Genomic DNA, 71236 nt, shown 5'->3' with positions numbered 1-71236 from the left:
AAGAGGAAGTCGTGTCCCCAGTTTCACCATTAAGTTTCAACAAGGGGGCAGGACAGGAGGAGACAGTGAGAGAAGAGGTTTGAGTAAGAGGTCATCAAAGTGACAAGGCAGAGGGAAGGTTATCCTAAGTGAGGTGGACGGAGCTAGATAATTAGCAGGACTGAAAACGAGGCCCTGTGTCAAAAGAGAAATCAGCCGACTTCCTGCCGCATCCCTGGGTTTGTTACCCTGCCTATCATCGATGAATAAGGAGAAGCCTGTGGCTGTGCCGGGGCCCAGCCACTCCTGGTCCTGAGAAGACTGAGAATGGGGCGTTGGGAAAGGCGGCTTGATCCCAGTGTGGGCAGTCTTCCTGTGCCCCAGCTGGCTGCACTTAGGGCATAGGTCTGGGTTTTGTTTTTCCGAGCACACTGTGAGCCCAGTAGCTCCCGTGGGCTGTGGCAGCTGACCACACGGTTCCTGGATATGGCAGCAGCTAAAACGGGAGCCTCTCCGCTTCCTGTCCTGGCCCTGTGTTGGCTCTCCTGTGATGGCTCTCCTGTGCCTCAGTTCGGACCCTATTATGGAAAACTCCAAAAGCTGTTTCCAACAGCTGTGTTTGGGGAGTTTGAGCACTCGCCAATCTCTGCAGCTTCCTTCCAACGTCTGTATGATGGACTAACGGTTGTCGGCGCTGGAGACGTAACAGGTTAGTGGATGTCTTTGAGCCTCTACAAGGCACCCCTGAAAGAGAGAAGGATTTTCCTCAGCTTCTCGGGGAACTTCCTGAAGTTTTTCATAATTAACCTGTTTCTTAATTCCCTTCATCATGCCTTCAATCCGGTATATTATCAAATGACTTCTCTCTCTCTGTCCGCTTCCTTCCTGATAATCCCACCCAGGTCTGAGCCCTGGAAGATTTAGGATTACTGATTTCTTGTTAGAACAGAAGCCCCCCCCCTGAAATCAGAGGAGCACAAAATCATATTACATCGGGAGTATTCCTTGGGCTATAGGATTGGGGTAAAAAGGGCTTACTCTAACAAAGAGGGCATAACATTTTGGGGCATAAAGTTTTGACAAAAGACTGCACACTTGCTTTGTCTTCAAGTTAGGGAGCAAAGATTTATTATGCTGCTTGACAGTGGGCTAAAGTCCAAAGGGAGTTTAAGTAAAGAGGCAGGAAGAAGAAAAAATCAGTGGGGGGGGTGTGTTATATTATATTATGTTGTTGTGTTATATTCTATTATATTTCATTGTAACTGAACCTATATACTGCCATCCTGGGGCTCTCTGCCCTGTAGTACCCCCTAATTGTCTATTATATATTATATTGTTATATTATGTTATGGTGTTATATTCTGTTATATTTCATGGTAAATTAACCTATATACTCCCAGCCTGGGGCTCTCTGCCCTGTTGTACCCCCTAAGTGTCTATTACATATATTATATTATGGCATGATATTCTATTTTGTTATATTTCTAATTAAACTTATATACTCCCAGCCTGGGGCTCTCTGCATTGTAGTATCCACTAACCATTATATATATAATACTATAGTATGGTGTTATATTCATACTATTGAAATTAGTTAGTTTTAATGCCAGCCTTGTATTCTATATATACTGTAATACTACCCAATCTATTATATATATTATGTTAAATTGTGTTATAATATATTATGCTATGTGATGGTGTTTTATTGTGTTATATTTCTTTCTAATTGAAATTATATCCTCCTGGCCTAGTCCTCTGTGCCCTATAGTATCACCTAATTCTCTGTTATATCTATATGATGTTATGTTATGATGTTCTATTAGGTATATTTCTTTCTAATTGAACTTATAGCCCCCCAGCTAAGTCCTCTCTGCATTGCAGTACCTCCTCACTGCCTATTTCATATATTACATTATGTTATGGTGTTTTATTGTGTTCATTTTCCAATTGAACTTATATCCTCCCAGGCTGATGCTCTCTGCACTAGAGTAGTCCGAACATTCTAATATATATATATAATTTTATGGTATATTATAAGATTTTATATTATAATGTTATATTAAGGTTATGTGATTGTGTGTTTCATTGTGTTATATTTTTCTAATTGAACTTATATATCCTCCTAGTTTGAAGTCTTCTGTGCTCTACAGTATGACCTCTATTATATCTATATGATATTATCTTTTATGATGTCTTCTATTACATATTTCTTTCTAATTAAACTTATATCTTCTGAGTTAGTCCCTTGCACTGTAGTAGCCCCTGACTCTTTAGGAGTATTTTATATTATAATATGTAATGGTAAGTGTTTTTATTGTGTTTTTATTTTTTCCTAATTGATCTTATATCCTCCTGTAGCCTGGTGGTTTCTGTGCTCAGTACCCGCTAACAGTCCTTTAATATTCTGTTCTATTCTTGATGTTCTTTTATTGTGTTACATTTCCTCTAATTGACTTATATACTGCCAGCGTAGTGTTCTGAATTGGAATACCCCAAAAGGCTATTGTAAATATTATATTTTCTAGGGTGTTCTATCTCTTTCTACTTATTTCTTTCTGACTGAAATTATATACACCCAAGCCCACCCTCTCTCACTTGAAGTACCACCTCACTGTGAATTTCCTACATAATATTAAATTATATTCTGTTATGTTATGGTGTTTGATTATATTTCTTTGTAACTGAACTTCAAAACTACCAGCCTGAGGCTCTCTGCACTGTAGTACTTCCAGTCTCTTATATACATATTATGTTATGCTATGGTGTTACATACATATTATGTTATGGTGTTATATTCTGTTATATTTCTTTCAATTTGAACTTAGATATTCCCAGCCAGATACTCTCTGCACTGTATTACCACAGAACTCTTATATTATTATTAATTATTATTTTATTATTATATTATATATTATTTTATATTATATTATTATTATATTATTATATTATGGTGTTATATTCTGTTATATTTCTTGCAAGTTGAACTTATATACTCACAGCCTGATACTCTCTGCACTGTACTACCACAGAACTATTATATTATTATTAATTATTATTTTATTATTATATTATATATTATTTTACATTATATTATTATTATATTATATTGTTATATTATGTTATGGTGTTATATTCTGTTATATTTCTTTCAAGTTGAACTTATATACTCACAGCCTGATGCTAGCTGCATTGTATTACCACAGAACTATTATATTATTATATCATGATTAATTATTATTTTATTATTATATTATATATTTTTATATTATATTATATTGTTATATATATTATATTAAGTTATATTATGTCATGGTGTTGCAATCCGTTATATTTCTTTCTAATTGAACCTAGATACACTCAGCCTGGCGTTGTCTGCCCTGTAGTGCCTCCTAACAGTATATTATGTTATGGTGTTATATTCTATTATATTTCTTTCTAATTGAATGGTATATACTGACAGCCTTATGCCTCCAGCCCTGTAAAACCTCCTGCCTATTATATGTATATATTGTGTTATGTTATGGTGTTATATTCTGCTGTATTTCATTGGAATGAAACTTATTTAATGCCAGCCTGGTATTCTATATACCGTAATACCACCTCTCTATTATATATATTACATTAAATTGTGTTATAGTATATCATGATTTATGTGTTTTATTGTGTTATATTTTTTTCTAATTGAACTTATATCCTCCCAGCCTGGTCCTCTGTGCCCTATAGTATGACCTAATTCTCTGTTATATCTATATTATGTTATGATGTTCTATTAGGCATATTTGTTTCTAAATGAAGTTATCCTCCCAGCTAAGTCCTCTCTGCATGGCAGCACCTCCTCACTGTCTCTTTTTTATTTTGTTATATTATATTGTGTCCTGTTCGGTTCTGGTGTTTTGTTTTGTTATATTTCTTTCTAATTGAACTTATATCCTCCCAGCCTGATGCTCTCTGCACTATAGTAGTCCGAACGTTCATATATATATATATATATATATATATTTTATGGAATATTATAAGATTTTATATTATCTAATGTTATATTATGTTATGTTGTTTTTATTCTGTTTTATTTCTTTCTAATTGAATTTATATACTCCCAGCTTGGTACTCTCTGTAATTGTAGTACCTCTTGTCTATTATATATATATTGTATTATGTTATGGTGTTATATTCTATTATATTTCTTTTGAATTGAACTATATACTCTGCAGCCTGGAGCTCGCTCTAGAGTAAATTTCTAATTGCCTTTTTTGTATTTTGTGTTATTATATTATATTATATATTATAGTGCCTCATTGTGTTTTATTTTTTCCAATTGAACTCATATGCTCCCAGCCTGGTGCTTTCTGCGCTCTCTACCTGCTAACAGTCTCTTTAATATTCTGTTCTATTCTGGTGTTTTATTGTGTCATATTTCCCTCTAATTGGACTTATATACTGCCAGCGTCGTGCTCTCTGAATTGAATTACCCCCAAAAAGGTTATTATAAATATGATATTTTCTTAGGGTGTTCTATCTCTTCTATTTCTTTCTGACTGAAATTATATACACCCAAGCCCACGCTCTCTCACTTGAAGTACCACCTCACTGTGAATTTCCTACATAATATTAAATTATATTCTGTTATCTTATGGTGTTTGACTATATTTCTTTGTAACTGAACTTCAAAACTACCTGTAGCCTGAGGTGTTCTGTAATTGTGCAGTATGCCCCAATGATCTATTATACAGGATATTATACTGTATATGTTATAGTGTCCTGTTCTGTTATATTTCTTTCTAACTGAACCTATATGCTGGACAGCCTAGTGCTTCTGCACTGAGTACTTCCTGTTTCTGTATATATATTATATTGTTCGCCCCACTTGTTCTGGGTGTTTTATTGTGTTAGTTTTTCTAATTGAATATATATAATTCCCAACCTGGTGGTCTCTGCCTGTAGCATCCCCTCACTGTCCTGCGTTATATATTACATTAGTGCCACCATGTTATGGTGTTGCATCTTGTTATATTTCACAAATGAACCAATATAATCTCAGCCTGGTGCTCTACATTGTAGTGCCCACTCAACTGTCTATTGTATATGTAATAATATAATATTTATATTCTATAATCTTCTTGGCAATTAAAGCTCCATACTGACAGCTTTCCGGGCCTCAAATACCTTATAGTAGCCTCTCGAATCGTCTCATATATATTATAATAACTTATATTAAGTAAAATTATAGCGATATTATGCTATGGTGTTATATCTGGTTATATTTCTAAGCAATGCACCTATATACCCCAAGTCATAGGAGGTTCGCCCTCTAGTTGTCCCCTCCTAACTCTAATTATGTCTGTTATATTATGTTACTTTTGTTATATTCCTGTTCTATTTCTTTTGCACTGAACCTATATACTCCCACCTGGGGCTCTAGGCCATGTAGTACCCTTTAACTGTCTATTATATATATTATATTATGTTATGGTGTTATATTCTATTATATTATTTTTGAATTGAACTTATATACTGGCAGCCTGGTGCTCTGTGCCCTGTAATGCCTCCTAACTGCCTATTATATATATTGTGTTATGTTATGGTGTTATATTCTGCTATATTTCATTGGAATGAAACTTATTTAATGCCAGCCTGGTATTCTATATACCGTAATACCATCTCTCTATTATATATATATTACATTAAATTGTTTTATGTATATTATGTTATGTATGGTGTTTTATTGTGTTATATTTCTTTCTAATTGAACTTACATTCCTCCTGGCCCATCCCCCTGTGCCCTATAGTATGACCCCACCTCTATTATAATTATATTATGTTATGATGTTCTTTTAGGTATATTTCTTTCTAATTGAACTTATATCCTGCCAGCTAAGTCCTCTGTGCATGGCAGTACCTCCTCACTGTCTCTTTTTTATTTTGTTATATTATATTGTAGTCCTGTCTGGTCTCTGGTGTTTTATTTGTTATATTTCTCTTAATTGACCTTATCCTTCCCACCCTGATGCTCTCTGCACTATAGTAGTCCGAACGTTCTATTATATATATTATTTTATGACATATTATAAGATTTTATGCTAGCTGATGTTATATTATGTTATGTTATGCTGTTTTATTGTATTATATTTCTTTCTAATTGAATTTACATACTCCCAGCTTGGTACTCTCTGCACTGTAGTACCCCCTAACTGTCTATTACATATATTGTATTATGTTATGGTGTTATATTCTTATATTTCTTTCTAATTGAACTTATATACTGCAGCCTGGAGCTCTCTCTGGGTCAGAGTAACTTCTAATTGCCTTTTTACATTTTGTGTTAGTATTATATTATATTATATTATAGTCTTTATTGAGCTCTTTTTCCAATTGAACTTATATGCTCCCAGCCTGGTGGTTTCTGCGCTCTAGTACCTGCTAACAGTCTCTTTAATATTCTGTTCTATTCTGGTGTTTTATTGTGTTATATTTCCCTCTAATTGGACTTATATATTAAAGTATGTTCTCTTTTAAATTGAATTACCTCAAAAGGTTATTATAAATATGATATTTTAGGTGTTCTATCTCTCTTCTATTTCTTTCGACTGAAATTATATACACCTGCCCACGCTCTCTCACTTGAAGTACCACCTCATCAGAATTTCTAAGCATAATAATAAATTATATTCTGTTATCTTATGGTGTTTGACTATATTTCTTTGTAACTGAACTTCAAAACTACCAGCCTGAGGCTCTGTGCACTGTAGTATGCCCTAATGATCTATTATGTATAGGATATTATACTATATTATGTTATAGTGTCCTGTTCTGTTATATTTCTTTCTAACTGGAATTTGATGACAGCCTAGTGCTTTCTGCATTTGAGTACCTCCTGTTTCTTATATATATTATATTAAATTGGGTTCTGTTCTGTTCTGGTGTTTTATTGTGTTAGTTTTTTTTCTAATTGAATATATATACTCCCAACCTGGTGGTCTCTGCCCTGTAGTATCCCCTCACTGTCTCATATATATTACATTAGGGTACACTATGTTATGGTGTTACATCTTGTTATATTTCTTGCTAAATGAACCAATATACTCCCAGCCTAAGTTTCATATCAGAAAGTCTACTAACTGTCTATTATGTATATGTAATAATATACGTTATATTCTATAATCTTTCTTGGCAATTAAAGCTCTATACTGACAGCCTGGGCCTCTGGGCCTTATAGTAGCCCCTAACTGTCTCATATATATTATAATAACTTATATTAAGTAAAATTATATGATATTATGTTATGGTGTTATATTCTGTTATATTTCTTGCTAAATGAACCTATATACTCCCAAGCTAGGAGTGTCTGCCCTCTAGTTCTCCCTAACTCTCTATTATGTCTGTTATATTATGTTATTGGGTTATATTCTGTTCTATTTCTTTGTAATTGAACCTATATACTCCCACCTGGGGCTCTCTGCCCTGTAGTACCCTTTAACTGTCTATTATATATATTATATTATGTTATGGTGTTATATTCTATTACTTTCTAATTTGAACCAGGTACTGCAGCCTGGTGCCCAGCCCTGTAGTGCCTCCTAACTGCCTATTATATTATATTATGTTATGTTATGGTGTTATATTCTATTATATTTCATTGGAATGAAAACCGGCTCATCCCCAACTCTGGTATCATATATATACTTGTAATACCACCTCTATTATATATATTATATTAAATTGCCTTTTATAGTATATTATGCTATGTGATGGTGTTTTATTATATTATATTTCTTTCTAATTGAACTTATATCCCCAACCAGCCCTCTAGCCCCAGAAGGACCTAATTCCTCTACATATATCTATATTATATTGTGTTATGGAAAATGGCCCCTGTTATATTTCCTTTTTAATTGAACTCTTAGATGCTTACAGGCTAGTGCTTTCTGTATTCTAGTACTTCCTGTTTCTTATGGTTATATTATAAATTGCCCCAATTTTGTTCTGGTGTTTGATTGTGCATTTTTCTAATTGAATCTATACTCCCAACTCATGCCCCTGCACTATACTAGTCCTTCTAACTATCTCCTATATATGTTAAAATAAAATATAACTAAAATTATACTTGTTATAGCCTTTATATCTGGGTTATATCTCTTTGCAATAGGAAAACCTATATAATTCCCAGGCCAGCTCTGCCCTGTAGTACATCCTAACTATCTATTACATATATGGCTCAGCATGGTGTTGCATCCCAAAGTATTTCATGGTAAATTAACCTATATACTCCCAGCCTGGGGCTCTCTGCATTGTAGTATCCACTAATCATTATATATATAATACTATAATATGGAGTTATATTCTGCTATATTTCATTGGAATGGCATTTAATGCCAGCCTGGTATTCTATATACCGTAATACCACCTCTCTATTATATATATTACATTAAATTGTGTTATAGTATATTATGCTATGTTATGATGCTTTTATTGTGTTATATTTTTTCTAATTGAACTTATATCCTCCCGGCCTGGTCCTCTGTGCCCTATAGTATGACCTAATTCTCTATTATATCTATATTATGTTATGATGTTCTATTAGGCATATTTGTTTCTAAGTGAAGTTATATCCTCCCAGCTAAGTTCTCTCTGCATGGCAGCACCTTCTCACTGTCTCTTTTTTATTTTGTTATATTATAATAGTCCTGTTCGAATTTGGTGTTTTGTTTTGTTATATTTCTTTCTAATTGAATTTTATATCCTCCCCAGCCTGATGCCTCTGCACTATAGTAGTCAGAATGTTCATATATATATATATATATATATTTTATGGAATATTATAAAGATTCTATTATCTAATGTTATATTATGTTATGTTGTTTTATTCTGTTTTATTTCTTTTCTAATTGAATTTATATAATTTGTGCTTGGTACTTCTGGTACTGTAGTACCCCCTAACTGCTTATTACATATTGTATTATGTTATGGTGTTATATTCTATTATATTTCTTTTGAATTGAACTTATATACTCGCAGCCTGGAGCTCTCTGCTCTAGAGTAACTTCTAATTGCCTTTTTTACATTTTGTGTTGTATTATATTATATTATATTATAGTCTTTTATTGTGTTTTATTTTTTCCAATTGAACTCATATGCTCCCCGCCTGGTGCTTTCTGCGCTCTCTACCTGCTAACAGTCTCTTTAATATTCTGTTCTATTCTGGTGTTTTATTGTGTCATATTTCCCTCTAATTGGACTTATATACTGCCAGCGTATGTTCTCTGAATTGAATTACCCCCAAAAAGGTTATTATAAATATTATATTTTCTTAGGGTGTTCTATCTCTTCTATTTCTTTCTGACTGAAATTATATACACCCAAGCCCACGCTCTCACTCTAAAGTACCACCCTACTGTGAATTCCTACATAATAATAAATTATAATTTGGTTATGTTATGGTGTTTGACCATATTTTGTAACTGAACTTCAAAACTACCAGCCTGAGGCTTTCTGCCCTGTAGTATGCCCTAATGATCTATTATGTATAGGATATTATATTATATTATGTTATGGTGTCCTGTTCTCTTATATTTCTTTCTAACTGAACCTAGATGCTGACAGCCTAGTGCTTTCTGCACTCGAGTAGCTCCTGTTTCTTGTATATATTATATTAAATTGTGTTCTGTTCTTAATTTGGTGTTTCATTGTGTTAGTTTTTCTAATTGAATCTATATAATTCCTAACCTGGTGTTCTCTAATTATACTTGAATCCTAACTATCTCCTATATATGTTAAAATAAAATATAATAACTAAAATTATATTATGTTATAGCCTTATATTCTGTTATATTTCTTTGCAATAGAAACTATATACTCCCAGGCTGGGGCTCTCTGCCCTGTAGTACATCCTAACTATGTATTACATATATTATTTTATATTATCGTGTTATATCCTGTTATATTTCATGGTAAATTAACTCATATACCTGGGCCTGGGGCTCTTGCCCTGTTGTAATTTCTATGTCTATTACATATATTATATTATGGCATTGATATTCTATTTTGTTATATTTAATTAAATTTATATACTCTCAGCCCAATTTCAGGTATTGTAGTATCCATAATCATTATATATATAATAATTATATGTGTGTTATATTCTTACAAGTATTTCATTGAATGAAGTATTTAATGCCAGCCTGGTATTCTATATACCGTAATACCACCTGTCTATTATATATATATATATATATATTATTAAATTGTGTTATAGTATATTATGCTATGTGATGGTGTTTTATTGTGTTATATTTCTTTCTAATTGAACTTATATCCTCCCAGCCTGGTCCTCTGTGCCCTATAGTATGACCTAACTCTCTGTTTTATCTATATGATGTTATGTTATGATGTTCTATTAGGTATATTTCTTTCTAATTGAACTTATATCCTCCCAGCTAAGTCCTCTCTGCATTGCAGTACCTCACTGTGCTCTATTTCCATATATTACATTATGTTATGGTGTTTTTATTGTGTTTTATTTTTTCCAATTGAACTTCTATCCTCCCAGCCTGGTGCTTTCTGCGCTCTAGTACCTACGAGCAGTCTCTTTATTATTCTGTTCTATTCGGTGTGTTTTTTATTGTGTTATATTTCTTTCTAATGAACTTATATCCTCCCCAGCTCAAGGATGCTCTCTCTGTAATTAGAGTAGTCCGAACATTCTAATATATATATATATATATATATATATATATATATATATATATATATAATTTATGGTATATTATAAGATTTTATATTATCTAATGTTATATTATGTTATGTGATAGTGTTTTATTGTGTTATATTTTTTCTAATTGAACTTATATTCTTCTCAGCCTGGTCTTCAGCCCTAAGTAGTATGACCTAACTCTCTATTATATCTATATGATATTATCTTATGATGTTCTAGTTATATTTCTTTCTAATTAAACTTATATCTTCTGGGTTAAGTCCTCTTTTTGTGTAGTACCCCTGACTCTTTTATTTTTATTTATATTTGTGGTGTTTTATTGTGTTTTTTTTTTAATTGATCTTATATCCTCCCAGCCGGTGGTTTCTGCTCTGTACCTGCAACAGTCCTTTAATATTCTTTCTATTCATTTTTTATTGTTTTTTTTCCCTCTAATTGGACTTATAACCCAGCGTAGTTTCTCTGTTGTTACCCCAAAAGGCTATTATAAATAATTTATATTTTCTTAGGGTTTCTATCTCTTCTATTTCTTTCGCTGAAATTATATACACCCAAACCCACCCTCTCCCACTTGAATACCACCTCCGGAATTTCCTTTATTAAATTATATTCTTTATGTTTTGGTGTTTGATTATATTTCTTTGTAACTGAACTTCAAAACTCCAAAAGGAGCTCTCTGCACTGTAGTACTTCCAGTCTCTTAATATATATATTATGTTATGCTATGGTGTTACATACATATTATGTTATAGTGTTATATTCTGTTATATTTCTTTCAATTTGAACTTAGATATTCCCAGCCAGATACTCTCTGCACTGTATTACCACAGAACTCTTATATTATTATTAATTATTATTTTATTATTATATTTATATTATTTTTAAATTATATTATTATTATATTAAGTTATATTATTTTATTTTTTTTTATTTCTTCAAGTTGAACTTATATACTCCACGCCCATACTCTCTACTGTATTACCACAGAACTATTATATTATTATTATATTATAATTTATATATTTTTTTTATATTATTTTATATTATATTTTATATTATTTTTTATTTCTTTAATTTCTTTCAATTAAAATATATACTCACAGCCTGATGCTCTCTGCATTGTATTACCACAGAACTATTATATTATTATTAATTATTATTTTATTATTATATTATATATTTTTATATTATATTATTATTATATATTATATTAAGTTATATTATTATTGTTGAATCCGTTATATTTCTTTCTAATTGAACCTAGATACACTCAGCCTGGCGTTGTCTGCCCTGTAGTGCCTCCTAACAGTATATTATGTTATGGTGTTATATTCTATTATATTTCTTTCTAATTGAACTTATATACTGGCAGCCTGGTGCTCTGTGCCCTGTAATACCTCCTGCCTATTATATATATTGTGTTATGTTATGGTGTTATATTCTGCTGTATTTCATTGGAATGAAACTTATTTAATGCCAGCCTGGTATTCTATATACTGTAATACCACCTCTCTATTATATATATTGCATTAAATTATGTTATAGTATATCTGTTTTTATGGTGTTTTTATTGTTTATATTTTTTTCTAATAGAATCATTCCTCCCGCCTAGTCCTTGTGCCCCTATAGTTTCCTAATTTCTTTAAATCTAATATTTGTTATGATGTTCTATTAGGCATATTGTTTCTAATTGTTATATCCTCCCAGCTAAGTCCTCTTTGGGAGCACCTCTCCTGTCTTTTTTTTTTTTTTATATTATATTGTGTCCTGTTCGTTTTGTTTTGTTTTTTATATTTCTTTCTAATTGCTTTTCCCCAGCCTGATGCTTCTGCACTATAGTAGTCCGAACATATAAATATATATATATATATATTTTTGGAATATTATAAGATTTTATATTATTAATTTATATTATGTTATGTTGTTTTATTCTTTTTTTCTTTTAATTGTTTATATACTCCCATTGGGTTTTTGCCTGTAGTACCCCTGTCTATTAATATATTGTATTATGTTTGTTTATATTCTATTTATTTTTTTTGAATTGAACTTTATACTGCAGCCTGGAGCTTCTGCTCTAGAGTAACTTCTAATTCCTTTTTACATTTGTTTTTATTATATTATATTATATTAGCTTTCATTGTGTTTATTTTTTTCCAAACTATTGCTCCCAGCCTGGTGCTTTCGCCTTCTACCTGCTAACAGTCTTTTTTTTGTTCTATTCTGGTGTTTTATTGTTCTTTTCCCTCTAATTGACATATACTGGCCCGTCGTGTTCTAAATTGATTACCCCAAAAAGGTTTTAAATTGATATTTTCTTATTTCTATCTCTTCTATTTCTTTCACTGAAATTATATACCCCAAGCCCGCTCTCTCACTTGAAGTACCACCTCACTGTGAATTTCCTACATAATATTAAATTATATTCTGTTATCTTATGGTGTTTGACTATATTTCTTTGTAACTGAACTTCAAAACTACCAGCCTGAGGCTCTCTGCCCTGTAGTATGCCCTAATGATCTATTATGTATAGGATATTATATTATATTATGTTATGGTGTCCTGTTCTCTTATATTTCTTTCTAACTGAACCTAGATGCTGACAGCCTAGTGCTTTCTGCACTGGGGTACCTCCTGTTTCTTTATATATTATAATAATTGTTTGTTCTGTTTTGGTGTTTATTGTGTTGGTTTTTTTCTAATTGAATATATACTCCCAACCTGGTGGTCTCTGCCCTGTAGTACCCCTCACTGTCTCATATATATTACATTAGGGTACACTATGTTATGGTGTTACATCTTGTTATATTTCTTGCTAAATGAACCAATATACTCCCAGCCTGGTGCTCTCTACATTGTAGTGCCCACTAACTGTCTATTGTATATGTAATAATATAATAGGTTTTATATTCTATAATCTTTCTTGGCAATTAAAGCTCTATACTGACAGCCTGGGCCTCTGGGCCTTATAGTAGCCCCTAACTGTCTCTATATATATTATAATAACTTATATTAAGTAAAATTATATGATATTATGTTATGGTGTTATATTCTGTTATATTTCTTGCTAAATGCACCTATATACTCCCAAGCTAGGAGTGTCTGCCCTCTAGTTGTCCCAACTCTCTATTATTCGTTATATTTGTATTTTTTGTTTATTCTTTCTATTTCTTTTATTAATATATACCCACCGGGCTCTCCTGAGTACCCCTTTAATTCTATATAATATTATATTTTTTGGTTTTATATTCTTTAGCCCTCATGTCTCATATTATGTTATATATATATATATTTATGTTATTTTGTTTTTATATTTTTTTAATAATGTATATTTTTTTAATAATTTATTAATATATTATATTATGGTTTCCTGGTTTGGTGTTTATTGTTGTATTTTTTTCAAATGAAATATATTCCCGGTGGGGTTCTTGCCCCATAGTAAACCCTACTGTTTTTATATATATTATGTTTTTATGGTTAATTGTTATATTTCTTTATAAATAAACAATAATCCCACCTGGGCTTCTCCCTGTATCCCCTAACTTTCCTATTAATATATTAATTATTTATTTTATATTCTTTATTTTCTTTGAATTAAACCTTATACTGCACCCGGGCTCTTTGCCTTAGATACTGTTTCTATATATTATAATAATTATATTAATAAAATTATATTATTTATTTTATTTTATATCCTGTTATATTTCTTGGTAAATACCCATATATCCCAGCAGGGTTCTGCCCTGGGCCCCAATTTTATTATTTGTTATTTATTATGTTTTTTGTTATATTTTTTATTTTTGAATTGATTTATATCCCACCTGGTTTCTACCCTGTAGTACATTTCTTTTATTATATATATTATTTATGTTTGGTGTTATATCCTTTATATTTCTTTGTAATTTAATTATATTTTATGGGGTTTTTATGTATATTTATTATTTTATATTATATATATATAATATATATATATATATATATATATATTAATTTTGTGTTATATTCTTTTTTTCTTTCTAAAGAACATATATCACCTGGGCCTTGGCCCCTGTAACCCCAACTGTTTTATATATATTTGTTAGTTATGGTGTTATATTCTTTATTTCTTTTAATAAACTTATTTAATCCCAGCCTGGGTTCTATATACCTAATACCTGCATTATATTATTGTTTTTTTAATATATTATTTTTTTAGGTGTTTTTTGGATTTTATTTTTTTTGTTTATATCCTGCCAGCTAAGTCCTCTGTGCATGGCAGAACCTCCTCACTGTCTCTTTTCTATTTTATAATATATTATGTTGTAGTGTTTTATTGCCTTTTATTTTTTTCTATTGATTTTATATCTTCCCAGCCTGGTGCTTTCCGTGCTCTAGTACATGTGAACAGTCTCTTTAATATTCTGTTCCATTCTGGTGTTTTATCGTGTTATATTTCTTTCCAATTGAACTTATATACTCACAGCCTGATGCACTCTGCACTGTGTTACCACAGAACTATTATATTATTATTTCATTATTATATTATATATTATATTATTATAATTTATTATTATATATATTATATTGTTATATTATGTCACGGTATTGCATTGGATTATATTTCTTTCTAATTGAACCTAGATACTCCCAGCCTGGCGCTCTCTGCCCTGTATTATGCCCTAATGGTCTATTAGATATAGGATATTATATTTTATTCTGTTATGGTGTCCTGTTCTGTTATATTTCTTTCTAATTGAACCTAGATGCTGACAGCCTAGTGCTTTCTGCATTCTAGTACCTCCTGTTTCTTATATATATTATATTAAATTGGGTTCTGTTCTGTTCTGGTGTTTTATTGTGTTAGTTTTTTTCTAATTGAATCTATATACTCCCAACCTGGTGTTCTCTGCACTATACTAGTCCTAACTATCTCGTATATATGTTAAAATAAAATATATTAACTAAAATTATATTATGTTATAGCCTTATATTCTGTTATATTTCTTTGCCATAGAAACTATATACTCCCAACCTGGTGGTCTCTGCCCTGTAGTACCCCCTCACTGTCTCATATATATTACATTAGGGTACACTATGTTATGGTGTTATATCTTGTTATATTTCTTGCTAAATGAACCAATATACTCCCAGGCTGGGGCTCTCTACCGTGTAGTAACACATGGCTGTGTATTGTATATATTATATTATCTTGTAGTGTTATATTCCATTATATTTCTTTCTAATTAAACTTATATACTCCCAGCCTGGTGCTCTCTGCATTGTAGTATCCACTAACTATTATATATGTAATAATATAATATGGTGTTATATTCTGTAATCTTTCTTGGTAATTGAAGCTCTATACTGCCAGCCTGGGGCTCTGGGCCCTGTAGTACCCCCTAAGTGTCTATTATATATATTATAATAACTTATATTAAGTAAAATTATATTATGTCATGATGTTATACTCTCTTAATTTCTTGCTAAATAACCATATATACTCCCAAGCTAGGGGTGTCTGCCCTCTAGTACCCCCTGTCTATTATATATATTATGTTATGGTGTTATATTCTGTTATATTTCTTGGTAAATTAACCTATATACTCCCAGCCTGGGGCTCTCTGCCCTGTAGTACCCCCTAACTGTCTCCTGAAGTCAGGGAGACCTGAGTTCAAATCTGGCCTCAGACACTTAATGCTTCCTAGCTGTGTGACCCTGGGCAAATCGCTTAACCGCAATTCCCTCAGAAAAAAAAATCAGCTGTGGGCTCATTCCAGCGGAATGTAGGACATAATCGGGCCACCAGTCGAAGCGGGCTGAAGTTTCAAGGGAATCTAGCAGAGAGTCAGAATCAGGGAGCTAACTTTTGGGGAAAGAGAAACAAAGATTAGGCAGATGTGCTAACATGGTGGTTGAGCGGTACAGTTGAGGAATGGTATTTGTGGGTGGTTCCCACCATGGAGTTTTGCAGCTTCCAGACTGACAGGATCAGTATTGGATTTCTTCTATGGGCCAGCACTGTCTGTGGCACTCAAAGCCAGGTAGTCTCAGGACCCCTCCGCTCCCCTCCCCCAATCTACTCATGTTAGGGTTTCGTTGCCACTTTCTCACACCTCTTCAGCCTTCCCCGAATTAATTTCCAGGTTTGATGATGTCCCTCAGTAACCAGGAGACACCTGACCCAGCTGAGACAAAATTAGAATAGAATTCATTTGGTTCAATTTCAAGGGAAAGAATGGGGCCAAAGTAGGGATGCAGTGCGACCGGCACTTCCAAAGCTCAAATCATGACCTAAAACCGAAATCCTCAGAAGGATTCTGGGTTGGTCCCAAAGGTCGGGGAGTTGACAAGGAGCAGAACCAAAGAAAGGTCGACGAGAAATGGGGGAGCCCAGCAGCCTAGGCTTTCATAGACCTGAGAATAGAACTACTCAGGGAAGACTTCCTTATCCACAAACTTAGGAAAACTAGAAAGAAATCTGGCTTCATCTTACGCGTCTACCACCGTGGAATCGGGATAAAAACGGACGTGTGGTCGGAGTAGTAAAACAAATCCCGTTAGAACAAAATCACAAGAGACGCGGCACTATTTTTCACAGTTATGACAAGTGGAGAAATTTTTATTCAGTCACAGAGCTGATCACAAAAGGTCAATTCCAGAAGTTCGAGAATTTGATTCCGGAATCACAGAGATGTTTCGGCACTAACCAAATCCATGCAACCGGAATAAGAAGGAAGGTGGTCGGTTAGGGAAAAAAAACGACATCAAAAATCTCCACTGAGGATGTGATACCTAATTTACATAGGGAATTAAGACACGTACATAAGATAAAAGCCATTCCCCGATGGACAGGTGGTCAACGACAAGAACAGCAGCTCTTGAAACAATCATAGAAACTATTAAATGCCACATGTTTATATCAATATATAAATACCCCTAAAATATTACTAAAGAGAAATAAAAACTGAAGTTCTCTTCCCCCCCCCTCCCTCGTCCCCAGTAAAGCAGCAAAGAAGAGAAAAGATGGGAATGGTCAGTGTTGGAAGAGGGACGCTACTTCATAGTTGGTGGAGTTGGTTTTGTCCAAGCGTTGTGGAGAACACTTGGGACTTAATAGCTGAAAGTTACTAGTACTGTCTAGACGGAAAGCCCCAGAAGGTCAGCGATAGAAAAGAAAGGTCCCACATACAGTGAAATATTTAGCACAACACATGACTGTAGCAGCAAAAGCTTGGAAACAAAGGCGGCGCCCATCGGCTGGGGAATGGCCACACACATGTCACCGAGTCTGACTACGAAGAACGTGGGGCGGGGGAACTTGTGTAATATATGAGGCAAAGCAAACGGCACAAAACTGAGACGACGCAACGACGATGTGAACGCAGAGAACAAAAGCACCAGGCCACTGTGACGATGGAGCGCGGCACCAAAGCAGAGACACGAGAAAGCACCTTCTCCCTGGTCGGCAGAGGTGGGGCACTGGGGGTTTGAAGCGCTGCCCGTAGCGTTGGACTCGGTGACGTGTTCTGTGACGCTGGAGTGTGGTTTTCCCTCTTTCTGTATTAGTCTTTGTTCTAAGAGATTGGGGGTTTCAGATGGGTTGGGAAATGAAAGGAGAGGGCTCAAAAACAAATGAAATCAGGAAAAAGAGGCCAGGATTCAGCCAGCCTGCTCTCCTTGCTCACTGACCCACCTTCGGGCCTTTGGCTCTGTGCCAGGAGCACCCTGCCCCCTCACTTGCACCTGTCAGAGCCAGTCACTGGCTGCTTCTCCTCCTGGCCCTTTCCCTGCTGAGCTGCTCCTCCACATACTCTGTGTGTGTGGGGGGGTTGTACAGAGCTGGGGATCCGCAGGTTGGCCTCCCAATGGAATGGGGTTTCTTGGGAACAGGGGCTGGGCTTTCACCTTTCTTTGTGCCCTTAGCACCAGGCCTGGCATGTAGGGAGCGCTTTCACTGGGCTTGGTGACTGAGTCCTACATCCAGCACTGATGTCCCTTTCTGGATTTAGGCTTCTGCCCTACCCCCACTGGCGAGTGGCTTTTGCGTGGGCCCCTGCCATTTGTGGGAGCCAGCCACACGTCTGCCAGCACTCCTGTACCCGCTACCGCACCAGGCAGAGTCCCGGCCCGTCAAGCCCCAGGTGGAAGGAGGGGCGGCCTTCCAAGCTGCTTCTGGCCCAACAGTGGCTGAGTCCACTGAGCCTGTCGGTGCCCTCGGGGAAGGCCTTGCTCTGGGAAGTCTGGGATCCTTGGGTGCCGCGCCATTCTCCTAGGAGAGTTCTCCACCTATTCAGCCCCTCCAAGCCCCCCCCACCCCGGGCATTTCACCCCATCATTGCTGGCTTCCAAGATCCTGACTTGGATTTCCATTTGGAGGAGGGTGTCTTCTCCCAGCTTAAGCCGGGCCTCTTCTGCCACGGTTGGAGGCCCACATTGACTTTTGCCCTTGGGCCGGCTTGAGCCCAGCTTGGGGTGGGAGAACGGCTGTTCTCAGGAAGGAGAAGGAAGTCCTCCAGCATGGATCCACTTTCAGTGCCAGAGGACCATCCCCGAGCAGCAGGGGGAGCCCTGGGCTTCTCTCCCCGGACGCCACAGTTATGGCCCCGGTTACTTGTGCAGGCTTCTGAGTGCCTGCTGGAGCTCCCTAAGGCTCAGGGTGGCCAGGGCACGCTTCCTGGAAAAGAGGGAGCTTGCTGAGGTCTGAAGCACACACGGCCGGTAGAATTGTGGGAGAAGAGACCGGCCGGATCCGAAAGCCTCAGACCAGTCTGAAACCCCAGTGTGCCACGTGGTAGATCCAGGATGAGGGTCAATTTTGGAGCCAGGGAGATGGTAATAAAGGGTGTAACTATGAGGAAAAGGTCCCAGATGCACCCCCCCGTTGGGGGCTGGGACCCACACCTACTCCCGGTTTGTTGGGAGCTCCCACACTGGATGAGGCCTTCTGAGCTTTGGGTGCCAGGCAGGCCTGGGAGGTCGTCTCCCATAGTGGAGGCTGGCTGTGCCAAGGTGCCGGCTGCCCCTGGGACCTCTCCCCATTTCCACGTGCCCCTCCCCAGCCCGGACCAGACAGCCCATTCTCGGCTTTGCTGGGTGGGAACTGGGAGATGGCTACTTCCCTTCTGGGCTGGGCCCACTTCCAGGGGCCCATCAAGGGAGCCCCATCTGGAGCCTGGGTGGCCAGGAAAACCAGAACCTCAACACTCAAGCTCATATACCAAGGTGGACTCTGAGAGTCCAACACTCCCAATTTAGCAAGGGGGAAACTGAGGTCCAGGAAGATGGCAGAGCCCACTTAAAGTTACACAGCAATGAGTGTGAGAGAGGAGGGTGAGCCAGTTCTTCCCCCCTGCAGCCCACTGCTCAGAAGGACCCCTCTGAGTCTACTGTGTGTCTCGGGCTCCATGTTCCCTCCAAATGGGTTTGAATTATCACCTCCGGGGAAGCCCTTAAGAGCAGGCCTTAGTCTTGGCCTTGCTCTGTCTTCCTGGCCCTTGGTACAGCATCTGGCCTAGTGTAGGTGGTAAATAAATGCTTGTGTCCTCTGTACCTCCGTACATCAAGGGACACTGGATGGGGCCAAGAGCCCCGGCCCCATCTGGGGGCAGGAAAAGCTTGGGATTGGTGGGTCCCTCGGTACGCCCCCTGCCGGGAGGAGGGGGGTACCTTGCGGACGGCCCTGTCCTCTGCCTCTGCCTTTCCTGTCCTCGCTGCTGGGCCTGGGAGAGGGTTTCCCTCATTCTGACCTCTTCCCTCTTCTTCCCCCCTTCTGCTCCTGCTGCTGTGAGGGGCCCCAGCTGGGGGAGATCTGTTCGCCCTCCCCTCAGAAGAGATCTCGGGGTATCCCCTGGCAGCCGGAGCCAAGGGAAGAGCCCGTCCGGGCAAGATCAGGGACTTGGCGTCCCCTCTTTCCGCCTCCCCCGACCGTGTCGAGAGAGCTGGTCCTGCAGGACCTCGGCAGGGCTGGGACTTGCTTAAAGTCACCCAGGTGGGAATGGGGCGCTGAGCCGGCCCCCCCTCTGAGGCCACTGGACAATTCGGGACCAGATTTGCTCAGAACATGCTCTAAAGGAGTCCCCCGGGCCCTGAAGACTGTTAGAGGTCACCGTCTGTCTCAGACTCTCTGTCCCACCATCCTGTGGATGTACTTGGGGACAGGAGGTGCCGACAGTGCCAGGCGGGTCCTGGGCGAGGGACAGCTGTCCCTGCTCAGAAGTCGAGACTTGGATACCCTGTGGAACCCCAGGCAGGCCAGCTTGGCCTGAGGATTTCCTTGGGGACTGGGGCCGGGCCAAGATACGCAGTTTGGTTACCCCCCCACCCCGGGTCTTCTATTTCTCTGGAAGGGCCTTGAGGGCGCCCTCCGCCGGCCACCATTGGGGGTCCGATCCCGCAATTTGTGGCTGCTCCAGAGTTCCTTCTTTTTCAACCCAACTGCTCTAAATATCAGAAGCGGACACCTTCCCCGGCCAGCCCGCTCCCCTTCGGCTGGGGCTTGGGAAACCCAGGCCCAGAGAGGGCAACGCTGAGGTTGTGTGTCCCGTTAGGGACAGAGCTGGGTCAAGGGAGTGCTTCTTCCCACTGCTCCTCTGTACGGCGCCTGGAGGCTGGCACCCAGGATCTGAGGATAAGGGCATGGGAAACTGGGCAGGAAGAGAGGGTGCAAAGGGCATGGGACCCCTCCACTGACAAATCCCATCTAAATGTCTATAGGTAGACACCCATCAGCCCATGTGGCTGTCCTGTTTTGGGGAGGAGAGGGAGGGAGGATTGAGACCAGGATGGCACAGGTTGGGGCAAATTGGCACGGTGGGCACAGTGAAGGGGCATGTGGCTGGAGTGGCCCGGATAGCGCCTGTAGGCGGGGAGAAGATGAACGGAGGGCTGGGCTGCCTGTGGCAGGGGTGGCCTGCAGGGGCACCCGAGGGTGGCCGGCGGGGAGAATCTGGGGGGGAAGGCGAGGGCTGCAACAGGTCTGGGCTGTGGAACGCCGGAGCGTTTTTGAGGTCAGAGGGTAAGTCCTGGAGCGCCTACATATTCTCTCTAGTGGGGTCTGACAGTGCGGCCACAGGCTGGGGAGATTTCTGGGGTCTCTCCAACCTCTCATCTGGTCCCCAAATACTTCGGACAAATGTGAACTAGTGGTTCCAGGCAACTGTGTTTGTGTGTATTTGTGTGCGTGTGTGCGTGTGTGTGTGTGCATGGTCTGTGTATGTTTGGGGCCGGGGTGGGCCTAAGTTCTCAGGCCCATCTTCCCAGTGCCTGATATGAGGTAAGTGACGTTTGCTCCCAGAGTACGAATGAGCTAGAACGAATAGAGCTGGAGGCTGCCATGGCAACCCCCACCACTCCCACCCGGCACCCAGGGTCTCCCCGGGGGCACCAGGCCATTGTCCTGAGGCTGGACCTGCTGTGGGAGGGAGCGGCCTTGGCCAGGCTGGGGGCTGCGACCCCCCTCCTCCCCGCAAAGGCAGCTTGGGACATTCTCCACAACTTGGGTCCTAGATGCTGGACTGTGCTCACAGTGAGCGCCATATGAATCCGGGTCCCCACACGCACTCACACACACGTGCACACGTCACACAGGATCACACCACACGCGGCCACATGCATGTGACACTGCATGCACACACAAGCCACACACTGCAACAAGCCACACACTCATATGCTCTTTCACACATAGACACACACATACACGCACACAGTCACACACACACAGACACAGTCACACACACGCCACATACACACAAACACTTACACAGTCACACACAGACACACAGTCACACACACGCCACATACACACAAACACTTACACAGTCACACACAGACACACAGTCACACACACGCCACATACACATACACACAGTCACACACACAGACACACACAGTCACACACACGCCACATACACATAACACACTCAGTCACACACAGACACACACACACAGACACAGTCACACACACGCCACATACACACACACACTTACACAGTCACACACACAGACACACAGTCACACGCTGCAACAAGCCGCACACTCACATGCTCTTTCACACATAGACACACACATACATGCACACATACCACACACTCACACATATGCACACACACACTCATACACACATATGCCACACACAGTCACACACACACACCACATACACACACATACTCACAGTCACACAGACACACACATAGTCACACACACACGCCACATACATACACAGTCACACACAGACACACACACACATGCCAGTCACACACACACACACAGTCACACACACATGCCACAGACATACACACTCATGGACACACAGACACACTCACATACACACAATCACAGACATACACACAGTCACACACATGCCACATACACATACTCACATATACACACTTAGTCACACATACACAGACACACTCAGTCACACACACACATGCCAGTCACACACACACACACAGTCACTCACACAGTCACACATACACAATCACACACACACACATGCACACAGACATACACATAGACACACACCCACGCACACACAGACACACTCACGCACACAGTCACACACAGACACACATGCCAGTCACACTCACACACACAGTCACACACATGCCACAGACATACACACTCATGCACACACAGACACACTCACATACACACACAGTCACAGACATACACACTCACACACATGCCACATACACATACTCACACATACACACTTAGTCACACATACACAGACACAGTCACACACACACACACAGTCACTCACACAGTCACACATACACAATCACACACACACATGTCACACATGCACACAGACATACACACAGACACACACCCGCACACCAGACCACTCACACAGTCACACACAGACACACATGCACTCTCCACACTCATGCACACCCCACGGAGGACCCCTCGGGTCTCCTCCCCTTCAGTCCTCTATCTCCAGCTCAGTTCTCCGGGTGCGCTGGCCGGCCGGCTCGGGCAGGTCCCCGTCGCGGGCCCGGGCGGCACCAGGGCGAAGCTGGGCTCGGCGGCCCGGGAGGAAGCCGGGGGGCGGCCGTCGCGCCGCAGACACTGCTTGAGCTTCTCCTGGAAGGGCGTCGTGGTGATGGTGTAGAGGACGGGGTTCAGGGCGCTGTTGATGGGCAGGATGAAGATCACCACCCAGGAGGTGACCGTGCCTGAGGGAGGGAAGCGGATGGTAGCCAAGGAGGTTGTGGGGGGGGGAGGGGGGCAGGCCAGCAGAAGAGCGGGGGCCCACCCCCCCCAAGCCCAACCGGCCAGATCCCGGAGTGAGGTGCCCACGTGTGGTAGCTGAGGGCCCGGCTCCCAAGGCCAGCCTGACTGCTAAAAGTGGAGTGACTTCAAATAAGCCCCTTGTCCTCCCTGAGCCTCAGTTTCTCCTACTGTGAAATGTCCCTTCCTACTCCAAGTCTTCCATCTGTTCGGGCTCTGCCTCTTTCTCTCCATCCCTTCTCTCTTCCCCCCCCCCCCTTGGCCTCTGCTTCACAATGTCAGCCCTGGCTGGAGATCCCAGGTTCCCTCCACAGCCCCCCAAAGGCAGAGACGGAAACAGAGAGGGGCTGGCAGGCAGGGAGGGGGCGCTCGGGGAGGATTCCCCCTCGCCCTTGGCACCTGGGATTTCCAGATGCAGCAGCGACAGCAGCTTCAGGAGAAAGATGGGAAGCCAGCAGAGGGCGTCAGTGAAGACAATGAAGAAGAAGCGCTTGGCGATAGAGACCTCCCGAGCAAAGGAGCTGGGCTTTGCCGAGCGGGCCCGGGACACCCGGACCGAGTGGAACATGCTGCTGTAGGCTATCACCATGGTGATGAAGGCGACCAGGTTGACCCCTGTGGCGGCACAGAATGGTGTGCGTGGATGGGATGTGCTCACCCTTCTACCTCCCTCTGACAGAGCTCTAGCTCCCTCTCCCTCACAAAACCTTTTCTGATGCTGGCCCCGGTGTCAGGGAGAGCCTTTCTCCCTCTCCCCGACCCAGTGGGCAAGTGGTGGCTGTCCGGCGGGATCCGACCCTTCACGACCCCATGGAGCAAGCTATCCGTGGGGTTTTCCCAGCAAGGGTCCCAGAGTGCTTTGCTGCTTTCTTCTCTGGGGGGATCACCTTTTAGCAGAGCTCTCTACTGTGACCTGTCCGTCTGATCCCAGCTTTACTGAGGTACACAGGTCCCTCTCCCCAAGGCAAAGATCAGAGGGGGTGGCGTACACTCGCCCAGCCACACATCACATAACTACCCATGTGTCCATTCATGCGTGTGTGCAGGTGTTCCTATTACATGTATCACCCGTGTACAAATTCCCACTTGTGTCTTGTGCTCACACCTGTTGCCCCTCGCATTAGAGCCTGTCTCTCGAGGGTAAAGGCCCCTTCAGTTGTCATCTTTGTCCCCCTTGTACCCAACAGCTGCCTGCCAGAGGGCTGATGGGAAACAGCGACTGTTTTTGTAGTGTTTGCCTTTGGAGAGCTGGAACCCCCCTCAGAACTTAAGGCACAGCATAGACTTAATGAATCCATTGATCCATGGGCTCTCTTTCTAGAGCAGGACCTTTGGGCCTAGGGATCACGGACTCCCAGAGAGTCTGTGGACGGATATTGGGGGATGCAAATTGGAATGACAGAAAAATGGCCCCTGATTTCATGGTCCTCATATTGAATTTGAGCATTTCCTTCAGTGCTTCTGATTCTGGGATGGCATCCTTTGGCGTCCTCTGCGCCGGACTGCCGAGGGTACCGTGACCCTGAAGCGGGGAAGGGTTCCTAGTCTCAGATGCAGTTGGGGTGACCTCGGCCCCCTAGGGGGTCCTTGCGAGGTCCCCTCCAGCTCTAGGTCTGGGACCCTATGGCCGAACTCCGAGGAGGCACTGGGAGCTTGGAGGGAGTTTTGGAGGTACCTGGCCTCCAAGCGGGACTCCAGATGTCTGAGATTTCGACTCTCTATACCTCTCTGTGGGTAGCCAATGAGGTGTCCAGCCCGTGGTCCGGGATGGCGGCGACCCCTGCTCCTGAGAGCCCGCCCCCCGGACCCCCTCACCTAGGAAGATGGCCGTAGAGTAGTGCTGGGCCATGGCGCTGTCGGGCGTGTCGAAGTGGAGGGGGAAGCAGACACCGTTGCTGCCGTAGTAGTTGCCGAAGGGCCCCGACTCCAGAAGGGCACCACGGCGATGGTGAAGCCCACCAGCCAGATGGCCACCAGAGTGAGCAGGGTCTGCCGGCGGCCGGCCCGGTAGTGGCTGAAGGGGAAGACGATGCCGACGTACTTCTCCAGGGTCACGTAGGTGAGCGGGCACGGAGACCTCGGAGGACAGCATGGCCAGGCAGCCCACGGCCTGGCACTGGGGGCTGGCCATCCAGGCCTGGGCGTGCTTGTTGTACTCGCCGGCGTAGCGCAGGTCCGAGGCGCCGATGAAGAACAGGTAGACTCCCATGAGGAAATCGGCACCTGGGGGGAGACGGGGAGCAGCCCGGTGGAGACGGCCGTCGTGGGGAGGTGGGTGAGCCTGGGCCGAGTCGGGGCGGCGGGGAGTCTGCCCGTGGGTGACGTGTGTGCATGCATGCGTGCTCCAGCTGGGAGGGGCTGTTTCTGGAATTAGGAACTGGTGCATGTCAGAGCCCAATATTTCACAGATAGGGGAGAACCGAGGCCGGCCCGAGGGACCACTTCCTTGCTTTGGGAGGGAACCTTGCTAGAGCCTCCATTTCCAAAGTTAGAGCTTGCTGGAATCCAGGGGAAAGCTCAGGTTCTCCCTCTGGGCCTCTGCAAGGCCCTTGGAAATGGCACCTGCTCTATGGAGGTCTCGGGGCCCATCGCCCACCTAGCACGGAAGTTCCCCAAGGGCACCCCAGAAGGCACTCAGGGTGCAGGAGATTCCCTTCGGGCCTCACTTCCCCCATTTGGAAAATGGGCCTGAAAATTCTTGTTGCTCAGAATTAGTGGGGAGAGCACGGGGCCTGGAGTCCCCAAGACCGTGGCGGTGACTCACAGCACAGACACTTGATGGCCATGGCGTGCTGGAAGTTCTCGGGCACGATGAGGGTGCGCATGCAGACCACGAAGACGTTGCCCAGGCAGGTGGCACAGGCAATGACCCAGACGAAGACCCGCAGGAGCAGGTTGGCCAGGAGGTTCTCCAGGGACGAGATGCCGTCCGTGTTGGGCTGGCAGCTGCGCACGTGGGGGGCGTAACTGCAGTACTGGAAGTGGTCGAAGTAGCTGCAGGGAGGGGCCAGAAGGAGGGAGGGTCACTGCCTGGCTGGGAATCTGAGGCGCATTGACCTGGGCGCTGGGACTTCCGGCGGCTCGCCCTGGCCTCCTGTTCCATGGCTTCCACCGCCTGGAAGCTTTCCAGGTGGGAGCACGGAAAAGCTATGGGTCGAGTTTGGCAGCCCCTGCAGCCTTTGGGGTCTCTTGGCCAGCTCCGCCCTTCTCAGCCCAGTGCCCTAAAATCAGTGCCTCCAGTCACCCCCTCTGCTCCCTCTTGCCAACCTCAGTGCCCAAATTTGCCTTGCTGCTCTTTGAGAAGAAAGGTTCAGGAGTGGGAGTGGGAGCCAGAGAGGGAGGGGCCCCCACCACCACCACTCCCACCTCTCCACCTCCCCCGTGGCCACCTCAACCTTCCTCTGGGAGCCTCTGTCTCACCCTTTCTCTGCCTTCAGAGAGAGCAGGGACAGGGGAGTGAAGTCAAGAGGTAGACCGCAGTTAGCAAGAGAGAGGAGAGGCTGTGGAGCCTGCTTTCCCACTTTAGGCCTCCGAGGAGGGAGAGCCACGCCAGGTAACCCATCAGCCGGACGGAACTGAGGAAGGATGGGAGAGGCCTGGGGGTGTTGGGGCTGGCAGGGAAGCATCAGTAGCCGGGGTGGGGGTGGGGGGTTAGGATTAGAGAAAGCACAGAAAGGTCTTGTGGAGGAAAGTGGCCGAGGTGGTGGCGGGCCCAGTCCCGGCCCAGTCTGCAGCCTGGGACTGACGGCGCCCCCTTTCCTGCAGGTTGCTCTCTTGCGTTTTCCCAGGTCTCCTCCTCCACACTGACCAATGGGGAGGTCCTCTTCTCCTCTCCCTCTACACTGTCCCCCTCGGCGATCTCATCGGCTCCCATAAGCTCAGGGTGGAGGATTCTCAGAAGCAGTTCCCAGCCCTGACCTCCACCTTGACCTCCAGTTTCCCATCTCCACTGCCCTGCGCCATCTCACACCGGACAGGCGGCGGCTACCTCAGACTCTACGTATCTACGGGACACAGGACATTCAAAAGACGGGAACTCCTGGAGGGCGGGGACCGGCCCCGTTTGCCTCGTACCTCCATCACTCAGCCCCGTGCCCGGGTGACAGGTGATCTCCAGTTCCATTGAACCTACCCGCTCCTAAAAGAGACCGGCCTAACCCCGCCTCCCTGCCCCTTTGGCTTCTGCCCCCCGGCCCAAGCAGAGCACATCTGGTGGCTCTTCCACAAGTATCTGCAGGATCCACAGGCCGTGGATCCAAAGTTAAGGAGATCTGAGTTCAAATCTAGTCTCGGGCACTTCCGTGCTGTTTCCCTGGCTAGGTCACCAAACCTGTGCCTTCCTCAGTTTCCTGAACTGTAAAATGGGGACCAGACTATCACCTACCTGTGGAGATCAATGAGATCGTAGCTATAAGGTGCCTAGCACAGTGCCCAGTACACAGTAGGTACTAGATAAATGCCAGCCATTGTTATTGTGATTCTAAAGCAGACCCTGGGCCCATCTCCCTTCTCTGAATGGTGTCTCCAACTGGTCCAGGTCATTTTCCAACTGTGGGGTCTCAGTGCTCAGTGTGAGGCTCTCCCTCTTCCTGCTCGTCCCTCCATCCCTCTCACATCCACGCCCTCCTCACATGACCAAGCGGCCTCTGCAATAAGGTTTCCCACAGCCCCGAAAACTGACCTCACAAACCGACTTTCTGGCTTCCAGGGGCTGCTAATGAGCCAGCGGCCTTGGTGGAGGCCCCTGGCTGGAGGCCCCTTTGGTACAAGGGCGTGGGGATGTTAAGGGCCCCAGCCCCGCCAGCTTCTCCACAGGAGGCCCATGCCTCCTGAGCTGCCACCGATCCCCATCGCCCTGTCCCGATTGCCCTATTTCCCCAGGAGTCTGGTTAAGGGCTCGTTCTGGCTCCCGCCTCCCAGCCTTCCCTTAGCCAGCCTCCCCTGTCTCTCCCCCCCACCCCCACCCCGGGCTCTCACATGTAAGACAGGTTGCCCAGTTTCTGGAACATGGATCTGAATGTTGGGGATCTCCATGCCCTTCATGCTCCTGAAGTGAGAGGAGAGAAAGGGGTCAGTCAACCCCATCTAGGACTTGGGCAGCCAGCAGAAGTCTTGCCCCTTGAGGGGAAGGTCACCGGGCATCTGGGGGCCTCGGTTTCCTCGGCAACAAAACCCCAGGATCAGGTAGGTACTGAGGCCCCCCCAGCTCTAAAGTCCGGGTCTTCAGCCTCCCCTTCTTGCGTCCCTCCACCCCCCAGCCCCCAGCCAAGAGGCTCCTGCACTTACAGCGACTGCAGGTGGGAGAGATTGTCAAAGTGGTTCAAAGGGATCTCCTTCAGAGGATTGGCCGAGATGTTCCTGGGAGCGGGGAGCAGAAGGGGAGGGGTCATTTGCCGCTCTTTCCCCACCGTGCTCACCACACCGCCCGGGCTAGGCATCGTGGGGCAGTGGGGGAAATCTCAGCTTCAGTTTCTCAATGGCGGCAGTGGTGCTTCTGTAGCCACATTGGCTTTGTGGTGTCAGAATGAGGAGGTGCAGTGAGGCTTATGGGAAACTGTTCCTTCTGCTTGGTCAGGGGAATAATCCAGTCTGGATGCCCCAGGGTTGTCTCCACCCTCCCCCAAACCTCTCATCCTTCACCCCTCAAACCATAAGGACAATGACTTTGGGCCAATTCCAGCACACTGGGACGGGGAGGCTCGGCCCCGGAGGCCAACAACAAGGCCGTGGGTGCCCCTAGACAACAAAGCGGGTCAGACTCACAGCATCTGGAGGTCGTGGAGGCCCTCATACAGTGTCGGAGGCAGCTCGGCCATTTGGTTGCTGGAAAGGTCTCTGTGGGAGATAAAGCGGCTCCAATGGGAGAGAGTCCCGATTTGGGGCTGGGGGGTAATGTGGGGTCTCTGCCCCCAGCTCTGCCATTGCTTGTTCCAAGGTCCTCTTAGCCCCTCCCCCCTTCTCTATATTAAGAAGGCACCTTCCAACTGACTTGCTTGGATCCTCTGCCCTGCAATGGGACACAAGGAGATGGCTCTAGGCCACCTGGAGTCGGGCTGAAGTTGGAGGGGGCTCACTGCCTCTCCACCCCCACCTTTCAACAGAAACCTGTGAGCGGGCCCTGGTCCCGGGGATGGAGTGACACTCACAGCTCCACCAGGTGAGGAAGCTCAGCAAAGACCCCATCCTCGATTGTTTTGATCGCGTTCCCCCGAAGGACTCTGGGAGGAGGCAAGCAGACAGAGCTCAGTGGCAGACCCACCTTAGTGACTTGGGAGCAGCGAGAGGCAGGTCCCACAGCCTCAGGGCCCTCAGGCCTCCCACTGGGAGACTGCCACTCTGGTTCCTGGTCCAGGCCTCCCCAACCTGACTTCTCCCTCTCCCTTGGTCCCCAATCACTTTCCTTCCTTTCCATCTTCTGTGGCAAGAATGAGCAGCTGGAAGGATGGGGAGACCCCTGGGGGCAGGCAGCCTCAGGATGTTCTCTCTCTTAAGTATCCACATGGCAGGAGGCTGAGAGGAAGGCTTCCCACCTGATGGATAGAGCCCCTAGAAAGGGTTTCTGGGGAAACTGGGACAATCTGGAGAGCCTGGGCTGAGAAGGGACAGATGAAGTGCATTGTGGGAAGGAGCATCCATTTCGGCAAAGTCCTTTTGGGTGTCCAACGAGCCCACAGGTTCAGGGACTTGAACAGGATTCCAACTCATAACAGGGGGCATGGGGAGATGGAGGAGGGAGAAGTCCTGGATGATAAGTCGGGAGCCCCAGGGTCTATGGTTCTGCTCCAAAAGTTGTGCTGCCTTAAGAGTCTCTACCTCTCAGAGGGTCAAATTCCCACCAGAAGGGAATGGCCTCCAAGCTCTGTGGACCGCAGCGGGTACAGAGGAAGGTCAGACTGGCAGCACCTCTGCTGGCTGGGAAAAGGATCTATCCAAGGGGATAGACCGGGAGAGGGTACGTTTCAGGCTCAAGCACTTGGTGGAGAGGATGTGGAGCTGGGCCCGTCTCCAAAATCAGCCAAGTCCTCCATAGCTAGGCCATGGAAAGGACTTCCTGGATGGGTACAGGGAGCATTTGGATCCAGCCAAGGCGGCAACAGGGCCCGTTCTCCTCACCGAGGGGGCCTGGGAAGGGACGGGGGGAAGCAAGTTTGGACTGTGAGACCAAGGGGCTGAGGAGGGCAAACAGCAGAAACTGCCTGGAAGAGCTCGTTTCACAGAAAAGCAGCTCATTTTGGCGCTCGTTGCTTTGGCACCAGAACAGGACTCGGCGGGCAGCAAATCCCACAAAAGGGGCCAAAGGAAGCCAGTGGATCTAGAGAGGCACCAACATGGTCAGGATCGGGCCTGAGCCACGGGACTTACCAGAGGCACCAGGATTGGGACCACAGTGGCCTGGGAGGCATCAAGCTAAAGCGCGGTCCTGGTTCTCTGGACTTTCTCACTTCCCACCTACCTGTGTGGCCTTGGCCCAGTCCCGTCTCCTCGGCCTCTGGGGTCCCTTGTCCCTACCTCTGTGGACTGTCCTTGCGAGTTAGAGGGACTTTTGGAGGAGGGGAGAGAAGAGCTGGCAGGAGTTCGGGGTTTAAGATCCCTCCCTCCATCTGTTTCTTCCCCGGCCGGTGCCGAGCTCCAGATCCTGCCGGAGATTTATTCTCGGGGTATCCTAGTGTCTGCGCTGGCTTGCTTAATTTATGGCCCACTCGCCCTGTGGCTCGACTTTAGGGTCGGTCACGCTGGGCCCTGCCCGTCCCCGAGCACACATACGGTATCCAGGACTAGCCAAGAGCTGCCGCCGCCACAGGAGCTGGATGGACGCATGGGTGAGTGGGTGGACGGATGGATGGAAAGATGGCCGGCTGGAGCCTGGGGTTCCCTCTCTGGGCTGAGGCTGGGCAGAGAAGAGGGGCTTTGGAGCAGGCTCAAGGCCTAGGACACTTCCTAGAGCAGCACAGGCCTTGGTTTGAAAAGGAAAATATCCTTGTCTTGCGTGGCCATGGATCCTGTCGGCCCGTAGCCCAGGAGTGCTACGGGTCGGGGGGGGGTAGGTTGTAAGGCCTCCCGACGGGAGGCTTTGCTGGCCCTGGGACTGAGGCCCGGAGCGCAATGCCAGCTGGGGACACGGGCCCCTTCTTTCTGGAGCCTGGGCTTCCTTCTGCTGGGGAAAGGAAGAACTAAGATGGCATGGGGAGGGTGACCGGCCTCCTCCTCCAGCTGCCGGGCAGGGGTCTGAGAGCCCAAAGGAGCGGACTTACAGCACCGTCAAGACCTCACAGTCCTGGGGGACAGAGCTCCCTGGGCTCTCCCTGATTTTCCTCCAAGCCCCTGTGGGAAGGGGGCAGAAAGACCCCGTGGGGCCTGAGGGGCTCACAGGGCACTGGACCCAGAGAGCATCTTGGACTCTATCTCCTTCTCCTCGCCAATCTACTAACTGCCCCCTTATGCATGGGAGACTGGCCCGGTGCAGGTCATTTGGCTCTTAGGTAGCTGAGGGAGGATTTGAACCTAAGGCTTCTGGCTCTAAACTGAGTGGTCTCCATTGCATAGAGACCCTGGAATCCCTCGGGCTCCACAGGAAGCAGAGCCAGGCCCAGGGCGCGCCACAGGCTCTGCAGCCCCAGTGCTGCCTTCTGGAATGGAGTCATGGGGCTTCTGTAGCACAAGGGAAGGGAGAGAGGGGGAAGGGGCAGGGGGGGGGGAAAGGGGGAAGAAAAGGGAAAAGAGGGAAGGGAGAAGGGTGTGCAGGACAGAGAGATGGAGCACAGTGGGAAGGGAGAAGAGTATACAGGGGCAGGGAAAAGGGAGCATGGGGAGGGGAGAAGGGAGTAAAGAGGGGAAAGGGGAAGGGAGAAGGGGTGTAGGGCAGGGAGAGGGAGCACAGTGGGAAGGGAGAGAGGGGTAAAAGGGGTGATAGAAATGGGGTGCAAGGAGCAGAGAAAGGGAGGGGGAGAAGATGGCATGGTAGGGGAGAGAAAAGGGGCCTCTTTCCCCTAGTTAGCTGGTGGGCCCATACTGAGACTCGCCACACAAGAATATTGGATTGGAAATCTTGACTCTGCCCTTTACTAACATGTGGGATTGTGGGTACGCCACTTCTTTCTCTTTCACTTCCTCTAACACTGATCCTCAAAGGGTCCTCCTAGTTCTGACACTCCAGGGTGCCTGAGGCTACAGAAGGGGCTAGAAGGTCTAGGCTGGAGGTCCAGGTTTGAACCAGGCCTCTGGTCTGGGCTCCAGGTCTACATGGTCCACCCGGGACTCTGGGTCCGACAGATGCTGATGGTCCGTACCATGCGGGCCAGCTTTCCCGGCAAAGTGGAGGAAGGGAGGGGAGCTGGGTAACTTACTTTCCCGGCCCTCTCCTAAGCTTGGAGCATCTCGGGCTGCCCTCTCCCCCCTTCACCTGGCCGGCCCCCGGGCCCCGGAGCACTCACAGCCAGCTCAGCTGGACAAATGGGCCCAGATGGGCGGGGTGGGCAGCTTGCCGAGCGAGTTGTTGAGCAGACACCTGGCAGAAGGAATCGGTCAAGCGGCCTGCACCGAGCCCCCGCTGCGTGCGAGGCAACTCCGGGGAGTCTAAGAGGGCTCCCTGTCCTCGGGGAGTTTCCGGCTAGTAAAGGAGGGAGAGAGGCCATCCCTCCAAATGCGGCCCAGCGTTTGCCACGGGCACTGATACTTGAAGATCCTGTGCTGGGGACGAGAAAAGCCGAGCCCAAGGGCTGGCAATCCCAGGCAACTCCAACAGTGGGGCCCGGGGGAGGGAAGCTTTCCTGGGAGGTGGGGCAGGGAGAGGCTGGAAGGCAGCTGGCTAGCTCGCCCCATCCTGAGGCCCTGTCTCAGTGGCTACCTTTCTGGGATTTGGGATTCTGGGATACCCGAACTCTGGTCCTGGGACGCGCCTTTGACTCCCACCTCTGACTGCCATGTGCGTTAGCTGTCTCTGGCCGAGTTCTATACCCGCCTCTGGATCTGTCTCCTCATTGGTGAAAAGGGAGTTGACTGTGTGTGTGTGTGTGTGTGTGTGTGTGTGTGTGAAGTATTATATATATATATATATATATATATATATATAATATTATAAAATATATATATATATATATATATATAAATATTATAAAATATATATATATAAATATTATAAAATATATATATATATATATATATATATATATATATATATATATATATATATATATATATATATATAATGGGGGCTCTTGGAATAGACTGGGGCCATCCAATGTGAGGTCCCTGGGCTCCCTGTGGCCACGTCCAGCAGGGCTTGGTTTTCCCTATTTCTGGGCTGCCTCACTCTGAGGGAGGTCATCATTCTCCCAGTAGGAGCCGATCCCTCCACCTCAGTGCTCTAGGAATCATTAGAAATCCCTAGGAATGGGGAATCATCACCAATCGTTGCTTCTCTCACTTAGGGGGCACCACAGTGGGCAGCGTGGGGCCGGGAGAATCTGAATTCCAATCCAGCCTCAGGCACTTGCCAGCTGTGAGACCCTGGGCAAATCACTGTGCCGTCTGCCTCGGTTTCCTCAGGTGTAAAATGAGGATGACAATAATAGCGTCTCCCTGCCAGGGTTGCGGTGAGGATGAAATGAGATACCCATAAAGCACTTAGCAGACTTAAGCCATGGAAATGAGGATGACTTCTTCCCTTTGCTTCTGACTCCCTTTCCTCCATTGATCTCAAAGCCAATACAACCAAGCCCCTTCTCTGGCCCTTCATGCCTTACCCATGACCTCTTCATTGGCCCCTTCCCTGTTTTCTACCCGGCCTTGCTCTTCCTCCCTCCTGTCTCCCCGTGGCCCCACCAGACCATGCCCTTTTTTTCTCTGGGGGGTCGACAGTCTCGGCCTCTCCCTTCCCCCTGAGTGTCCCTATTGCCCACTTTTCTTTCTGGGCACTTGCTGCCCTTTAGAGCACACTTTTAAGGGTGACAAGGCGTTCGCCTCGGATTGTTTTCCTTGGGAAGCGTGGTTTATTTGTTTTTCTTTTTTTCCAGAGCCGGCACTCCCCCACTGTCTGCCCCGTCCCCTCCGACACCCTCTCGGGCATTGCCAGCTCCTCCCTGAGCTGAGTCTGGGCTAATTCTCGCTTCTCTGGGGCCATACACTTTTAGGGTGTGCGCCGTCAGCTCGAGAGCCCCCCACTCCTTCTGAGGACTCTCTGTCTTCAGGCTTCACTATCCCTTTCCCAAAGGCCGTTCCTTCTCTCCTGATCCTCCAACTCCCTGCCTGTCGATCCCGCCTTTCCCTCAACGGGCCCCCACGGGTGCCACGATTTTCTTTGGGCGACTGTTGCAGCTTTCCAGTTCTCCACGTCCAGCCCTGACCTCTCTCTGACACCTGTTGGACGAGTGGAGGAGAAGTCGGGCCCAGAGCCGTGCTTGGACCGTGCCCCAACGGCCTGCCCCAGCTTTGGCCTTCGCCCATCCCTGAGGTTGGGAGATCTCCCGTTTTGGTCATTCATGGCCTGTGAATCGCCAGCCCTCACTCTTCCCCTTGGACCAGCCGTTCCGTCCTCCCATCCCTGGGGCCACAAGATCTCCTCCATAGCCGTCCGGATCTGCACACCTCCTCCTACCAGCCCCCTAGGTGGGAAGGGCCTCTCCACTGGCCTAAGGGACAACCCCACCCATACTGAGCCATCAGAAGCTGCTTCGAGGGATCCTGAGTTTCCCTCTCAGCCTTTCATCCCTCTAGCCTTCCTTGGTTGCACAAATATTGCACTGGTCAGGGAAAGGTCACTGGCTTGCCCTTTGATCTTTGAACCTCCTGCCCTAGCCATACTCAGTCCTGAACAAACGCCTATTAAAGTGATCAGAACTCATCTGCATTTCTGATCGTCACTTCCCTAGGACAGTGAGCTCAAACGCCCAATGGTGACCTTTTGAGATCCAATTGGATCCATCTAAGTTTCCCTCGACTCTTCTGTATCCCCAGAGCACAAACAGGACACCAAAGGGCCAGCTACCTGTTTTCCTCTGTGGAAGGGCTTAGCTTAGCCTCAAGGCTCCCTCATTCACCCACTAGGCCTGGCCCTCGGATCACCGCCCCAGGGCACCCTTTTCCGTGTCCTATCCGTAACCCTTCTCCCCGGATCCTGGCCCGGGAGGGACGGGGACTTGGGACCCCCTAAGCCAAAGGGAGGACTGGCTGCCTGTCCCCTCCAGGCGGCCCCCCGGTCCTCATCCCAGTAGAAGGGGTCTGGGGCACAGGGATTAGGTTTTGCCTTTTCTCCTGTAGCACCAGGCCCTAAGAACCCTTTTTACTAAAAAGCCGATGGCGATGGATCGATCTAGGAAAAATGACCCGGCACACACAGAGACATTTGGAGGAAACTGAGGGGAAATACGTCCAAGATGTGCAAAATCATGGAGGTGGGAAATGAAGCAAGACTACATGACCCGGACCATGTGGGAGAGGAAATGGGCTAGAAAGGTCAGGTCAGGCACAAGTTAGGAAGGGCTTTCATTGGCCAATGGGACTTTTCTCTCTGGCAATAGGGAGCCACTGGAGTTTCTTGAGCGCACACATGTGCACGCACACACATGGTGGCACGGCCTGACTGCAGATGGTCTAAAGTCATCGCTTTAGAGAAATTATCAGTGTCCCTTAATCACATAAACACGGAAGTTCCTTGAGGGCAGGATCGTCACTTCCCCAGTGCTGATCTCAGTGAGTGAGAGGGAGGAGGGAAGAGCAGTTACAGCATCAGAGAGACTTGGAACAGCCACAAACACCAAGATGAACATGGGCAGACAGACTGATAACCTGGGACCTAGGGTGCAGTGGCCCGAGTCAGGAAGAACCGAGTTCAAATTCAGCCTCAGACACTAGCTGAGCTGTGAGCCCCTGGCCAAGTCATTTCATCCCTGTCTCCCTCAGTTTCCTCGACTGTAAAATGGAATGATAAGACACCCCCCAGCTTGTCGGGATCTTCCCGAGATATTTATCCTCTTGGAAGGAAAGCCCTCGAAAACCCTTACTGTTGTTAATGATATCAACGGCAACGACCAGAACACAGATTCCCCACTGCCACTTTGGAGCTGTGTGTGGCCCCATGGGATTGTATTAGGGGAAGAGCAGAAGAGGGTAATGGGCACCAGGAGTTTTCAGACACAAGGAAACAGTGACAGCAAATGAGGGGACCGATCAAATGAGAGCGGGCAGCCAGACTGGAAGGCGGCAGAGATGCGGCTGAGATGGCCCGGGATGAGAGGGCCCCCGGCTCCGCTGCAGACGGGGATCTGGCGCTGGACTGGCCGGCTCCGAGGCCCCCCGGCTCTCGGTCTCTGAGAGTCTGATTCTGCGTCAGACAACGTCATCGCAATGGCAAACAGTTAAAAGCCCGACAGACGAAAGGAAAGAGTCAATGTACAAAGGCGGACGATGTCCTTCAGCAAGACCACACCAAGCTAGGGACCGGCAAATGGGAGACACGGATTGATAGAAGGGCCGGGACGATGGAGCAAAATGACAAACGGTGGAGAGGGACTAAACCGGGAGGCCGAGGGCCTGGTCTCGAATGCTGACCCTGCCAACTTAATACCCAACTGTTTCTGGCCGTGCCCTTCACTTCCTGGAGAGTTCCTCCTCTACAAGATTGGGGGATTAGACTAAGTCCCCTCGTGACACTGATCCTATGATTCCTCCACCAGGAGAGGCAATGGAAATGGGAGTAATAACATCCAGGCAAGCTAAACCGGGGGACGGGGATGTGTCCCAGGTGTCGCGGGCTGGAGGCATAACGTCTCCACCAGTGCCGGCCCCTCATTGCCGGGCTCCTGGGCTATCGAGGCTGTCCAACTGACCAGAGGCATGTGGCACGTGGGACACATGGAATCACTAGGGGATTAATGGTAACAGGAAAGAGGGCCTTTGGTCTCCGTGGCCTTTGGATACTTCGGCTGGCCCAAGCAATCCACACGTGTTTATCAATCATCCCAGCAATTGGTAGATAAATGAGCCTTCATTTCAGGCTAAGGGGCTAAGGGGACAATCCTGTTTAACCCCTGCTTTCCTCTCCCTTCTTTTGCCCAGGATCTCGGGCAAGGACGACCAAAGACTTCCAAGAGCCCCCTCTGGCCGAGCCCCCTCTGGCCGAGCCCCCGGGACCAGTGACGGTAACAAATGAGGAAATCTGGGCTCTGCCTGAGGACACGATAAATTGTCTCTTCCGGCTGGTGACTGAATGGTTGGAAACCCAGCAGGAGCGTGTGCTTCCATGTACTTTCGGTACCTGTGGGAAATGACTCATCCTCAAAAGGCCACTTGCCAATGAAGGCTTTGTAACTAAGGACAAGAGCGAGCCTTTGTGTGACTTGCCCCCTTGGCTGTTGACAGCGAGTAAGTGCTCTTCCTATTTTGGAGTCGAGGTCAAGAAGACCTGGCAGAGCATTTAATTTGGACGTGGGAGCTGATTTTGCTTCTCCGTGCTTGCTGTTCCCTGTGGAAATTCTCGAATCCTGCTGCTCCTCCCCCCTGGGATTCAGAATTCACTTGGAAAACGCCTTTCTAGCTCTCCCCAAGTGTGACCTTCCCAGCTCCCCCGAGTCCTCGCCAGTGCTTCCTCTCCTCTGGCCCTATTTCCAGAATGCCCCATCCGAGAGCTCATCCTCTCGTGTGCCTCCGCTAACACTTACCTTTCTCCGGAAGACCTGGAGCCCCCTGGCCCTTCCTTCCAGTCTTCTCTCTGGTCCCCTTACAGCCGGGACCCAGAGGAGGAGCCGGTGTCCTTCTCATACCCCGTTGTACCTTTGGGTCCCTCCCCCTTGCACTCAGCAATCACCCGCCTTCCATCCTGTCTAGATCCTTGTTGCTGTCCCCTATGGACAGTCTCTTTCTTGTCCCCGGGAGCTCTTCTACTTGACTCAGGCCCCACCCCACCAGCTTGGGCCCCTGAACTTGCTTGCCCTATGGCTCTGGTTGACTTCAGCCGGGCACAACAGAACCCCTCCCCTCCCCCCCAGTAACAGAGCTTGGCCCAGGTGACGGGACTGTCGGGTGTGGCGCAGGACACAGTGACAGACGGACAACTACAGACAGTAGCAAATTTCATACAGTGAAAGACAGTCGGTCACACAATGGCAGACAATGGCAGGCGTAGGGTGGGAGCCAGGCCGGCTGATGTGCAGCAAGAGGCAGCGACAGCTCGACATCGCGTGGAGGTGAGCAATGGGTGGCGTCTCTCAAGTATTTACCAGCTATGGTCCCTGGATCCGGCGCCATTGCGGCACCTTGGCTGGCTTGAGAGGCTGGGCCCCCCCACTTACCCTCTGTCCTCCGAACTACCTCAGTCCCCGGACATGTTTTTGGCTTCTCCTTTGAGGCTCAGCTCTGGTGTGAGGGGGCAGGAAGTGACGCCTCCTTCCTTTGAAATCCCCCCTCCCTCCCTCACGTGGTGTTGTCTTGGGAGCTAATCACTGTGTGTGCGGTCCAGTTACTTGTCTCATCCCCTCAGAGGCCGTGAGCCCCTTGCGGTCAGGGACCAGGCCCTATTCGTTTCTGTCTCCTTTTTAGCGTCGAGCACAGAGTGGTGGAAGAAATGACAATAGCTTTGTGGAATGAAGGAGGGGATGAAGGGATGATTGGTGCAGAAGTGTCCCGGAGGATCCGGAGCACCAGACATTGCATCTGCCTTCAGGAACCACCCAGTCTTGATAAGCAGAGGGCACTCGCACACGGAACCGGGGAGGAACGAGGTGTATGGGTGTTCTGTGCATGGAGTGAGGTGTGATGTGGAAGCAGGAGCAGCCTTGTTGAGTGACCAGTCGGGGCCTGAGCCCATCTCTCTCCAGGGTGGCCGAGGTGCCCTCCTCCCCCCCCCCCCACATGCACCCTCCTCCACATATACACAAACACTGTCTGTGCTCCCCAGGGTGCTGGAGCACTCCAGGGGGCAGGACTGGAACTCACAGAAAGTACAGGGATGTCAGCCCCAGGAAGGCGTCAGACGGTAATTCCGTGATCTGGTTGTTGTCCAGCATCCTGGGGAGAGACAGAAGTCAGAAGGTAGCAGGGGCTGGGCCAACGGGCCTCACTCTCGGCACAAGCGGAGAGAGGGACCGTACTTCCTAGCTACCTTCTCACAAGGCTTGGTGGCTGCCATCTGGGCACGGGGTACAACTGACTTTCAGAGAGGACCCATTCTGGAATTGACAGCAAATTTACAATGGAGAGGGGACCCAAGGCACTGCCCCATCTTCCCCTCTGCCATAGGTCAGCTGGACTCAGTAATGGCTGAGTCCGGCCTAGTCATCTCTGCTCCCCAGAGGGTCCTTCCCCCCACAGTGGATTGACCCCTGACCCCCAAGTTATCCTGCCCTCCCCCCCAGTAACTCACAGCCATTCTAGTTGGTAGAGGTCCTCAAAGAGTCTTGGAGGAAGGGAGTGGATCTGATTGTGACTCAGGAACCTGAGGTCAGGGAGAGACGGGGTCTCAGTTTGGGGCAAGGTCACCTGTCTCTGAGCACATCCCCTTTGTCTCCTCCTGGCCTTCATGCCAAGGTTGGGGTCAGTGATGACGGTCAGTGAGCATGATCCTCTGGGAGAAAGTCAAAGCGGGCTCCCATCATGCCCTGGGGTAGCGGATCTCGCTCAGGCCCAGGCTGGGGTCGCTTTGGCAAAAAGCTTCCACCTCATCCCTCCCCCAGAGAAGGGACACTCACAGCTGGTTCAGCTGGGGATGATCTGGTCCTTGGCCCCCTCCTTTATCTCTCTGGCCCCCCCTGTCACCCCCCAGATCTCAGGAAGTCCAGTCTCCTGCTTCCTTCTCCTGTGCCCCACATGGCTCTACCTTCCCAGTCAGGTTTGTTCACCCAGGAAAGTCAGTTTCGGGCCCATTCTCCCAGCCCCCATTTCTCCATCCCCACCCAAGGAGGGACTGACTACTCACAGCTTTTTTAGCTCTACTAAGCCAGCAAACGCCCCGGGAGCTACAGATTGGAGACCGTTGTTCTGCAGGAGGCTGGTGGACAAAAGAAAGCAACTTAGAAGCGCCTCAGCACTGCTGGGACAGCTTTAGAATCCCAGAGCCCAGGTTCAGATCCTGCTCTCGGGCTTCCCGGCCATGTGGTGTTGGGCCTTAGTTATATATAATAAGGAGGTCTGGACTCAGTGGCTTCTAAGGCAAGAGCCCTGCTGCAGAAACCCAGAGGAGTCTGGCCTTCCCGGGGAGTGAAGTCAGTAAACATTCGCCAAGTGCCCACCACACAGCAAGGCATGTTGGGTGAGACAAGGAAGGCTTCGAGAAGCCAATAGTCTGACGGGGGAGACAAGCGACTTATAGGATAAAGTGGAAGAATCAACAGAGGGAAGAGCCCAGCATCAGGTAGGGTCCGGATAAACATCTTCAGGAAGGGAGACTTGGAGCTGGGACTTGAAGGAAGCCAGGAGGTGAAGATGAGGAGGAGAACGTTCCGGGCCCAGGACACAGCCAGGGAAAGTGTTCAGAGTTGGCAGAAGCTGGAAAGAACAGCCAGGAGGCCAGGATCATCGTATCCCAGGGAGGGGAGTAAGGTGGAGTGAATCGGGAAATGTAGAAAGGACTAGAAGGCAGTGAAGGGTTTTGAAAGTCTAACAAAGGGTTTGTTTTTGGTTCTGGAAGCACTAGGGAGCCACGGGAGTTTATCGAGCAGGGGAATGACATGGTCAGACTCGGGTTTCATCAGTCGAATGTACAATGGGGCTGGAGACCCGAGGCAGGGAAACCAAGCAAGAGGCTGCCGAAATACTCCAGGAGCGGGGCGACGAGGGGAATGGAGAAAAGAGATGTTGGGAAGGCAGAAAAGGCAAAGAAAAACAGCAAATGCTATGGTCCCCGAGGTGGAAAAAGAAGAGGCAATTCTAAAAGTGCTGTGATTCTTAACATTATGCACAAAACATTAACTTCTGATCTTCCGCCTGGGAGATCTTTGTTCGATGATCAGCGAGTTGAAATGCTGCCAGTGGAACTGAAGCATGTCCATATTGACGTTATAGCTTAGATAGGAAGCGGGAGCCAGAAAGTGGATGCTGCCAAATGGCAGGATGCTTCAAAGAACAAAAACAAAGGAGCTGATTTCATTGGGTGCCCAGTGGCCACAGGAAATGAGACCACTCATTTCCTTGGTTATCTGGCTCATCCTCCGGTACTCGTGAGGAGGTTGAAGGAGATCAACACAATGAGGATGATTGTACATGTTACCGAGGATGAAAAAGTGGAGAAAATTGAGGGAAAATTGAAACAAGTTCACCAAATTGAATCAACGTGTACCCTCTTGACACTTGGCGAGCCTTCGTGCAGAGACACATGGGAGGAGGGGAAAGAAGACTGGAAAATGCGGATTAGGATCTGGAGATGAAAAATGCCAAAGTTCATAGATGACGCAGAGTACTTCCAGCCACACAAGCTAATACTCTCTTCAAGAAGGGTTAAAAGTCGCCCCATAGGGTCAGCTATAACCTGAGGATGGCTGATTACTAGACCACGGATTAGCGGGGGCAAATTACTCCCCAATTAAAAGGTAAAGAGAAGTTTGATAAGCAATCGCAGTAGTTTCCATGTGAACAGGTTGTTCACTCAAAAATGGGAAACCGATAAAAGTACCGACTCTTATTATTGTCCTTTAGGGAAGTTTTCCTGAGGCCAAATAAGTGAGAAATCTAAGAGAGTGGAAAGCACATCAGCAAAGATTTGATCTCCTCATCAAGTAAGAGATGTGGAAGCCAGTTCAAAGTCCAAGGAAGGGGGTGGAAAATGGAAGGTTTACATCACAGTGAAAAGCAGTGGCAGGGCCGGGGGGAGGGTGGGTGAACCTAAAGAAAACTTGGTAAGAAAGCCACTTAAGTCATGTTGCAAAGCATTTGTAAGATATATAGGGAAACCTTTTACAGAAATCAGTTCTCATTATCAATGGCACCTTTTGACTCTTAAGACCTCACTGCTCGATGCTGATGAGAAAGGGGGGAAATGACATTTAAAAAGATGGTAGAATGGGTGAGCGTGACTGAGAAAGCAGAAGAAATCGCACTTCCCGTGCCACCATTTGGAAGGCACTCCGGAAACAATTTCCAGGATCTGTCAAAGAGGGAGAGATGCCAAATGAACGGAAACAATCGCAGATAGTCTAACACCAACAAAAGGATAACTGAGAAGGCATTGGCAACGAGCTATATGCTGCTTTTTGTTTCTGTAAAATCGTTTGGAAAATGGGCTCCGATTTACCCAGCAGGTTATCTTTTAGGAAAATATACAAAGGCAACAGCCTGTTTTTGTTAAAAAAAAAAATATATATATATAACAGCCAACTACATCTTACTAGTCATACTACTGGTTGAAGCTCTAAGACCTTAGTGAGTTCCATTTCCTGCCTACAAAATTGCATGTGGTTTTGGGAGAGCCTCCTCCACAAGGGTCTCCAATGCATATGGTAGACACGAGATTACTCGACAGATGCAGATAACGCTGTTCAACAATAATGGGACAATATACAGTAGGAAAATAGTCATGAATCAACAGGGGCTGCTCAGTTTTATTATGGATGCCCAGAGCGGGACCAGAGGTCGGGTCTGAGAAACCGTACAGAAGTCTGGTGACCTCAAGCTTTTCCCAGTGAGGCCGTGGCTGTAAATCTCGCCACTCTCGAGGATCCGGACTGGAGGTGATGAGAGGACATGGTAGTGGGGCTGGAGGTATGTAAGGAGGAGATTGGGGCTGTGAGGTACATTATCGATCTCTTGATTTCAAGCCTCAGAATCTTTGGGAAAGCTCTTTACAGCCAAGTTCTGGGGATGAGGAAGGAGCTGACTACTTGTTCACCTGTTCTGAGGCAGAAGGCCCCTTAGAGGCATCTACACCCACTTGAGTGGGAGAGACCCAGAGCTGAGGAGCTCCTTAATGCTTACTTTGGAAAGCTCTTGTTCCCAGCAAATTTTCTTCCAAACAAGCCCAAATCAGCCTCTGAGAACCACTTACCTGGGTCTGAATTCTGGGCCAAGAAGACAAGCCAACACCCCCTGCCACATGGTGAGCTTCTGCCTGGATGAATGCTCCCCCCTAGCCCGGATGAACGCTCCCCCCTCCCAAGCGTCTTTATTCCCAGGTAAAGATCACCCGTTCTCATTGACCCAGTCAGAGCCACCGTCATCCCACCTATCGTGCTCCTCCCCATATACAGAACAGCCATTCTCTTCCTGATCCTTGGTTCCTCTCTGGTTCCTGCCCTTGACGGTGCCCGTGCCTCTGCCCCGCCCCTGCCTCTGATCCTACCCCTGCTTCTTCCTCTTCAGGCTGCTTTCTCTACCAAGCCCCTCCTGGGGGGGGCTCCCCTTGGTGTCTCCCCCTGTTAGGAGGGAAGCCCTTGGAGGCTCGGATCGCCTCCTTTCTGGCATTCCCAGAGCTCCATAGAGGTTCTGACCTCTATGTTTACTGACTTGACTTAGTGTGGCTGGAGCTGAGACTAAAAGAGGCTCCACATCTGATTTCCCAGCATGCCGAGGGGACTCCCCAAGGCACCCAGGTAGGACTGTTGAAGCCAGGCCAAGTATCCTGGAAGAACACCTGCCCTTCTTCCTGCCTGAGCTCCAGGTGACAGAGTTGGGGGAGATGGAGGGAGAGCTCCCTTTATTGTATTTTCTTCAGCTCCAAGAGGGAGAGGATTTAGAGGGGCCCTTTGGCTGCCCACAGGGATCAAGGGCTGGGAAGTGCAGGGGGGAGGGAGAGCTGGGATACCCCCGCTGGGCCCCGGTCACAGGCAGCAGAGAGCCTGCCTTTCCCCTCCACCCTTGCACTCTCACCTGGGTCCAGCTTCACACCCACCGAGGCCCTGTGGACCACCGGGATGAGAGGGAGCACTCAGTGAGGTAGAGATGTACATACAGTGCAGAAGCTCGGGGATGCGGACAAACAGTCAAGGCCCGGGCATGGGCACAGGTGCACCCTCAGAATTAGCCAGTGCTCCCCCACCCCATAGCCGTTTACTGTCCCGGGCTGGAGGGGAGAGCTGGGCACAGGCCTGGGAGAAGTAGCCTGTGCTGGAGCTAACGTGAGGGTGAGAACGATGGCGCAGCCAGGGTCACGCAGCTGAGGGGGGCAGCAAAGCCTTCCGGGGGGGCATCTACTCACAGCCCTTCCAGGTTCTGGTAGCCGATGAACTGGTTCTCCCGGAGCTGGAGGATTTGATTATCCTGGAGGTTCCTGGAGATGAGGAGACAAAAGGGTCTAAGGGAGGCCTCTCTCTGCACAGCCCCAGCCACCCCCTTGTCCTGCATGACTGGGCTCATAGCACCCCCCAAATTGGGCCCAACAACTGGAGGGAGGACTCTCGGGGAAACGGGCAGGGGAAACAGGCTGTCCCCTCAGTCTTGGTACATTGTCCTATTTGGGGGCAGGGAGGATGGAGACTGGGTGACAATTCCCCCTGCCCCTATTTGCGTTCCTGGTTGAGAGTCAGCGGGGAAGGTGCCTGGAGCTCTCGGGGACGGCCGGAGGGGCTCCTGCTCGGGCAGCCCTGGCCATCTCCCCGGGCCACCCCGATCTCCGGCCCCGCAGCCTCCCGACCCTCCCAACGCCACTCTTGGGACTTACAGAAGAGAAACGTTGTCAGAGACCATGGGCACCTCGCTCAAGCCTTGAGCCGTGCAGTCGACTGTCTGCCCCCAGCACAGGCACCCCGTGGGGTAGAATTCCAGGCCTGCCGTGAGAGAACAGAAGGCCCAGGGGCTGCAGAAGAGAAGCTTCAAGGGGGGTCCAGAGAAGGGCTCCTCCGCTGATTGTCCCCACCTCCCTCGGAGGGCATTTCCTCCAGCCCCCAGTCTCCAAGCTAGAATTATGGGCCTCGGGTCCCATTTTACCCCAACCCTGGGAGGCCCAAGTAGTGATGGACTCTTCCGGGCAGCTGGGACCTGTTAGGTGGCCCAAGCTTGCATCAGAGACTCCAGGACACTTAGCCCCGTGGTAGAGGCCGGAAGGTGGGGCCGGGACTCAGTTAGCCATGGGAACCGGGCTGGCTTCTTGCAGACCGAGAGCCCGGGTCTAGGGCACTTGCCCGAGTGGGCTTTTCTCTCATATCTCCCTTCCTTGAGGCAGGGTGGAGCCAGCAAGAGCATTTTGCATCTTATAGCCCCAGGAAGTGACTCTGAGATACCTTTGCTGTTTCTTCCAGAAAATGGGCACAAATTCACTTCTCAGGGTGTTTGTTGTGGAGGATTTGGGGTATATTAAAGCAATACAGAGATGAGAAGCAGCTGTGGGAGTGGGGCTCATGGGAGAGGGCCTTAGAGCTCAGCTCTAAAGAGGGCCTTCTAGGAAGCTTGGGGCCCTGCTCCTTTGCCTGCTGACTCTGATAGAGGCTCCGCAGCCTCCACTCAAATCCTCTTCTGACGTCTTCCCCTTAGCATGGAGAGGCCGCGGCACAGGGGCCTGGGAGGAAGGGCCCGGTAGGGGGCTGGGGGAGCAGGCGTGGGGGAGAGGGTCACGAGAATGGCCCCTTGTAGCGTGTGCCAGTGAATGGGTGCGTGGGCGAAAGTACACATCTCCTGTGCCCTGTGCCCCGTGCCCTGTGCCCGTCTGCCGTAACCCTCTCATGCTGCTGAATTTAAGTTTGAATTTCATTAGCTAGAGGGCAGGCTATCGTTGTGGGATTTGCACAGCCCCGAGGACACGGGGCAGCATCTTATATGTAACCTGTGAAATGTTTGTCCTGGGCAGCCACCGACCATATACACTTTCCAGGGTCTTTGGGTTCAGCCTCTGAAGATTCAACTCTGACAGACTCCCACGTGTGCGGGAGAGAAAATCCATTCCCTTGTAGGAACAGCCCCTTTCCCGGTCTTTAGACAGAAACCCCCCAGTCTGGGGTTGGGCTCCCTTCCAGGGCCTCTCCCCAGGGGGTTTGTAGGCCCTGACTGAGCTTGCTTTTTGCTCCCAGGAGTTTCAAGAGCCCAGAGTCACACAGTGGCTCAGTGGATAGAGCACTGGCCCTGAAATCAGGAGGCCCTGAGTTCAAATCTGGCCTCAGACACTTAACACTTCCTAGCTGTGTGACCCTGGGCAAGTCACTTAACCCCAATTGCCTCAGAAAAAGAAAAGCAAAGGAAAGAAAAGAGCCCAGAGTTACTTTCCTGGCCCCAGGAGAAAGAGCTAAGTGGCAATCTATCCTTGGTGGATATTTGAAGACGCTAAAGTTAGCTGGAAGGAGAGAGAGGAGCTGTGCATTGGACAGGGCCACAGGCTTGTTGGAGAATAGAGTCAGAATGGGGGGGGTCTGGGGCCTGACCTCTTTTAGCCTCAGTTTCCTCATCTGAAAAAGGAAAATGAGCCTGCCGTTCTACCTAATTGGGCGTTTGTGGAGAAAGGCCTTTGCCCACTTCCAAGTGCTCCACAAATACAAGTTGATGGGCCACTAATGATGATAATCATCATCACAATCATGTAGCACCTGCTCTGGGCCAGGCATTGCACTAAGTGCTTTCTGCCTATTATGTCCTGGAAACAGGAGAGAGAGGAGCCAGAAGCCAGGGGAAGCTTTGGCAACGACCGGGCCCGGCAGGGAGCAGGGCGCTCGGGACATAGTCGAGAGGCCGGCCACGGAGACCAGTTGGAGCCACGGGAAGAGAAGACTTCCTGGGGAGCCGGCACCAGGCACGGGGCTGGGGTGCCGAGGGAGGCCGGGAGGGCGAAACAGGCCTTTCGGGGCTCGCTCATGGCAAGGGGAGGCTGTGGAAAGCGCACGGGAGGGATGGCGGGACAGCCTGGAGGCCCCCTGAGACTCCCAGCCTGTGATTATTAAGCAAATCATGCCTCTTTAACAAAAGAAATGTAGAAAATGATCAAGCAATTAGGAGATGATGAAGATGTGACCCAAAGTGCTTCACAAAGGCCACCTGGGAACCCTTTCTGGGGCCTCCCATGGAGCCCAGCCTGAGCACAGGCTCTGGGGCAGAGGAAGTGAAGGTGCCCCCCCAGCCCCCAATCTAAGCAAAGCCTCAGATGGCAGAGTTGGGAGGGTCCACCTGGGACATAACAAATCCTTTCTATGAGCTCCAACCTGTCCTCGGAGCCCTTCAGCCATGGGGAGCTCACCACTCTCCCTTCAATACTGGACTTTCTGCCGGGGGACAGCTCCATTTTTCATCATGTCCCACACCCCTGTGTCCAAGCCATCGGGCCCGGACACTACCACGTGCCGGGCGCTGTGCCAGCTGCTGGACCACCCCTCCTAGTTTTCCTCCATTCTGAAGGCACCCGGAAGTATAATCTCCTTGCCATGTAGCATGCTTGAGAACCCCTCCTGGGCTCCCAAGAAGGGTCTCCTTTTTTAATTCAATAGCACCAATTTAGGGGAGCAAAGACCTTAGAGTGGGAGGGGTTCATTGCCTCAGTTTACAAGAGAGGAAGCCATGTCCCAGAGGGCTTCAGTGTCTTGCCTATGGCCACACAGGTGGTTTGTGGGAAGGCTAGAATTCAGGCCAGGGCCCAGACTCCAGATGCCGGCCTTTCTTCCTCTTGAGGAAGTTTCCAGTCCCTTCCCATCCCAGTTTGTCATCGGGCTTCCTAGAACAGAACTCGATATTCTGGCTCTAGCCTGGCTGGGCCAATCTCAGCAGGGAAGTTTCCGGCAGTACTACCATCGATATTATTTATTTGGTCCAGTCTCATGATTTTGGGGGCATCGGGGAATCAGGTTCCTGCAAGTCTCAGAGGCCTCCCCGGGGCACCAAGAGGCCAAGGGGCTCGCCTGAGGTCACCCAGTCAATATGTGGCCGGGACTTGGGGCCAGGGGCCCCCAACTCTGAGCTTGGCACTCAATGCCTTGGGACTCTAGGGTAAAGTGATGGGGAGGCGGAAAGAGGGTGGGACTCGGCTTGGGGCTGGGGGGCACCAAGCCCGGCAGATACTCACTGCACTCCAGTAAGCCGTCTTCAGGCCTCAGCTGGTTTCCATTCATTCTGTAAAGCATGTCCAAGAGGTGTGGCCATCCACTGTTGTCCACTGGAAGGATCGGGGGTGGGGGGGAAGGAAGAAGACATTCAAATCACCCAAATGTGCCCTCAACCCCGCACAATAAGGAAACCGAGGCCCTCCAAGGGAAGCAGGGAGGGTGGGGAAAGTGGCAGAGCTTGGGAGAGGGAAAATCTCCCCTCTAGTAAATTAGCGGACTTCTAAGCAGGAGCTGGGGTTTCTAAGCTGGAAGGAAGTGCCAGAGGTTCTGGCCAGTTTGGGGGATGGAGGAGGGGGAGGAAGAGGAGGAGGAGGAAGGGTAGGAGTACAAAAGGGCAAGGTTTGGAGCTCGGGATCCTCACCGCAGTTTTCCTCATCGGCCCCATTGGCACAGTCCTCGTGGCCATTGCAGTGAAGGAGCTGAGGAAGGCAGGTGCTGATATTGCCACAAGGGAATTCCCCCAGGGGACAGGACTGGTGGCTGCTGCTTGCAAACAGACCCAGAAGCAGGAGAGTCCCTGGGGAAGAAGGGTCGGGGAGGGAGGAGTCAGAGTATGTTTGGGACCCCCTTTCACCCCGTTACCCCAAATGCCCAAGCTGCGGTCACTCGGTTGTCTTTTGTTTGTGTCACATTTCCATGGAACCTAAGAATGGGCAGGAAGCCCCAGACTTTTACCCTGGAAGGAGTCCCCTCCCCTGCGTTCCTTCCCAGCCGTCATTTAGCTTCCTGCATCCTTCCCGTGGGGCGCTTCGGCTCATCTTCTTGAGCTGCTGGATGGCAAAGGAAGACGGTAAATCGCCTCACAAAGGATAGGCCCAGGCTTTCAAAAGCAAAGCAAGCTGTCGGCAACCTTATGAGCAAATGTTCCAAGGCGCTAATAAGCAGAGAAAAAGCAAACCCAATGGATCCTGAGCTTCTACCTTGCGCCCGCTGGATTGGCAAAGATGGCAAGAGAGGCAAGACACAGATGCTGGTGGGGCTGTGGCCAAGCGGGCTCGCAGGAGTGTGTGTGTGTGGGGGGCTATGAACTGGGCCAACTGTTTGCAAAAGTACGGCCCCAAAAGTTTGTCTGCCTACCCTCTGGGACTCTGCTAACACCACCAGCTATACATCCCAGAGATCAAAGAAAGATGAAGACCCACAGATGCACACATTTGTATTAGAGAAGAAGAAAGAAAGAAAGGAAAGAAGGAAAAGGGAAGGAAAGGAGAAGGGGAAGGAAGGGAGGCAGAAGGGAAGGGAAAGGAAGGGAGGAGGGAAGGAGGGAGGAAGGGACGGAAGAAGGGAGGAAGGAAGGAAGGAAAGGAAGGAGAGAGGAGGAAGGAAGGAAGGAAAGGAGGGAGGGAGGAAGGAAGGAAGGAAGGAAAGGAGGGAGGAAGGAAGGAAGGAAAGGAGGGAGGGAGGAAGGAAAGGGAGGGGAGGAGGAAGGAAGGAAAGGAGGGAGGGGGAAGGAAGGAAAGGAGGGAGGGAGGAAGGAAGGAAAGGAGGGAGGGAGGAAGGAAGGAAAGGAGGGAGGAAGGAAGGAAGGAAAGGAGGGAGGGAGGAAGGAAAGAAGGAAAGGAAGGAAAGGAGGGAGGGAGGAAGGAAGGAAGGAAAGGAGGGAGGGAGGAAGGAAGGAAGGAAAGGAGGAGGAAGGAAGGGAGGGAGGAAAGGAGGGAGGAAGGAAGGGAGGGAGGAAAGGAGGGAGGAAGGAAGGGAGGGAGGAAAGGAGGAGGAAGGGAAGGGAGGAGGAAGGAAGGGAAAGGAGGGAGGGAGAAAGGAAGGAAGGAAGGAGGGAGGGAGAAAGGAAGGAAGGAAAGGAGGGAGGGAGAAAGGAAGGAAGGAAAGGAGGGAGGGAGAAAGGAAGGAAGGAAAGGAGGGAGGGAGAAAGGAAGGAATGATGGGAAGGGGGGGAGGAAAGGGAAGGGAAAAGGAAAGGGAAAGGAACTATTTTCCTCCCTCCTCAATTTGACATATGTTTAAAAACAAAATCATTTATCAAAAATTTATGGTTTTGTGTATAATTCTTTTTACATTGAAATGTGCTTATCAATGACTGTTAAATTCATATGAAATGGAACGACTTCTGGGTCTATTATGAATTCCTGTCATTGAATCTCAATTGTATTCTCAAAGTCACACAGGAAAACATTTTCTTCCTAGAAATCCCATTTCCCAAAGTGGCTGTTCTAACTCCCCACTCCTTTCTTCTTCCCTTTTGTCTCACTCTGTTGTCTCCATTAGTCTGACTGTATCTCTTCCCACCCTGTCACCTGAGGATTTCATTTTGTATCATGCCTGATGGAGAAAATGGAGGCTGTTTCACTGCAAGCTCTTGCTTCTCTAAGCTATTCCTTCCATTGAAACTGCTCTTCCAAAGTTGCCAGTGAGCTCTTGCTACATCTTTTAAAAATATTATTTTTATTTTATTTTTAATTTTAGATTCTTTTTTCTTTCTTGCTAAATCTAATGACATTTCCCCCCAATTTTCAATCTTGATATCTGTGGAGCCTCTGACTATGCTGATCACTCTCTCCTCCCGGATTCCTTCTCCTCTCTAGATTTTCAGGAGCCCCCCTCCATACCCTTGGTTCTCCTCCTCCCTCTCTAACTGTCCCTTTTCAGTCTCCTTTGCTGGATCCTCTCTCAGGTCATGTCCACTATTCACGGTGTCTGTTCTTGCTCCTTTTCTCACTCTCTATTGCTCTCTGTTGCTATTGCTAAGCTCACTTTTTCTTTCTTCCTTCTTTCCTTTTCCTCCTTCCTTTCCCTTCCTTCTCTTTTCCTTCCTTCCTTTTCTTCCTTCTCTCTCCTTCCTTTTTTCCTTCCTTCCTTCCTTCCATCCTGCCTGCCTGCCTGCCTTAATTCATCCCTCTCCCTAGCTAGCTCCCTCCCTCCCTCCCTTGTTTCTTTCTTTTCAAAAAATTTCTATGAAAAGCATACTTAGCTTTTCTTTGGTCAAAGGTCTAACCATTTATCCAGTGCAAACGGGTTGCAAGCACAAAATACAATTTACATATGAGCCATAATTACTGTTCTTTGGAAAGAAAAAATAGTTGCCTTAATATCACCTTGACAGTGATTTCTCTCCCTTCCCCTTGCCTCTCTTCTTTGCTTGGCCCTTGGCTCACCCCCTTCCAAGGGTTTCTCCATAGGACTCCCCACCCCTGAAACACACGGACACACATACCTGGGTTGGGGTTGTTACGGGGGTAACCTGACTGGAGTGACCAATTGAACCCTGTCTCCTTGAGTTGACCTTAGCCCTGTCAGTTCTGGCCCAGGATGAGTGGTGTTGAGCACCTACTCCTTGTGCAGCCTCTATATAGAGGCTTGGGGGCAGGGGCACAAGTGGGAGACATGAATCCTCCCCTCTGCCAGGTTCCTTCCCCTTCCCTTCCTTCCCTCTGCTCCCTGCTCCCAAGGCCAGTTTCTGTGCATATGGATGTGTAGTGTTACAGTTTGTCGTGTGTGTGTGTGTGTGTGTGTGTGTGTGCACGTGTGCATGTGTGTGTGGAGCTTGTTTCAGAGCAGTATTTACTGAGAATGGAAGGCTGGGAGCTTTAGCAAACCCAAGGGGCCAGGCTCTTGGCTTGAGGTACTCATTTTCTAAAAATATTCAATATTATTTTAGAATGCCAATAATGGAAGAAGAATAGGGAAAGGAAAAGGAGGAGGAAAGTGAGGGGGGAGGAGAGCGCTAAGGACTGAAAGGAAAGAAGAAAAAGAGAAGGAGGTGGGAGGGCAGGGGAAGGAGAAAAAGGGAATGAAGGGGGGCCCTTGGTGGCCAGAGTACAATGGCACAGTACTGCGCTGCAGAAGGTGGCTTGGGGATTAGGGGTAGTATTGGGGGCCTGACTCGGTGGGCTAGTGGGGCAGTTAGGGCCATGCAGAGCTGAAGGATCAAGGAAACAGTGTGATCGAAATGAGGCAACCATGGGACAGTGGTATGAGTGGTACCTCGTCGTCGCTGTCCTTTGTTCTGGAAGAGAGCCATGACGTCAAGAAGGAGCTGCCCTGACTCGGGAATGAATTGGATTGAAGGGAGGGAGGGCTGGCCAAGGTCACCGGCCTCACTCTCCCCTCTAAAGCCCTCTGGCTCCAATGGCCAGAGAGAGAGAGAGATTAAGAGATGGCCCCGGATGCAATGGGAGACCTGGGCCTTTTTAAGCTACGGTCTTCAATGGGTCTCAGTTAGACTAAGGCAACCCCCATTCAGTGATCCAGGCTAGGTAACAATTGAATCTCCTCTTTCATCTAGTCCAAAAACAAACAAATCAATGAATGAATCTGGGAGGGGAAGACCTTCAGGCTTTCTGGCCGAAGCCGAAATGATGGCCATTTACATTCCATCTGAGACGATCAGGACCTAAAGAATGACCCAATGGGCCTTGGTCAAGGACCCATAGGTGGCCAGAAGTATTGAGTCGCTGTTAGAGGTGCAAGTTCCAGGAGCCTCCAGATCCAGGGAAGATGAATTAAGTCCCGAGTGTGGAACAAGAGACTGTCTGGTGTCCTGTAAAGTCCTTTGAGCCAGATCGGCCCAGTTGAGTTCCGTTCATGGGGACTGAACAGAAATGGGTGGAGGTGGATGGTTGAGGGGCTTTCAGCAGTTCCTGTGACCATGTTTAGTTAGAGGAGCCTAAACCTGACCACGCTGAGCTGAGCTTCCCAAACGCAGCCACAGGCACAGCCATGAGCTGGGCCCCACTCCCGCCCCACGTGACTTCTCTCTGCCCCAACTGCACCTCATCCATCATCCCCCGTCCTGTGGGCTTGGCAACTTGCTTAGCCCTCGGGAGATTTATTGTCTCTCCCAACCACTTATCCTCTTCTGGGCCTGGCGGGCCAACTTTCTGGGCTGGGAAGCCAAGTCTTTCTAAGGAGGGCGCCATCGATCTCCCCGGTCAGCCCAGCCCTAGCCACGCCATTGCCAGGAAGGGGCCGGCCGCCCTTCAGCTGCGGGCGTGCTGGCTCTCTCCCCGCCCCGGGGCTGTTTCTCTGCATGGCAGCTCACCCTTTCTCCACTCCAGGAAGCCCCCTGCCCAGGTGCCCTGTCTTGCTCCCTTTTGTTTGGCTGCGCCATGGGCAGTTTGCCACTCGACACTCCACCTCGTTTGGATTGTGCTCCCCTGTTCTTGTTTGCTAAGGGTGCTATTCACAAAGCTGTTGGGCCAGGTCAGGACCAGCTACTTCCTCCCTCCCTCTGTGACCTTGGGAAAGCTTTCCCCATAGAATGTAAAGTCCTAAGGGTGGATCCTGGTTTGGTGTTTGAATCCCCAGATCTTTGGCAATTGGCTATTAAGCTCATTTCTACCTGTTGAAGCACCCTTTCCATTTTAGCAGCTGTTACAGAGAACTAAACCAAAGCCCAGATTTGAAAGTGACTTATCCAAGTTCACTGCCACTCTAGCAGCTCTCTCCAGGTCATTCCTTGGGGTTACAGCTAAGGCCTTTGGTAGCCAAAGCTTCCAACCTGTGGCGCTTGCTCGGGCCCAGGCCCAGTGTGTGGGGAATGATGGCCAGCCCCAGCAGTGGGCCTCACTCTCAGGAAATCCGGGATCCACACGGGAGGTGGCCTTGGGAAGGCAGTGCCCAAAGCCAGGCCAAAGGATCAAAGGAGGGGAGGGGCAGACACTGGCACAGAAAGCATCCGGAAGTTCTGGATTTGAAGGGGCCTGGGGGGATCTGGGCCAACCAATAGCAGAAGAGACTCCTGCGGCACCCCCGGTGGAAAAGGTCCTCCCACCTGGGGGAGTCTAGTCCCATTGTGGGAAGCTCTCTTTCAGCACTATGCAGTTGGACCGGAAATGCTTCCTGGAAACTCCCCCCTCCCCCCACTGGTTCTGGTGCTGCCTTTTACCAAGATTGGTCCCCGGAGGGGACCCAAAGGGGGGCCAACGAAGCCAGGCCGACCGGAAACGGCGAGAGAGCGACTTTCGAGCCCTGGCTTTGGAAAGATCCTCCAAAGGGAATCTCCCTTCCTTCCTCCCACTCCAAGAGGGATAAAGGCCCACAGCTGGGAAGGGGCTCACCAAGGCCCCATAGGGAGTGAGTGGTGGAGTTGGGATTAGAACTCATGTCCCTAGAGTTCCGTTCCCTTGTTTGTCTCCTCTGTTGGGCCATACAGTCAGGAGTGGAAGGAGCCCCACGGATAGGCGGCTCTTCTCCAGCTTTGGAGGAGGCAGGAACAGGGGTAGTGTCTTCAAAACCCAGCCCCCACCCCCACCGCTGTAGAACCAGATTCAACACGTATTTATTCCATGGCTCCTGTAAGCCTGATCCTGGGGCTAGACGCTGAGGAGGCCCCAGAGACCAAAACAAGCAGTTCCTTCCCTCCAGGGGGCTTTCCCCATTGGAAAGAAAGTCCCGGGATGTGGGACACCCAGCGAGGTGAATACAGTCTGGGCCAAGTGATTTCCAGGAGTGGCTGGAGGGCCACAATGGAAAGAGGGCCCAGCCAAGACGAGAGGAAGAATGGGGCCCAGTGCAGCCTGGGAGGATTTGCACACTTACAGTCTGTGGCCTGAGGCAACTCAGGAAGTTTGGGATTTGAATCCACTTCAGACACTTGCTATCTCTGGGACCCTAAGAAAAAGCACTTCTTTTTTTTGAGCCTCATTTCCAGATCTGTCCAAAGATGCTAATTTCTGTCCCACAGGTTGCTAGGAATCAGGTACATGGGGCTGACCCTAAATGCCGCCAGTGGGGGTAGCTAGGGGGCGCTGCAGTGGATACCCCAGCGGTGGAGCCGGGAGGGGGCAGGTCTCTTACCTCTGCTGCCAAAACCAAATGAAAACCGACCCACTGGTGGGATCTTAGCAAGTTACTTTCCCTTTTGGAGCCTCAGTTTCCTCATTTATAGCATGAGTTCTGAGATCCCTGTGGCTCCACGCTAGTTGCCATTGTCTCTGAGGCAGAAGCAGCTTGGAGTCAAGATCTGGCTTTGTGTCCCTGTTTGGTGACTTGGGCCTTTTGGGAACTGGCTTTCCTTTTGTCTAAAACAGCGCTTATTATGCTCTCATTGTCTACCTTGCAGGGAACTGTGGGAATTCTTACATCAGGTAAGTTCAACAAGAGTTGCAGGGTGGGAACAGGAAGCATGGCCTGTCCCTAACACCTGGCTGTGTGGCCCTGGGCTGGGATTACTGTGGGCTGGGCAGATTTTGGCACCTTTCACCAGCTCTCCAGAATCTGCCAAAGGGATACAGCACTTGCATTCCCTGCTTCTGCTGGCTGGTGTGAGCAGGGGCATCTGCCATTTACAAGGTGCATCTGGCTGCCCTCTGCCTTTCTGTCCCTCTCTGTCTGTCTGTCTCCCTCTCTCTTCCTCCCTGTGTCTTTCCTTCTCTCTCTCTCTGTCTGTCTTTGTCTGTCTCTGTCTCTCTTCTGTTTCTCTCTCTCTCTGTCTCTCTTCTGTTTCTCTCTCTCTGTCTCTCTTCTGTTTCTCTCTCTTTCTCTGTCTCTCTTCTGTTTCTCCCTGTCTGTCTCTGTCTCTGTCTCTCTCATCTGTCTCTCCCTGTCTCTGTCTCTGTCTTTCTCTGTCTCTCTTCTGTTTCTCTCTTTCTCTGTCTCTCTTCTGTTTCTGTCTCTTTCTCTGTCTCTGTCTCTCTCTCTTTTCCTCTCCCTCTTTCCCTGTCTCTTTTCTTTCTGTTCTCCCCTCTCTCTTGTCTCTGTCTGTCTCTCTTCTGTTTCTCTCTTTCTCTGTCTTTCTGTTCTCTTCTGTTTCTTTCTCTTTCTCTTCTCTCTGTCTCTTTTCCTCTCCCTCTTTCCCTGTCTCTTTTTCTTGTCTGCCTCTCCCTCTCTCTGTCTCTGTCTGTCTCTGTCTGTCTCTCTTCTGTTTCTCTCTTTCTGTCTCTGTTCTGTTTCTGTCTCTTTCTCTGTCTCTGTCTCTCTCTCTTTTCCTCTCCCTCTTTCCCTGTCTCTTTCTCTTGTGTCTCTCCCTCTCTCTGTCTCTGTCTGTCTCTCTTCTGTTTCTCTCTTTCTCTGTCTCTCTGTCTCTCTTCTGTTTCTGTCTCTTTCTCTGTCTCTGTCTCTTTTCCTCTCCCTCTTTCCCTGTCTCTTTTTCTTGTCTGCCTCTCCCTCTCTCTGTCTCTGTCTGTCTCTGTCTGTCTCTCTTCTGTTTCTCTCTTTCTCTGTCTCTCTGTCTCTCTTCTGTTTCTGTCTGTCTCTCTGCTTCTGTCTGTCTCTCTCTGTCTCTCTTCTGTTTCTGTCTCTTTCTCTGTCTCTGTGTCTTCCTCTTTCCCTCTCTCTTTCTCTTGTCTGTCTGTCCCTCTCTCTGTCTCTGTCTGTCTCTCTCTGTCTGTTCTGTTTCTCTCTTTCTCTGTCTCTCTCTGTCTCTCTTCTGTTTCTGTCTCTCTCTCTGTCTCTGTCTCTCTTCTGTTTCTCTCTTTCTCTGTCTCTCTCTGTCTCTCTTCTGTTTCTGTCTCTCTGTCTCTGTCTGTCTCTGTCTCTCTTCTGTTTCTCTCTTTCTCTCTCTCTGTCTCTCTTGTTTCTGTCTCTTTCTCTGTTTGTGTCTCTCTCTCTTTTCCTCTCCCTCTCTCCCTCTCTCTTTCTCTTGTCTGTCTCTCCCTCTCTCTCTCTCTCATCTGTCTCTCCCTTTCTCTGTCTGTCTCTCTCTCTCTTCTGTTTCTCTTTATCTGTCTGTCTCTTTCTGTCTCTGTCTGTTTTCCTCTCCCTCTCTCCCTCTTTCTTTGTCTTGTCTGTCTCTCCCTCTTTCTGTCTCTCTCTCTGTCTCTTGTCTGTCTCTCTCTGTCTGTCTGTGTCTCTCTGTCTTTCTCTCTCTGTGTCTCTCTTCTGTCTCTCTGTCTCTGTTTCTCTCTCTCTCTCTCTCTCTCTCTCTCTCTCACTGTTTTTCTCTCTGTCATGTCTCTCCCTCTCTCTGTCTGTCTCTGTCTGTCTCTCTTCTGTTTCTTTCTCTCTGTGTCTCTGTCTCTTGTCTGTCTCTCTCTCTGTCTGTCTGTCTCTTGTCTGTGTCTCTCTGTCTGTCTGTCGTCTGTGTCTGTCTGTCTGTCTGTCTCTCTCTGTCTCTGTCTCTCTGTGTGTGTCTCTCTTCTGTCTCTCTCTGTGTCTCTGTCTCTCTCTCTTTTCCTCTCCCTCACTCCTTCTCTCTTTCTCTTGTCTGTCTGTCTGTCTCTCTCTCTCTCATCTTTTCTCCCCTCTCTCTGTCTGTCTCTGTCTCTCTTCTGTTTCTGTTTTTCTGTCTCTCTTTCTCTCTCTCTCTCTCTCTCATCTGTTTCTCCCTCTCTCTGTCTGACTCTCTCTGTCTCTCTTTTGTTTCTCTCTCTCTGTCTGTCTCTCTTTTCTCTGTCTCTTTTCCTCTCCCTCTCTCCCTCTCTCTTTCTCTTGTCTGTCTGTCCCTCTCTCTGTCTTTCTGTCTCTGTCTCTGTCTCTTGTCTGTGTGTCTCTCTCTCTGCCTGTCTCTTGTCTGTGTCTCTCTGTCTCTGTCTCTCTCTGTTTCTGTGTCTGTCTTCTGTCTCTGTCTCTGTCTCTCCCTGTCTTGTCTGCCTCCCTGCCTCCCTGCCTCCCCCTTGTCTCTCCTTCTCTCTTTTCTTCTCCTCCCTCTCTCTCCCCTCCCTTTCTCTTTCTCTCCCACTCCCTCCATCTCTCTTCCTCCTCCCTCCCTGTCTCTCCCTCCCTCCCTCTCCCTCCCTCTCTCTCTCCCCCTCCCCCTCTCCCCCCTCCTCCTCTTTCTCTTCTCCCTCCTCCGTTTCTCTGTCCCCTCCTCCTCCTGCCCTGTTCTCTCTGTTCCCCTCCCCATTTCTCCTCTCCCTGGTTTTCTGGGTTTTTTTCCCTCCTTGGTCCTTCTGTCTTCTGGTTTTTTGTTGGCCGGGGGTCCTCTTCCTGGTTTTTCCCTGGGCCCTTTTCTCCCTCTCCCTCGCGTTCTCCGGCCGTCCCCCCTTGTTGGGTGGGGCCCGGGCCCTGGTTCCGCCTTGGCTCCCGTTAAGGGAGTACCGGCCGTCCTCCGCCATTTTGTAAGCAGGGACGGACCGGCAACCCTTCCCTCCCCTGGCCCTGGAAATTTGGGAAAATCCTTTGGCCTGGGTGGCCCAGGCCATTTGGCAGTGGGCAGGCCCCGGCAACCCGTCCCTCTTCCATCCGCCCGAGGCCTCGGCCAAGCTCCCGCCCTGCACCGACCCAAATCCGGAAGGGAAGGGTTGGGAAATGGCGGGGGGCCCCCGGGTTTGAGGGTGGGCAGCCGCCCCCGCAGCCCGCCTCCCGTGGCTTCGCTACCTGGCGGCCCAGAGTGCTCGGCGGCCGCCCCCGCCCCTGCACCAGACCCATCGAAGGGAAGGGTTGAGCTCTAAAGTGGCGGGGGGGCGCCCCCTCCCCCCCCCCTCCTCACTCGGGGATGGACACGACCCCTCCTCCGGCTCCCCGGCCGTAGGGAGTCGCCCGCCGCGATGGTGGCTCGAGTGCCCGCCCGGGGAAGCCGGGCCCCTTCCCTCTCCCGGGGGAAAGCTGTGGGGTCGGGGGCCCCCTCGCGCCCCCCTCCCGCCGCCCACTCCCTCGGCCCCAGCATCTCCGGGGAGACACGGGGCCCGCGGTGCACCCCCCCTCAGCCCGCCCCCGGCTCCGCTGCCCGGAGGACGCCCCTCGGGCGCCGCCACCGAGCAAAAGCCTCGGGGCAGCGACGCCCCCTCCCCAGGTCCCCCGCCCCCCCACAACGCTGTCCCCGGCACTCACTGGCAAAGGTCCGGAGGGGAGACGCGAGCCGAAGGGAGCGGCCCGTCATGCTGCCGGGGCCGGGAGCCGGGAGCTCGAGGGGCACGGACGGCGCGGGGAGCGGCACCGAGGCGGGAGAGCCGGCGGAGGCTGCGGCGGCGGCGGCGGCGGCGGCGACGGGAGAGGAGCCCGGCGGGGAGGGAGCGCGGGAGGGAGGGGACAAAGGCTGGGCTGGGCTGGCCGCTCCCACTCTCCCTCCTCCCCGGCTCTCTCGGGCGCGGGCACACAGACACAGACACACACACACACACACGCACACGCGCGCGCCCGCGACACACACACGCTCACTACTCCGGACACACCCTCCCTACTCTCCCGTACGTGGGAGTCACACGTCCGCGCGCACACTCGGGCTCACACACACGGGCCGGCTCCGGCCGCCCGCCCTCCCCTCCCCGGGTGGGTGTGCCCGCCACACACTCAGGTAGCTCAGGAAAGGAGCCGGCTGGTCTCTCACAGCAGGCCGGCCACACGCGCTCCCTCCTTCCAGCCCTGGGCACACCCAGCGACACGCAAAGGGGCGCGCTATGGCAGCCGAGCACACAACTTGTTCTTCCTGCACATGCAGAGGGACAGCGAGCCCCCAACACACACACACACACACACACACACACACAGACGCCTTTTTTATTAACCCTGGATGGTTTTTCTTAATACTAAGGGTGAACTGGAAGAGGCCCAGAGAGCCCCGAGCTTTAGGGGGAAGCCCTTGATTTGATGGGGAAGGAACCCGGGGCCCCCTCCCCGCTCCTCAGCCCCCCCCCCGGGCTTCTGCAGAGCCTCGTTGCTTCGAGCCTTTCTTATTTGCAAAGTGCTCCCCGCTGGGAGAAAGACCCCCCTCGCGCCCTCCCTTCTGTCCCTTCCCTTCGTCTGTCCTTCTCCTCCCCATCCCAGTCAATCATCGGCCTCCCTCCGAGTGCCGAGGCTCTCACAGCTCAGCCGCATTTATAAGGAAATGAATGGAAACGAATGAATGAACCAAGCGCCGGAGGCTTTACTCCGGGGAGGATCGGGCTCCATTCGGCGACATTTCCGAAGCCGTGTGTGTGTGTGTGTGTGTGTGTGTGTGTGTGTGTCTGTGTGTGTCTGTGTGTGTCTGTGTGGACGCGCACACGCAGTCGGGAGATATGTTGGACATAAGTCTCAGAGAAGGTAGGAGCACATTAGCTTTCAGGGGGCGGGGTCAGGAAAGGTAGACGCTGGAGAAGGTGGGACTTGAAATATGCGGAAGGAGGGAGGGCTGGGAGCCGCCGGGGCCAGGAGCCCAGAGCTTGGATTGCCCGGTCCAGGACGGAGGGGGAGGGGAGAGGAGGGAGGGAGGGGAGGCAAGAAGAATGAAAGGGAGGCAGGGGCCCAGTTCTGAAGGCTTTAAAAGCCAAAGAGAATTTTCTGCTTGGCCCTGAGGGTGCTAGGGAGCCACTGATGGTTATTGCTTAGGGCCGGGATTTAGTCAGAACTGCCTCCACGAAGATAACCGCTAAAAGGTTTCGCTGACGGCACATAGAAAGGCTGAGGACCCCCAGATTCTCGGTGGCGGGGCCCGCGACTCCTGAGGGTACAGCCAGCGCTCGCCTTCCGGCTGAGGAGCCCGGAACAGCTAAGACGGAAGCCCTGAGACGGGCGGATCCCGGTGCAAATCCCGCCTCAGACACTGGATCCCAGGCCCATGACTGAGCTTCTCCGCCTCGGTTTCTCAATGGCAAAATAGAATAATGACACCACTCCCCTCTGGGGACTGTTGTGAGGAACAGATGACGTCATCTTTAGAAAGCACTTACACAGTGCCTGACACACAGTAGGTGCTCTAGAAAGGCTTGCTAGCGGCAGAGCTGAGTTGCTAACTGCATCTTCGCTTCTGCTGCCTTAGGGACGGCTATTCTTGGCCCGAGGAGCCCCCGGGGCTCTCAGGTATCCCCTGTGGGTAAGTGGACCTTGAAAGGAGATCACCCAGGGATCTCCGTGCGTATAAATATTCCCACACCATAAAGGAGCTTCCAACAATTTCCCAAGGCCTTGCAGAAGTGGGCCCGGGCCTGGCTGGGGAGGGGAAGGGAAAAGGAAAGGAGAGCTTCTTCCATCTTATTCCAGGGGGCCAACCCATCCCCTTCACACTGCCGTCCCCTGGCTCTTGCCCAAGCTTCCAGCCGGAAGCTGCGCTCTGACCCCGGCAGCCATGTGATCCCAACCTATGGCGGAGGAGAAGCAGGAACAGGCTGCTGCTTATTTTCAGGGCCGGCTACACTGGCCATAAACCGAGGGGCCGGGTGTCTTTGCTGGCCGAGTATCGGGTGTCTGGCCTCGTGGACCTTCCTCTCCGTCTTCTTTGCCTTCCCTGGGCAGCACAGCACCCCCCCCCCCCATTCCCCTTTTCCTGGACTCCTGTCAAAGCCTCCTTGGTAAATGGGCTCCCATCCCCTGGCGGCCGCGTAGCCCAAACCCCTGGACTCTTTTGCCTTAAGCTGATTCACCCAAAAGATTAGGTGGGGGGGGGGCGCCATTGCTTAGGCTGCAGCTTACTTGACAGCCAGTGCCCACGGCCCTTCCTGTGTCCCGTCTCTCACGCAGCCCCCACGCTGGGCTCCCGGCCACTCCCCGTCACTCATCCGCCTTTGCCATCCATAAGGCCCTCTGCCTCCCGTCTCTTGGCGCCGTTCAGGGGCCAGCCTCTTCTCTCCAAGTGAGAACTGTCCTCGCCCTGGTGGTTACCCCTTTGTGCGCCATCTAGACCTAGGGATGCAATGGAGCAAATCACTGGCTGTGCGCCCCATCCCCCTCCCTCCACTTGTGGAACCTCAGGTCACACAATGTTCTGGCTGAGTGCAGCAAACTCCAATCACCCCCACGGGGCTGCAATTCTACCACCCTTCCCTGTCATAGAAGCAGCTGACCAGAAGGGAGCGCCCACAGAGGAGGATTCTGGGAAGATGGCGGAGTATGCTGGTAAATTTCAAGCTCTCCAGATTTCCCCCACAAATTGAGCAAATTTGCCCCTCAGGGTGAACCTAGACTGGTGAAAAGCCAAGGAGCCTTGGGGCAGAACAGGGGGATCCTAGGGATGCCATCTGAGAAGATGTGAAGAAAGAAGGGGCCAGGATTAACCCATCTGAGGAGCAAACACCTCCAGGCTAGCTCCACAGAATCACCAAGTGGCGACCCCTCAGGCTAGTTGGGAACCTGAGACTTTCACCTCCCGCACTGTTTGTGGAACTGGGGTTTGAGTCTGGGAAGATGGAGGGAACTCTGGCTGATGAGGAGCCCAGGACCCAGATGTGCTATTGAGATGCGGCCCTGGAGTAACCAGCACCCAGTGAGTATGGAGGCAGGGGGCAGGACGGCGGAGTCCTTGGTTTGGGGTTCCTGGTCAGAGGGGCAGCTTGAGCCACTATCCCTCACCCCATGACGACAAGGGTTTATGCTAATACCTCTTGTTTAAAAAAATGAACCCCACATTGAAACATATTATGGGAACAGGGAAGACGGGGATTCATCTTCAGAGAAAAACACTTTAGTAAAAAAAAAAAAAAAAAGTTTCTACTCCCAAAGAGTAACGTGAAATTGTTCCCCACCCAGAGAGGATTTTAGAGAACTCAAAAAAGAAGTTAAAAATCAAATGAGAGACATTGAGGAAAAACTAAAAAATCAATTCAAGCAAGGCAAGAAGATTATGACAAAAAAGCTGGCCAACTACAAAAGGAAGTACAGAGTCTCAAAGATGAAAAGAATTCTTTGAAAATTAGAACTGGGCAAGGGGAAGCCAGTGAAGCTGTGGGAGACCAAGAAATTACAGAACAGATAATAAAGAACGAGGAAATAGAACAGAATGTGAAACATCTTCTAAGAAAGATCTGGAGAAGAGATCAAGAAGAGAAGATGCAAGGATGAGTGCACTGCCAGAAACTTGTGACCAAAAAGAGAGCCTGGACACAACAATGTAGGAAAGAATCCAAGAAAATTGTCCTGGACTCATAGAACATGAAGGGAAAGGAGAAATAGACAAACTTCCACCCATCACCTCCTCAGTGAGATCCTTGGTGGAAAACACTCTGGAATCTTATCACTACATTTTGCAAACCCCAGGGCAAAGAGAGACATTTGCAAGAAACAAGAAAAACCAATGCAAATACACTGGGGCTACAATTAAAATTGGGCACAAGATTTAGCAGCAGCTAGTACAAAAAAGGCCACAGATCCTAGAGTCATATCTCCTGATAATCAAAAGAACTAGGCTTGTGGCCAAACATATCAAATCCAGCCAAATGAGAATTTTACATGAGAAAAAAATGGACGTTCAAGAAACTTGCAGATTTTCAAGACTTTGTATCAACCGAGCTTAATAGAAGCTTAACAGAAAATTTGGCAAATAAGAGCCAATAGCAAAGAGCAATTTTAAGGATCTCAACATGGACAAACTGTTTAAATGTGGACAGATTATTTAGGGTTTTTTTTTTGCATGGGAAATAGATATTGGATGATTAAGATTCACATCAACAGTAAGGTTGCTCAAAAGAAAGATTGGCAGAGTTAAGGTAAAAATAGTAATTATGTTATACACATGAGGTGCGGAGGAAGAAGAGATACAGAGACATTAGAGAGGGGAGGAGGGCTTGCAGTTCGGAAAATCTACTCACATCAGGAATGGGTTCAATAGACAATACTACATATACATTACGAAGAGTAGAGCAACCTCCAAAATCTATAAAGAAATAAGGGGAGGGATGGGCGGAGGGGGGCGCAGAGTTGGGGAAGAAAACAAGAGATGGATCCCTGGGTGGGGGGAGGTTAAGTCATAGCAAGGCAAGTTAAAGAGCACAATTTAATTAAAGAGTCATCAGGGATAGGAAAGACGTGTGTGTGACTGATCTGTGCATGTATGTATATATCTACACATGCATACATAAATATAACTTTAATTAACTATAGTTTGCTTGGCAAAGGTGGGGGGAGATGGAAGGGAGGAAAAAGAATAAAGTAAACAAGATGAGCAGCGGAGAACCAAAAAACAATTTACAAGGAAGTACAGAAAAATGGACACTCAGGAATATAATTTCTTCGACTATATATATATATATATATATATATATATATATATACACATACACACACAAACACACACACACACACACACACACACACACACATACACACATATTCCTTTCCTGATCTGGTAATTTGTTGTTATATATTTTGAATTCTCCCTGGTGTTCTGTTGGGTACATGACAATCTTCTGTTTTGCTTTATCTTGTTTTGTACTCCTTTTCTGTTTGTCTTTTTTTTCTTACTCTTTTTTTTCAAATAAAAGAACTTTTTAAAAAGACAGGGCCCATTTCTGCCCTGATACTCTCCTGAAGGTATGGCTAGAACTCCTTTTTTGGGCTTCCCTCTTGGACAGATACTAGTGAGCTTGAATTTGAATCTCAACACTGTTGTTACTTCTGTTTTTATTTCCTGGAGTATGGTGGACTACATAGAAATCCTAAGGTGGATGTTTCCAGCCCTGGAAGCATCCTTGTGAGTTCTAGGGAGCAGAAACCCCTGGGTTCCTCTGCCAGAGTTGGTTGTGCTAACAGACTTTCCTATTTCTACCCAATAGAAGAAGGAGGCCACCCTTAACCTGAGTTTCCAGAAGTTGTGGATCTTGAGAGGGATGTGTAGACGGCGCAAAGCAGAACCTATCAGCCTCTCCCGAGAGTCTAAGAAGAGATAAAGGGTAGGTTGCCGTTTCATGTTTAAGTCTTTGTCAGCGCACATTTGGGAATCTTCTGTGTTTGAAGCATTTTTTTGTGTGGTGGAAATAAATCGCCATCTTTTATCTACAATGTGTAAATTTTAATCTCTCTTTTGAGGAAACACTAGACACGAGTCAAAGCTAAGCTTTGGGTGATTCTTCTCAGGGCCCAGAAATGAAGTTGGAAAAGCCAGGGTTTGAGCTAGTGGGGTGCAGGTAGACGTTTAATGACTGGCTGTCTAAAAATGTGCACAAAACACTTTGAAGTGTAATCTGTATTCACATTTTCTTCATCACTTTCTTAAGTCTAGAAAATAACAAAACAAATTTATAACCCCGCCGATTTCCAAGATACAAACGCTCCCCCTGACAATTTTTTTCCCTAGATGAATGATTTTTATTATAGCTTTTTATTTACAAAACATAAGCATAGATAATTAAGTTTTCTAACATTGACTCTTGCAAAACCTTTTGTTCCAACTTTTCCCCTCCTTCCCCCCACCCCCTCTCCTAGATGTCAGGTAGTCCCCATACATGTTAGAGTGTATGTTAAATCCAATAGATGTATAACATTTATACAGTTATCTTGCTACACAAGAAAAATCAGATCTAGAAAAAAAAGACAAAACCTGAGAAGGAAAACAAAAATGTAAGCAAACAATAACAGAAAGAGTGGAAATGTTATGTTGTGCTCTACACTCATTTCCCAGTGTTCTCTCTCTGGGTGTAGCTGATTCTCTTCATTACTGAACAGGTTTGAATCATATCATTGTTAAAAAGAGCCACGTCCATCAGAATTAATCATCGTATAGTCTTGTTGTGGCCGTGTACAATGATCCCTGGTTCTGCTCGTTTCATTCAGCATCAGTTCACGTAGGTCTCTCTAGGCCTCTCTGAAATCCTTCCACTGGTCATTTCTTACCCAACAATAATATTCCAGAACATTCATATCCCATCACTTATTCGGTTATTCCCCAACTCATGAGCATCCACTCAGTTTCCAGTTTCTGGCCACTACAAAAAGGGCTGCCACGAAAATTCTTGCACATGTCCCACTGACAATTTACTAATCTGTTGTGGAGAGCCGATTGGAACTCACTTTAGGGGATAGATTCCCCTGGGATTGAACTCTGTCTGATCGTGGGGCCAGGCTTAGAGACCTCCGAATGGGAAAAGACCAATGTACTGGCACCCTTGGGCCCAGCAGCAGTTCTGTGTTGTTTCAGGTGACCTGCTCATAGTACCCCAGACCCAAAGGTAGAGATCGTGCTTATTGCGTGCCCAAGGCCTTCCATCAATAGGTTCATCTGTGGTTTCATGAGAAGTCGCTATGGTTGTGTGCTTTAGCAGGAGATAGCCCTTAGTTTCCAGAGGAGCCCAAGATAACCTAGCTGTTAAATTGAAGGCAGTGGAGCTCCTCCTCCATCCCCCAAGTCTTCCCTTCTAAGGGCTAGCCATCCCCCATTACTTCATCAGAGACTCATGATATCCTCCCGATGCGGCTTATCTTTTTGTCTCCAGATGTGCTATGGGGAAGGCAGGAGACAGAAGCCCATGGCCTACGTATTCCTGGAAGCCAGATTTCTCCCCACAAGTATTGGTTTGCCATCTGGTATTGTTGTCTCGGGGACCTTGCAGGCCACTCAACCCCCCCGATCTTTTTTGAATCAAATTGCTGGGTAGCCAGAGGAAGTGTAGGATCTGGGAGGACTAGGCATTTAATTTAGGGTTGTATTTTTCAAAAAGAGAAAATTCCCGATTCTTCCTGATAGGTTAAATTTTAAAATTTATTTTTTTTACTTAATATCATGAAAAATTACTTTAAACATTTGTGTTTTGAAATTTTTGAGCTCCAAATTCTCTTTTCCCCCTCCTCCTTCCTCGAGAAGACAAGCAATTTGATATAGGTTATATATACACAATAATGTAAAACACATTTCCATATTAGTCATGTTGTGAAAGAAAACAGACCAAAAAAAAGCCCTAGAAAAATAAAGTGTAAAATGTATGTTTTGATTTTCATTGAGCACACTCCATCAGTTCTTTCTTTGGATGTGGATAGCACTTTTCATCAAGGGTCCTTTGGAATTATCTTGGATCATCGTATTGCTGAGAATTCACACTCGATCATCGTACCATGTGACCGTGTTCAGTGTTCTGGTATTGTTCACTCCACTTAGCGTCAGTTCACCTAAGTCTTTCCAGGTTTTTCTGAAATCATCCTGCTCCTCATGTCTTACAGCACCATATTTAACTTAGGGTAGCATATCTTATAACATAATTGTATTTCAGCACAATCACGGACCGCAACTTATTCCTCCATTTCCCAATTGATGGACATCCCTTTGATTTCCAATTCTTAGCCACCATAAAAAGAGTTGCTCTAAATTATTTTTGTACAGATAGATCCTTTTCCCTTTCCTTTGCTCTCCTTAGCCTACGGGCCTTGTAGAGATATTGCTGGCTCAAAGGATATTCACAGTTTGATTGCTTTTTGGGCACAGTTCCAAATTGTTCTCCAGATTTCTTTAATCAGTTCACAACTCTACCAAGAGTTCACCTTAGTGTCCCAATTTTCCCAATCCTTTCCAACATTTATCATTTTCCTTTTTTGTCATATTAGTCAACCTGTTAGGTGTGAAGTGGTACTTCAGAGTTTTGTTAACTTGCATTTTTTTCAATCAAAAGTGATTTAGAACACTTCTCTATACGCCTGTTGATAACTTTGGTTTCTTCATCTGAAAACTGCTTGTTCGTATCCTTTGACCATTTATCAATTGGGGAATGGCTCATGTTGTTTAAATTTAACTCAGTCCTCTATAGATTTGAGAAATGGGGTCTCTATAAAAATGGGGTCTCTTGCTGTAAACATTGTTTCCCAGCTTTCTGCATTCCTTCTAATCTCGGTTGAATTGATTTTGTTTGTGCAAAACTTTTTAATTTAATATACTCAAAATGATCTATTTTATATTTTGTACTGCTCTCTATTTCCTGTACGGTCATGAATTCTTCCCTTCTTCATAGATCTGACAGGCAAACTATTCTTCGCCTTTCTGCTTTGCTTATGGCGTCACCCTTTATGCCCATTTTGGACATTTTGCCCGTTTTAGTCTTATCTTGATGTACGGTGCGAGTCTATGCCTAGTTTGTCCCTATTGTTTTTCGGTTTCCCAGCAGTTTTTGTGAAATAGTGAGTTGTTATCCCAAAGGCCAGGATCTTTGGGCTTATCCCACACTAGCGTACCCCTCGATTTCTGAGCTGGTATCAGATAGTTTTGATGGTTACTGCTTTATATGATATAATTTGAGATCACGGGCAGCTTCTTTTTTGTTGGTCCTTTGAGTTTTGCTTCCAGGATGGAGGGGGCACTGTTTCAGGCTTCTTGTATGTGGTGAAGTTGCCCTGAGATCCACAAGGAACCCTTGTAGCTAGTGCTACGCTGAGAGGGTGGGAAGGGACTGTCTGACATTGCTGGATGGTTTAGGGCTCTGGTAGATTACTCGGTGCTGAGCCATGGTCCTAGTGCTAATGTCTGGCAGGTGCTGAGACAGGTGAGGCGTTTTTGCATTTCCCCAGGGCTACACCGAAGCCTGTGGAGATCTAACCCCTGGAGATCCCCTATTTGCCGAGGAGTATGATGAGGCATATGGGAGTCCTGGGGTTGGCGTTTTTCCTACTGCACCACACTGCCGTTCACAATTTCTCCCTGGTTTGCTGGGGTGGAGCTTGCTGGGATGATTCCTGTCCTGGACCGTGCTCCCCTTTTACAGGAGTGAAACAGACCTTTCCTGCCCATCTTCCAAGTTTCTTGTCCTAAAAGACTGTCTCACCTCACCTTTTTGCTGGTTCCACTGTTCCAGGATTTATTTTGGGGAACAATTTTATGGTTGCCTAGATATGAATATGGGAGAATTACAGTAATTTATTGTTATTCTGTCATCTTGACTACTGGAAGGAGAGTCAATACTGATGATTTATGTAGGTTTATATCCTGAAACCTTGCTGGCTAATTATTTCAACTTTTTTTTTTTTTTCAGTTAATTCTCTAGGATTCTAGGATAGCATCGTGACATCAGTGAAGAGTGATAGTTTTTGTTTATTCATGACCTATTCTAATTTCTTTTCCTTGTCTTGTTGCTATAGCCAACATTTTTAGCATGGAATGATGGTGATAATGGACATCCTTGCTTCACCCCTGATATTATTGGGCAAGGTTTTAGCTTATTTCCATTACAGATAATGCTTGTTGATGGTTTTAGATGGAGACTACTCATCATTTTAAGGAAAGCTTCATTTATTCCCATGTTCTCTGTTTTGTTTTTTAATAGGAATGGATGTATATTTTCAAAAGTTTTTTCTCTCTCTCTATATGGATATATATTTTTTTTCTTTTGGTTTTATTGTTGATATGGCCAATGATACTGATTATTTTCCTAATTTTAATCAGTTCTATATTCCTGGTATAAATCCCACCTGGTCATAGTGTATGACTCTTGTGTATATTGCTATAATCTCCTTGCTGGCAATTTATTTTTTTTTGCATCCATATTCATCAGGAAAATTGCTCTATAGTTTTTGTACTTGTTTTTGCTCTCATCGGTTTAGGTATCGGCACCAGATTTCTGTCATAAAAGGAATTTGGTAGGACTCTTTCTGTAACTGTTTTTCCAAATAGTTTATATAGTATTGAAATTAATTGTTTAAGAATTTGGGAGAATGAATCCATCTCGTCCCCCCTGCCTCATTACATGTTCAAACAATTTTCTAATATTTGTTTTGTTTTAAGTTTTGAGTTCCAAATTCTATCCTTTTCTTTGTCCCCTCCCTCCTCCCTGACTTGGTAAACGATAAGGATAGAGGTTATCCATATGCAATCACGTAAAATCATTTCCACATTAGTCACTTTGTACAAGAAGACTCAAATAAAAGTAAAAGAATGAAAGAAAATGAAAACCAGCCTGCTTCAGTCCCTACAATCAATATCAGTCTTTCTTCTGGAGGCAAATAGCATGCTTCATCCTTAGTCCTTTGGGATTGTCTCAGATCATTGCATCGCTGAGAATAGCTACATCATTCACAATTGTTCATTGTACAACGTTGCTGTTTCTGTATACAAAGTTCTTCTGGTTCTGCTCACTTCACATCAGTTCATAGAAGTCTTTTCAGGTTTTTCCAAATTAATTCTGCTTGACATTTTTCATATCACAATAATATTCCAGTACAATTATATACTACAGTCTGTTTAGCCATTCCCCAATTGACGGACATCTTTTCAATTTCCAGTTTTTCACCACCACAAAAAGAGCTGCTGTAAACATTTAAACTCTAATTTTTATATAAAACGTTTTATTTTTAAAACATATGCATAATATCCTTTGATCCAGCAGTGTTTCTACTGGGCTTATACCCCAAAGAGATACTAAAGAAGGGAAAGGGACCTGTATGTGCCAAAATGTTTGTGGCAGCCCTGTTTGTAGTGGCCAGAAGCTGGAAAATGAATGGATGCCCATCCATTGGAGAATGGTTGAGTAAATTGTGGTATATGAATGTTATGGAATATTATTCTTCGGTAAGAAATGACCAGCAAGACGAATACAGAGAGGATTGGCGAGACTTATACGAACTGATGCTGAGCGAAATGAGCAGAACCAGGAGATCATTATATACCTCAGCAATGACACTGTATGAGGATGGATTCTGATAGAAGTGGATTTCTTCAACAAAGAGAAGATCTAACTCAGTTTCAATTGATCAAGGATGGACAGAAGCAGCTACACTCAAAGAAAGAACACTAGGAAATGAATGTAAACTGCTTGCATTTTGGTTCTTCTTCCCGGGTTATTTATACCTTCTAAATCCTATTCTCCCTGAGCAACAAGAGAACTGTTCGGTTCTGCACACATAGATTGTATCCAAGATCTACTGTAATCTATTTAACATGTCTAGGACTGCTTGGCATCTGGGGGAGGGGGAG

General features: G+C 48.1%; 2 protein-coding genes across 2 annotated transcripts; both read right to left on the bottom strand.

Annotated features, from left to right (window-relative positions):
- Positions 1–21387: 21387 nt before the first annotated feature.
- Positions 21388–37236, bottom strand: LOC100931707 (relaxin receptor 1-like). The gene is given in 14 exon segments (XM_031945091.1): positions 21388–21643; positions 23664–23844; positions 24299–24514; positions 25715–25816; positions 25819–25967; positions 25969–26122; positions 26664–26893; positions 28877–28912; positions 28914–28946; positions 29186–29257; positions 29663–29734; positions 30046–30117; positions 35242–35526; positions 37088–37236. Coding segments are annotated over 14 exon segments (2007 nt in total).
- Positions 37237–38957: 1721 nt separating this feature from the next.
- On the bottom strand, positions 38958–59625 carry LOC116420243 (relaxin receptor 1-like). Its single transcript, XM_031944592.1, has 8 exons — positions 59497–59625; positions 49193–49348; positions 48792–48881; positions 45477–45582; positions 45015–45086; positions 40806–40877; positions 40254–40325; positions 38958–39898 (listed from the first exon to the last, which is right to left on the bottom strand). The coding sequence occupies exons 1-8, from the start codon at positions 59543–59545 to the stop codon at positions 39823–39825; spliced, it is 693 nt and encodes a 230-aa protein (XP_031800452.1). The 5' UTR covers positions 59546–59625; the 3' UTR covers positions 38958–39822.
- Positions 59626–71236: the final 11611 nt, after the last annotated feature.

The sequence above is a fragment of the Sarcophilus harrisii genome, chromosome X (assembly GCF_902635505.1).
Source record: "Sarcophilus harrisii chromosome X, mSarHar1.11, whole genome shotgun sequence".
NCBI classification, from domain to species: domain Eukaryota; kingdom Metazoa; phylum Chordata; class Mammalia; order Dasyuromorphia; family Dasyuridae; genus Sarcophilus; species Sarcophilus harrisii.
The sequence above is the reverse complement of the archived record's forward strand: the minus strand, read 5'-3'. Positions and strand labels throughout refer to the sequence as shown.

Excerpts from the sequence above, each read along its gene's own strand:
- LOC116420243 (XM_031944592.1), bottom strand. The coding sequence starts at position 59,545 with ATGACGGGCCGCTCCCTTCGGCTCGCGTCTCCCCTCCGGACCTTTGCC. Across the intron at positions 49,349-59,496 it reads TCCCCTCCGGACCTTTGCCA|GGACTCTCCTGCTTCTGGGT; the intron begins GTGAGTGCCGGG and ends CTTCTTCCCCAG. Across the intron at positions 40,326-40,805 it reads TTAGTAGAGCTAAAAAAGCT|GTTCCTGAGTCACAATCAGA; the intron begins GTGAGTAGTCAG and ends CCCTGACCTCAG.